This window comes from Telmatherina bonti, assembly GCF_933228915.1.
Source record: "Telmatherina bonti genome assembly, chromosome: 19".
NCBI classification, from domain to species: domain Eukaryota; kingdom Metazoa; phylum Chordata; class Actinopteri; order Atheriniformes; family Telmatherinidae; genus Telmatherina; species Telmatherina bonti.
Window position 1 is genome coordinate 26630399 of NC_136617.1, and position 72089 is coordinate 26702487.

The 72089-nt window shown below is 39.4% G+C and overlaps 4 protein-coding genes across 4 annotated transcripts; 2 read left to right on the forward strand and 2 right to left on the reverse strand.

Moving 5' to 3' along the window:
* Positions 1 to 1577: 1577 nt before the first annotated feature.
* Positions 1578 to 21524, forward strand: dlgap3 (discs, large homolog-associated protein 3; the record flags this gene model as incomplete). Its single annotated transcript, XM_079258851.1, has 12 exons — positions 1578 to 2663; positions 9756 to 9788; positions 10354 to 10553; positions 12359 to 12461; positions 12652 to 12868; positions 15664 to 16199; positions 17302 to 17396; positions 18331 to 18550; positions 19836 to 20130; positions 20214 to 20305; positions 20415 to 20561; positions 21210 to 21524. 12 exons carry the CDS (start codon positions 1578 to 1580, stop codon positions 21522 to 21524), a joined length of 3339 nt encoding a protein of 1112 aa, XP_079114977.1.
* Positions 21525 to 29399: 7875 nt separating this feature from the next.
* On the reverse strand, positions 29400 to 35035 carry LOC306769847 (tissue alpha-L-fucosidase-like). Its single transcript, XM_079258584.1, has 8 exons — positions 34578 to 35035; positions 34349 to 34483; positions 33519 to 33656; positions 33331 to 33436; positions 33045 to 33245; positions 32698 to 32888; positions 29892 to 29991; positions 29400 to 29787 (listed from the first exon to the last, which is right to left on the reverse strand). Exons 1-8 carry the CDS (start codon positions 34916 to 34918, stop codon positions 29653 to 29655), a joined length of 1347 nt encoding a protein of 448 aa, XP_079114710.1. The 5' UTR covers positions 34919 to 35035; the 3' UTR covers positions 29400 to 29652.
* A 512-nt stretch (positions 35036 to 35547) lies between these two features.
* On the reverse strand, positions 35548 to 41403 carry zbtb8b (zinc finger and BTB domain containing 8B). The gene is made up of 5 exons (XM_079258450.1): positions 41327 to 41403; positions 40614 to 40807; positions 38492 to 39416; positions 37045 to 37223; positions 35548 to 36074 (listed from the first exon to the last, which is right to left on the reverse strand). The coding sequence occupies exons 2-5, from the start codon at positions 40785 to 40787 to the stop codon at positions 35760 to 35762; spliced, it is 1593 nt and encodes a 530-aa protein (XP_079114576.1). The 5' UTR covers positions 40788 to 40807; positions 41327 to 41403; the 3' UTR covers positions 35548 to 35759.
* Positions 41404 to 67994: 26591 nt separating this feature from the next.
* Positions 67995 to 71002, forward strand: heyl (hes related family bHLH transcription factor with YRPW motif like; the record flags this gene model as incomplete). Its single annotated transcript, XM_079258414.1, has 5 exons — positions 67995 to 68074; positions 69744 to 69810; positions 69894 to 69977; positions 70116 to 70197; positions 70332 to 71002. 5 exons carry the CDS (start codon positions 67995 to 67997, stop codon positions 71000 to 71002), a joined length of 984 nt encoding a protein of 327 aa, XP_079114540.1.
* Positions 71003 to 72089: the final 1087 nt, after the last annotated feature.

Here is a 72089-nt window from a genome sequence, read left to right on the forward strand (position 1 = left end):
TCCGACACTCGGATTTCCTTTACATGACGACGCTAGTGATCAATAAACACACATCAGCTGTAAATCATGAGAACACTCAGACACTCCCTGCAGACCCAGATGAAGCAAAAGACAGGCTAACAGGAGTGCAAGGATGGGAATGAAACAATGAACAGCAGAGAGGAACCTGAGGTGCTAAACAAGAGAAATAGGCAGAAATGAAAGAAAGACGATGAGAAGGGAGAAAAGAGGCTATATTCTTGACTTATTACCAAAGCAGTCTGTAAGATGAATGTGAAAAAGAATGTGCCAGTGATCACGTCCTGCAGCTTGTGGGGTGAAAGCTCACTGCACCGTTTGTCTTTAGCAAAGTGAAAAAACATGAAGTGCAGAAGGCATAGCAATAAAAATGTTCATCTGAAAAAGACAGAAATGTCATTGTTGTCTCTTTGAATTCATGGCCCCACATTGTGGACATCAATTAGATAATTTGATTTCTTTTTGTTGTGATTCATTTGCAAGTCGAAGCATCAATTTCCATCCTCTGCACCTCTCATACTCATCTCATGCACACAGATACAGTTCAAAAATTGTTTTTGATAACTGTATTTACATGGAAATCCTATTTTTAAAGGACTGTAACTTTGTTTTATGTAAGGCTTTCAATTGCATATTAGAGTCTCTTTGTACTTTGTATTCTCCTTGTGTTTTATTGGTCTTTCAGTCAAAATAACTTTCAGCAATACTTTTCTGATTATGTAATGGTTGCTCTGTTAAATGACACAACAGAATATTACTCATTGTAGTCATAGACTATGTATAAAAGGTGGACGAAGCCTCCATGATGTCTTCCATAGGTTTCTGAAGAGCTGAATTGAAGCTCTGGATGGTTCCCACCGTTGCCATCTTGGCAGGATCAGACATGCCACCTCTCTAAAAAAAAATGCAAACATAGGCAAAGAGGTAGAGCTAAGAGGGGGCTTTGAGCATGAGGGTGGATGATTGACATCTGTTGACTCCAACTCACCAGTAGCTACGATCTGACCTTAGCGAACCTGGAGCTAACAGCTAACAGAGGTAGGCGGGCTAAAGCTAAATCATGCTGTTAGCCGGCAAAAACCCTGCATTCTGCTTTCCTTCAGTGGGATGTCGGGTACCTGTCAATCAAAGGATTACGGCCCCAATTATGCAGAATTCCAAGACAAAATAGCTAATAAACCCATGAGTTATATAAAAATTCACTCCTCCTACAGTTGTAATGAAGACAAAACCTGACTTATAAATGAAAAAGGTTTTTTTTGTACCAGGCTATAAGCGTGTTTATTTCTTCTGTGAAGTTGGCCTTTTTAACATGCTCAATGGGGATTTGCTCTGTTTTGGTACCTGAATTTTCGGAACTTCCGCATAGGCTTGACTTTTAATAGCCTGAGGTTGCCGCTTGGTTATAATGTGGAGATTTAAATGGATTAGTCATATTAATAAGGAAACAATGCTGACATAACTATTTTTCTTTTTCTTTTCCAGGTGAGACTGGTGCAACCCTGTCACGCCCACAGCGCCCCCTTTCGGCCCGGACGGCCCACCATGCCCCGGTGCCTATGAAAGGGTATCATGTCAGCCGTAGCATGTCTCAGCATTCCTCTGGCGGTGGAGGCCCCTGCCACTGCACGCCAGAAGACTGTGACGGACCGGGCAGAGACTACTACCATGGTCACAGCGATGGCCACTATTATCCTTCAGGGGGTCCGGCTGAGGCTCTGGCTCTGGAGAGGCATCACTCCCACTCACACGCACACTCTCACTCCCATAGCCACTCTGGAGGTGGCACCTTTCCTCGATCCCACCCCAGCCAGCACCCACCTCTGCAGTCATTTGATTCTTGTGAAGAGTGCCTATCCACAGGCCATGGAGGAAAGATGCACCGTATTCCCCCAAACTTGATGGATCAGTTTGAGAAGCAGGTACCCTTCCATCCTGATGGCTTCCACACACTACAGTACCAGCGCACTGCTAGTGGGGGTGCTGAGCCACGCAGTGAGAGCCCTTCACGCATCCGCCATTTGGTTAACTCAGTACAGCGCCTCTTTGCCAAGTCCAATTCTCTGGAAGCGCCATCAAAACGGGAGTACAATGGCACAAGGGGAAGCGGGGAATACCGAGGGGAGAGAGGTGGAGGCCACAGAAGTGGAGGGGAGGAGGGTCACTACTCGGGCCACCAATCTCGCTCAACCAGGAGGAACAAGTCTCGAGAGCGGAGCAAGAGTGGAGATTCACGGCATGAGTCAGGCAGACGCCATCGTAGCAGGACTGCAGGTTGGTGGAGCTCTGATGACAACCTGGACAGCGACAGCAGCTTCTTGGTCAGTGGTGGTAGACGAGGGTATCCCAGTGGACACGAAAGCCTGGATGCTGCCATTCAGGAGCTCACCATGAAGAAACCTAAGGAGCGAGGTGGTGGTCCTGGATCCAGCGAGTGCATGGCCTGTAACACTTTGGCTCTGGCTGGGAGTGAGGGAGGAGGGCATCATGGACACCATGGTCACTCACTGAAGAGAAGCACTTGGTCAGCTATGACAGTGAGTCAGGCCAGAGAGGTTTATCCTTCAAGCAGAGGAGGAGGTTATGACAAAGCCCTGGTCCCAGTCGAAAGCAAAATGAAGGAGAGAAGCTTCCACTATCTCCAGGTTTGTGTACACCTACATATAAACAAATGTAAATTTTATCCAGTCTTATTATCTCAGACACAGAGACAATATCATACAAATAAACTGAATGACACTCATCATGGATAGAGTCATAATCTGCACTTTTAAATTGTATGACCCATTGGTTAGGAGCATTTAGGTAGGGTAAAAAGAAAAGTATGGGTTAAACAGGTCAGGCCAAAACAACTGAAGCAGTGTTAAAAAAGAATTTACCAAAAGAAAAAAAGAAGGCCACTTTTGTCTTGGATGTTCACCTACTATAGTTACACGAGTCAGGATTATGATTGCCCCACTGGGACTTGAGAATTCAGCTTGTGGACTATCATCTGCAGTTGTTTGGCAGGTATGCCCTTAGGCCAAGAGACTATTAAATACATGTACTTGGGAGCAACCCATTAACCAATCTGTTTGTTAGAACTAAGGAACTGGTGCTCCTCTCCAAAAAAAAATAAAAAATGTTTAGCGCTTTACAGCCTTACTGTGTCTTGCTTTTAATAGCTTGTCAGGTTGTGAAAAATGACATTTTTTACAAGGGGAAACAGTAGGTGTCAAGCACAACCCAGCAATTTTACAGGCAGAGGATAGAAACTTTTTCTTTAATAAACAAAGTTTAAAGAGGTCCTACAAGGACAGGTTCTGTTTCAACAGCCTTGACACTGATTGGTTGTACCAGTTGTGTCAAATATCCAAGCAAGAGTGCTTATTTACGATAATCCATATCCTTACTATAATCCATATCCATATCGAAAATAACCCTGCCATTGGAAAATATTTCACTTAGTTAAAGAATAATGACTTCATTCCTGTGACAAGGGAAACCCTTGTCAGCATTTTATAGGATTTCATTTTGTTAATACCTTTAGCATTTGGCACAAAAGCACATTTGAATTGTAAAACCAATGTATAAAGGTTCTTAAAAATTTGTAAAATAACACACATTCACAGTGTGAAATACTTCACAGCATTAAATGTGCAATACTTGACCCGGCAGGACCTGATTGACTGCCTTGACATTTTGCTGTTGGTTACATAATATTGATCATCACCAACATAAAACTAGCCTCTCTGTCCATAAAGTCTGTCCCCCCACTCCTAGTCGCATACTCTAATCTAAAATGGAATTTTTTCCAATGCCCATTCATGCCTTTTGTAGATGCGAATCTTTCGAAAGTGAAAAAGCAAATTGCTGCAGCAGACAGTGCACCTGAAAAGGGAGCTGAGAGAGCACAAACACAGAAATACACACATAAACCTCCAACTGTGTTGAGGTAGTTGTGCCATGCAGGCTGTGTTTCTACGGAAACAGCAGGTAGCCACAGGAGTCCCTGGTGTTTTTCCAACTCTCATCCTTTAGACACAGCTGAGGTCTGCTGATAGAAGAGAAAGCAGGGTCGTGTGTGTGGCTGTTCTCAAAGGATAAAACCTTACAAAATTTGCTCCTATACGTTAGGGTACCATCACATTCACACCTCAAGACACAAAATGAACTTCACTGCTGCAGCTTCTCTTGTATCTCTAGGCATCACCATCACTCCTGGGAGGAGTTGCAAGACAGTGTATTGCAGGCACGTGCTGTGAGTGCTAAGGTTAGGTAGGAAGACAGCTGCAAATTGCAACAGACACACAAATGATCATTTATATGTATAGGCAGGGAAGTGCCTGCCTAATCTAACACAATCAAGATCATAAGAGACTATTAAAAAACATTTGCAAAGCTAGCTAAATTATTCAAAAGTAGTGCTTAGACTATTTAACTTAATATGTCATTACAACCAGTAGCATATGTTGCCATTTTTTCTCAAAAGAAAGACATCGAACTGTATAAGCTTATCCTGCCGATAAGCACTGAAGCCAACTTCGAGAGCAAAGCATCACTTTAGTAATTTGTTGTGGACATACGTTGACGATTGGCATAGTGCAGTAATGTAAAAAAAAAAAAAATAGCAGTGTAGCAATCTGCCTTCTTATTTAAATGATTTCTAGATTGGCAAACTGACTGTGCATGTGCAAACACACATGCACATGCAATGATATGCTCTGCCTTCAATAGAAGGTGTGGCCTTATCTGTAATAGCGCTAGAAAGAGTTGTGCAGCTTCTCTGCCTGGCCAGGAGGAGGTGCTGTTGAGTCATTTTTATTGAGCTATAAAAAGCATTAAATGTCATGACTGACTGCAGAATCTGAAGAGCCTGACACTTTTATTAACAGTTTAACTTGAATCTTATATTTTTAAAAATAAATCATCTCAGATTTATTCAAAATTGGAAATAAAAAAATGGGGAAAATCAAGTCAAAAGTCCCCTGTAGTCCTCACTTACCCAAATATTAAAAATCCAGCATCACTGTCCAACAAAAAGTGGTAACATCTACAGTAACAAACCATTAATTAGCACCCCTTTCAGTGAACATATTACTTATGATTCTGTGTAAAGACAGAAAGTATATTGCATTATTAATAGCTTGCATTGCTAATACTAGCTAGCTCATTCAGTGAGCAGAGTATAATAAAAAAAAAAAACCTACTGGTTTTCCAACTTAGTACTGGAACACGCTTAACTAGCACACGTTATTCCTGCTGCGGGTTCTGACTTCAAATGGAACACAGCATTATTCCACCAGGTCACTAAACATTTCAAATGCATGCTAATACAGCTCTGTGTCTGACGGATTTGCATGCTAATGCCCAGCCCAGGAAGTAGCTGGTTTTCCTTGGTTAAACGCACGAGTTTCCACCAAGGTTGAATAGATGCTTTCTCATCACAAACAAGCAGCCAGTAGCTGGCTCCTCTGCAATTGTAATCTGGTACTTTTATTGTGCTGTATATGTATGCTTCTACACTTCATGTAGACTCAGCTGAGTTGTGTCTGATCCGGTGGTCCATGGTTGGTGTTTTTTCACCCCTGCAACGCATACAGTTTGCCTGGTCACAAATCTAGGAACACTATTTGAGACAAGCCATTTTAAGGAACTGTAAGTGGTTCTAATTATAAAGAAAGAGAAAAAAAGATTTTAGTAAATAAACTAGTATCTGTAGAGAAGCAACGCACAGAAACACAAAGAGCACTGAAATCTATTTCAGTTCTGCTCACGTTTTTTCTTCTTGTGCCAGTTCTTGCTACATGTAGGCAGGTTCTACCCTGGATCATCAGTCAAGTTTTTATGAAAAAAAAGAGACACTGAGTGAATCTTCACAACTTTGAACTACATCGGTCAGATGCAGAGTGAAATGTTCAAGGTCCTCTCCCGTGGCGTCATCGCCAATCACAATGTGTGGCATTATAGCCTGACACTCTCCAGCTTCATAAACCTCTCCCTTCCTATTCCCCTTGGTCTGTGAGTAATAGATAAGAAATGATTTTTTTAAAAAAGGGAGAACATGTAGTGAGAGTGAAATGAAAGAGAGGAGGTAATGGGGAGTGAGAGAAAAGATAGAGGGCAAGGAGAGCAAGGTAAGGGGATGCAGAGATAGCAAAAGTAAGCGAAGGGATGGAAAAGAGATAAAGCAGGTGATGGTAGCTGAGGGGCAGAGCGAGAGGAAGAGAGATAGAACCGAATGAGGAAATGAGAGCAATAGTAGAAGGCAACAGGAATCAGGAGATTAGGCTGAATCATCTTTTAAGTGATGACCTTAAAAACACACACTCAGCTGGATGCCAACCCTGGGGCCCTGACTGTGAGTCTGTGTGTGTGTGTGTGTGTGTGTGTAGGTGTGTGTATATATGTGTGACAGTATGGGTAAGTATTTTCATCTGGCCACATGGTTATGTGCTAAAGCAAACCTTACTGCATATTCAAAAGGCTGCGAGTTATTTAGAAAAAAGCTCAAATGCCACGTTTACATGAGAGTTGTCATTGCCCTTCTAATTCTAAATAAAAGTTTAAATCTGCTTTTAAAAAAAAGACCCTGTAAACATCTAATTCTGAATGAAAAACACAATTTGGAATTAAACTTCTGAAGTAACTAGCTATTTTATCCGCATCCTAAATCCAAACTGATTAGTTCCTCTATTAATTCCTGTATTGTGTAAACATTATTTCTGCTCTAAGTTTATTCCGATCATTATGCACAAGCTTAGTATCTTGTCCCAATGTTTTGCCTCCTGCCTTCAGTAGTCCATCTTCCTCTTCCTTCTCAGCTGCTGGAAAAAACAAAGTATTATGTTCATGTCAAGCTGGTACTTTTTAAATTATTATTAAAATAATGGTGAAACTGGTAATTATCATGAGGTTTTCCATATTAAGGCTGAACAGACAACAAGCAGGATGCAAACTTTGTTTATTCCTGTTAGATGTCAGTACGTCACGTCCACCCTCTGTCCAATCAGAACACTTCCCAACCCCCAACCCGCCAATCTAAAGCAGAATACAGTAAGGTCATGTTTCATGTGAACCTCCATTCAGAATTATTATTTCCTTGCAAACCTGTAGGAGAATAATGTTTTTCTGATGTAGTTAATTCTTAATTATTATTTCTGAATTAGAAAACATCATGTACCCATATCCATTGTTGTTTTAACCCTTTCATACCACTATAGTGGACATTTTTTTCTTGAATATTCATGAATGAGGATGGTGTATTCACAAATAAACCACTTCGGTAGACGTTAGTAAGTCCTTCATTAACACTCACTGAACAATAAAGAAATATATTATATGACTGAACATAAATGCATACATTGTAATTACACAAATTTGCCTCAGTGATAAATAAGAAAAGAATATGATACAGCTTGAATATTTACATCATATAGCCTAATTTTGAAAGTATATGTTTTTATATTTTATAGAATATAAAATACATTCAAATGAATACAAAACAAAACATTATTAATAAACAAAAATGATCATTGCAGGTAAAATACTATTTGAAAAGAAAGTGGCCTTGTTTTTTATTAATGCATACATGAAACATGCTAATGACAGGACAAGAAAGTGGTTTCACTGGAAAGCATATGCACACATACACTCCCATGTAAGTGGTTCTTAAACTAAATTGATCATATGTGCAAGGTGTATCTACAATGCTGTTGATGAAAGCTACAGTTGTGAAGATGTGAAAGAGATTGTCATGGTAATAAATGCACATGGCTCTGTCGTTGCTTCTTGAGTTTCCCGCTACTCTGCAGAGTAGTTACTTTCTTTAGCTTTTATTATACAAGGAAAGAAACGGGATTCAAGATAAAACATACGCACACACATTCACATGTTGAACTAAGTGGTTCTCAAACAAAATTAATTGTAGGTGCAAGGTGTAATTATCTAAATTGATGTTGATAAAAGCTACTTTTGTTAGGTTGTGAAAGGGATCGTCATGGTAATAAATGCACTTGGATCTATCATTTGATTCTGAAGTTCCCAGTACCTGTGCAGAATAGTTACTTTTCTGTAGCCTTCATTATACAGGACAAGAAATAGCATTTGATGAAAACATATCCACACACTTGTATGTTGAACCAAGTGGCCCTTAAACTAAATGAGCTGTATGTGCAAGGCAAAAGGTATAATTATCTAAAGATGTTGTGGAGATGTGAAAGGAACCGTCCAAAACAATAAGTGCACATGTAACAGGATTCTGGAGAGTTTTTATTTTGTTTTGGTAACCTGTATATATATCACTCGACCCATTAGCGCTGCTCACTTCTTTTTTCCAGCATGTAGCTGTCTTAAGTACGGCCTATTTTGCAGTTTTCTTATCCAAACACAGTCAGATGGAAAAGATGCTCAAACACCTGCATCTATTTTTTTAACTGCAACAGGACCTGCTGTCATCAGGTAGGAAGAACCTTCGGCACATTAAAAAATACTTGTTGGTCTTCAGGGGGTTGCTTCTAATCAGCTGAATTTATTTTAAATAATTATATAAAACTTCTATTTTAACAGTGTCATTGATTGAAGTTTGGGGTTCTTTTCAGTGATATTCTATTAGATCATAATGTTAACAATGTGAATCCACTAAGAAAAGAAAAACAAATGTTCAGACTCTCTTATTTTAGGTTCATATCTTTACTCAGAGGTTAATCTTTCTACTTCTCATATTTTACATACAGCTGACTGGATTCTGTCTGTCTCATACCTGTAATAGTTGCTCATTTGATCACTGGTGGCTTGATCCATGAATAGTCTACTACTTTGGTGTAGTTTTGAGTCCTTTTTGATGATTTTTAAGGTACTTTTTTGTTTTTAAATTTTATCTGAATATTCCTCCACTCATACTTTTGTGTGTGTGACTGAAAAGCCGCAGACTGAGTCTTTTTCAACCAGTAGATGAATAAAGAATTTCTAGTGTTGCTCTATTACAGCTCTGGTTTCATGTCTGCAGTATCATTTGACAAAAAAAAAGAAAAAAAAAATATATTTACGTGACCTAAAGATGACTTCTTTCTGTACCTTCGCCAAGGGGTTTATGTTTTTGCCCACATTTTTCTGTCTGTCTGTCCATCTGTCTGTTTGTTAGCAACTTCACGCTTTCACAGCCACTAGGCAGATTTTTGTGATTCTTTTTCTTGATCTAACTTGGTTTAGTTTTGGGAGTGATCTGGAGGAAATTATTAACAGGAATCTTTGGAACTGATAAATCAAGAAATTGCGTAACACTATGACACAACATTATTAATAGACATCATCATACTTGCATATCTGAATGGGATAGTCTGTCAATATATTTGTTTCACTGTGGAAATGAGCTGCTTGGCAGAAGTCTGCGCTTTCTGAGTGCTTTTAGTTTTTGTTGTTTCAGTGTGAAACTTTCTGTAGTTCTTCAAATCCGTGGCTTCTTGTCAGTTTTCCACATTTTGACTTTCTTCTCTATTTTTTCTTTCTAATGTGCACCTGTGTGTCTCTTTTGTTTTCCCATCGGGGGAGATCTTTTTTTTCTGTTTTCCTGCTCTCAGCGCAATGGAGTCTGTCATTTTGCTCCTCTGTTTCATATTTTGTTGCCCTGCACAATATGTCTGCTCTCTCCCCTCCATTCTGTCCTCTCTGCTCTTTTTTACTTGCCTTTCTGAATATTTGTTTATTTGCTCTCCATCTGTCACTTTCTTGCTTACTCTGTTTCTATTTTTCTGTGTCAGTGTTTCTCCAGCTGTCAGAGTTTCTCTCTCTCTGTAAGTCACTTTGTCCAATTTTTTGTCTCTCTCTTTTCTGACACCATCTTCTATGTATGCATAAATGTGCATGTTTCTGCTGTCATTGTGTGCACGAGCATGATTGATCGAGGTGGTGTGTTTGCTTAGAAATCCGGCGACGTGTTCATGTTTAGGACTGAGAGTCTGAATCATCACTGCCCCTTATGTCTGCTGTGTGAAATATTTTTCAGTGATGAAAGATATTTCTGTCTTTAAGCTGTGAAAAGTGTCAAAAGTGCAGTAAAAACGTTTTCATATCTCAAAACTGATTAAACGGCATTGTGGTTAACTGGTGTCAAAGAGGAATGAATACTTACTTTAACACATTTTAACACTTTTTTTTTTTTTTTTTTTTACTAATTTTTACAGAATCCTACTAGAATCTACAGTATAAACCAAATATAGAGCTAAAATATAGAATACTATAGCGGTCCTATTTTCTACTCACTACATGTTGTATTTTCAGAACATTCATTACAAGTTGGGCATATTTATAGGAATTTTTGACGATGTGAATCTTTGAGTGAATCTGATTGTGTCTTAGGTCCCTTCTGAAGATTGGGGAGGTGGAGGAGCGGACAGCAGAGGGGAAATTCCATGCCGACGGATGAGAAGCGGCAGCTACATCAAGGCTATGGGGGACGACGACAGTGCCGACTCAGACACAAGCCCTAAAGCTTCACCTAAGTCCACACTGATCGCCCAGAGGGAAGCCTTCAGACGGTCTATCAGCATGGATCAAAGGTAGAAAAACCACAAATGCTAATGTACATATTCCTACTGAAAAACAGAGCCTTGGAGCTGCCACACTGATTCAAAAACCAGGCTGTAAATGTTTAAATTGCTGGGGGGGGAAAGGGCATGGAGAAAACAGTACATACGGATTACACTGATAGAGATGTGCTCATATGTATTCATACCCTTTCATTAAAGAAAAGGCTGAATTTACAAAAGTCATTCAAATAACAGGAGACTTAAAAAAGGAACAATTACTAAACATTTGCAAAAATATAATTTAGTAATATAAGACACTGTTGTTTTTTATTTAATTCAGTTGAAGAAAAAAACAAAAACAAAACACAAATGGGTCCTGGACAAATTAGAGCACTTTTCTGTTGAACAGTGGGACAAAATACCTGTCAACAGGTGCAGAAGTCTGACTGAGAGGAACAGAAAACACCTGACTGTAGCGGAAACATTAAAGGATTGTTCAACAAAATATTAGTTTTTGAGTGATGTAATATGTAATAAATGATCTTATTTGCTTGCTTTTTAAAACAAAATATTTCTTTTGAACCAGAATTAGAAAATAATGTAATGATTTTAATAAAAGAATTGATTTAATATTACTTAATATTACTTTAGTCAATTTCAGCTTATTTTACAGGCAGCTGTGTTTTTTCCTTCTTTAATGAAAGGGTATGCAGTGGGCATATGTTAGATCATCTGCAGCGCTTCCTTCAAAAATGAAGCAGATAAATAGTTTTTGAAAATGAAAAACAAATGTTACATAAACACAAAGTATTTGAGGTTTTAGGGTGTGTTGAAGAAAAAAAAGTGACTTCCAGGTTTGTTAGAATAGCATTTTAACCTTAAAAAATATTTTTCATTCACACAAGAAAGCTACAAGAAAAACAAAAATTCTTCATCCTATATTTTGGATAGCATGGCAGTCTTTCCCCAGATGCGGCTTAACTGTTTATCCATCTGTTAAGAAACATATTTCTGCATCTGAAAAAGACTTATCTTGAGAGCCCCTGGGCTGAAAAATGACACTAAATGAAAGAGAGATCTGAGTTACACTTTGTTCTTCTTTCTGCAACAAATTATAACTACTCATGGAGGAAAATACACCTTAACGGTTAGAATTAACTGTACAAACTCAGAATGAATATAAACAAAATGGCAAAGATTTCATCACATCAGCACAGTTAAGTTACAGATATTATACAGCTGTACTCTTAAATCATGACACTATGTCATAAAATATTTTTAAATAATCACCCACTTAAAATTAAGGCCACTCTGTCATTATTAAAAAAGTTTTTTTTAAAACACAAAAGATTAGTTCTTGTAGATATCTGGTTGAGTTTTTGTGTCATTAGAAAACCTATGACTTAGGTAATTTTTTAAATAAGGTGATGATGTGCAATCTTTCTATCTGTAAATACATTTTACATAATCAAGTTATTTTTATATCCTGTAAACATTTAGATAGAAAATATCTTAGCATGAAACATTGTGATAAAAGTCTGAATATATATATTTTTTAAATCCCTGTTATGCCTCCCTGTTGGCCATACAGCAGGACTGCAGTGAAAGTCCAGCTGGCGATGGAGCATGACTCATTGAAATTTTACGTGATAGTTGCAGCTAAACAAATGGTGCGCTGTGTGTGTTACAAACATTGACTGAAATAGCAAACCAAATGGCAGGAGATTTTACTGCCCAGTGAAGCATCATGTGAATTAAAAAGAGCTGCTGATTTGTTGTTGTTGTGCAGTTTGCTGGTCACGGGATCATTCTGACTTTGTCTGTGTTAAATCCAGATACTCCTGTAAGCAGTGCACAGACTCTTACCCGAACAGCAGAACTGCACCCAAAACCCACACCCGCTCTCGCAGCTACACCCGCTCTTTGACCAGCTCACAGGTAAGATAATCACGTGGTGTGTTTACGTCACGTGGCCTGAGTCCGGTCCAAGTCCAGGTGTGTTGAAGAAGGAAATTGGAGGATAGTTGATCTCCAGGACCGGACTTGGGCACCCCTGGTTTACGTCATAGTTTGAGGATGTACATCTAGATATGACATAACGAACATCTTCCTCCCCTCTCCTCTACAGCTGGGGGACACGTTGAACCATCAGTTTGAGGCCGTTTGTGAGACCATGTTTGGGGAGGTGGAGTCTCAAGCTGTCGAGGCTCTGGATCTTCCAGGTGTGTTCCGCACTCGCAGCCACAGCTATGTCCGCGCCATCCAGGCTGGCTGTTCCCAGGACGACGACTGCCTCTCTGTCTTCTCCATGTCTGGCCCCCAGGGAAGCATCAAGGGCGGGGCCGGTGAGTGTGCAGCACAGTTGCCTCGTATGTTTGGCAGTGTGGTGGAGTGATGTGAGGCGTCTTTTCATGTGGCAGGAACTTGGTGGGAGACACAGTTGGAGAGGGAATTTTATGACAGCCTGTGTCTGGTCCCCTTGACAAAAGCAAATCTATGCAGAAACCTTGACTCTAACTCACAGCACAGATGTGTGCAACGTGTGCATCCATGTTAAATTCTCAGCCTCCTTTTCCCCTTCCTATTCGTTCAGTCTCTAATGATCTCACTTCATCACCAACCTTCTTCTCTGTGTATATGTTTGCTGCTATGGGCATTGATCTGCATGTATGTTATTGTTCATGCTCTTTGTTCTCTTTTTTTCTCTCTCCTGTGTTTTCTGTCTCATACCTTCTTTGCATGAATGCAAAAATCAAGAACACCCATAATAATGACGATAGCCAAGGTTCTCCTGCTGCTTTTTTCTCTCTCTCCACATTTCTGTATATTTTGCTGTTTCAGGTGTAAACTTCCTTATTTGTCCCCTCCATTCTCATCACTTTTGATAAAATTGTTCTTCTGTTCTTTTGTACTAATTCAATGCCATATTAAGCAAGTATGGGGGTGTAGGCATGATGATTCAGGCTTGTTTTGGACAATTGAAAATGTGACAGTCGATCTACGTTCCTAGCCTCACCTATGGTCATGAGCTGTGGGTTGTGACCGAAAGAACAAGATCTCGCACACAGGCGGCTGAAATAAGTTTCCTCCGCAGGGTGGCCGGGCTCTCCCTTAGAGATAGGGAGAGGAGCTCAGTCATCCGGGAGGAGCTCAGAGTGGAGCCGCTGCTTCTCCTCATCGAGAGGAGCCAGTTGAGGTGGCTCGGGCATCTGGATAGGATGCCTCCTGGACACCTCTGTGGTGAGGTTTTCAGGGCACGTCCCTGCGGGAGGAGACCCAGGACACGCTGGAGGGATTATATCTCTCGGCTCGCCTGGGAACACCTTGGGATCCCCCCCACAGATTTGGCAGATGTGGCTGGGGAGAGGGAAGTCTGAGCTTCCCTGCCTAGGCTGCTGCCCCCGCGACCCGACCCCCGATAAGCGGCAGAGAATGGATGGATGGATGTGTGTGTATGCATGATCTTGGAGACACTTGACTACAGATATTTTGGTATCTGGGTAAGTTCATGGTTAATCACTCAAGGTGTCCAGATCCTGTCTGTACAAAACACGCCCGTATCATCATTCCCACACCGCTATGCTTGACAAAAGGATGAGGTATTTGTGTTCAGTCACATCAGTGATTCTGAATTTTGACCATAAGCATGTCAGGACACACAGTCTTGTGGTGTAGTGGCTAAAGGTGGGAATGGTCCACAATAGAAGGCATTTCCATCTCCTTTTTGCAGCTGGTAAAGAAAGTTGTCTCCTGCTGTGTTCAAACACATCTAGCTTCCTTTTAAGTTGCAGTGCATCGACAGAGCAAATGAAAGAAAGCCTCCAGATGATGCTGAAGGTTGGTTAGCGGTGTTATTAACCATGAGGTCAGGGCGAAACCAACATCTCCTTTTGAAACAAATCATGATGATGAAAAGCCACCGTTGTAAATTTTAATCATTAAAGATCCCAATCAGAGGCTGCATCTGGGAGTTGTGGGTGACTTGAGCATTTATGGAGGGACAGTTCTTGTGGTTGAAGAAACAGATCTGGCAAGACTGCTTTATTGAACGTGTTTAAAATCTATTGCAACAATTTTGTAGGGAAGACCAGCAATGGAATCAACTATTTTAATGCATTATAACGTTGTGTTTGTCTTTCCTCGTTTATATGTGTTGATACACACTTGAACACCAAAAACATTTGCTTCTGATTTTTAATAAAGTGAATGCGATTGGCAGCATTTACTGCTTCGTATTGTCTTTGTTTTTATTGGACGCAGTAAGTTTGTTTTTCATGCAGAGCTTTGGCTTTTTGGCTTCGTTTTTATCAGGTGAATAATGATCAAAACAGTATGTCTTATGCTGGTTAATCTGAAGTAGCAGACTTGCTAAGGAATAGATGTCCTGATACATTAAACCGCAGAAATAAGAGGTTACACCTTCTATTTAATAAACAGTGAATTACTTATAATATATTTGCACACGTGTGTTTGTATAGTCGAGCCAGTTTTGTTCCTTGCAGGTGTAAAAATCCCTCCTGAGATTTATTAAAGTCTCTGTGAAGAATCGTCTACATTTACACACACCTAACTCGAAGTCACACACATGGGAGTTAGAGCTCTGCCTAGCATATTTACATTTAGAAAATAATTGTAAATATATATAAATTTGAAGAAGCTGCAAGGGTGAGGGATGAGACACCGTCTGCAGACTGGCTTCCATGTTTCTCTCAGGAATTTGTTTTATCTTCTTGAGAAGCAGAGTTAAGTTGGCTCTGGGGGAGATGTTTTGCTTTTGTCACCTCTGACACATCTGTCGCCTCCACCACTACGCTCTGCCTCACACCAAAACTAAAACCAAAATCAGAATGTTTCTTTTTTTTTTTTTTTTTTTTTTTTATGTACAAATGACCTCATTTGAGTGGAGCTGATGAACCGTCTTGTTGTTTTTTGTGTTTACATTTTCATGTTTTCTCTCTTCTCTGTGTTGGTTTTCCTTTTTATTTCAACCTTTTTTTCCCACCTGCTTGACCTTTACATTCTCCTTGTAGTCTGTCCCTTCTGTAAGTACCCACCAACCCAACTCCCTGCTGGCGTAATTCGCTTATAACTGCCATCTATACCTGTGTCTTCCTCTTCCCCTACTCTTCTTACACTTCAGTCTTTCCTTATCGTAAAGGTGCTCCTCCCCCACTCCCACCTCGCATGTCGAAGTCTTCACTCTCAGTGCGGGCCCAGAGCAGCACTGAATCCACCCAGGATGCCTATTTCCAGAGCAGTGGACAGATGGCTCCAGGCTCTGGCACTGGGCGCCCGAAGCAGCACAGCAACTCCGTGGACCTCGGTAGCGCCGATGGACCCTCGGGAAGGACCTCCAGAGGAGGCTACTACACAGCTGGTGGTCCAGGGCGTTCCCGCCAGTACAGCAACTCTGCAGAGAGTCTGGATGGTATCAGGGGTTCGAGGGAGCTGGTGCCCTATGCCGGGGGCCCAGGTGTTGGCGTGAGGGCCAAACACAGCTGCTCGGCTGACAGCTTGCTGGAGGGGCCGCCACGGCCTGCTCGGGAGAGGGACAGGGTCATAGGCAGCCTGGGGAAGACAACATCTCTGCCTCAAAACAGCATAGTGCTGAGCAAGGCTGTTGGGCAGGATGATGGGCGAGGGGTCCGAAAATGGAGGCCATCCATAGCTGTGCAGGTGAAAGTAAAACGTTCTTCTGTGTGAAAACCGTATGTAAAATGTATAACCTATTATTGTTTATTTTGCTATTTATTTATGAAGGTCAATCAGTTGTGTCCTCCATAAATGCAACACAAGAAATAAAATTCAGCTGAATTTCTCTTCGAGGTTCTTGAAGAGGTTTCACTTTTCATCTTCTTCAGCTCTAACTAGTAAAAGATGAAACTGTCCCACCATGTAGCTGAACTGATGCAGCGCCTCTGATGAGGTGAAATGTCTTCCACAAATAAGAAAAAATAAGTTCATTTTTCAAGCTTTTAGGATTTCTGACAACCCAGCTAGAAGATTAATGGGAAATTGGTTTTAGCACCAGTGAAGCTGTAAAAAGTACACATATCCAAACTGAGAGTTCAACTCATTTAATAAAAAATAAAAAAAAATAGTGTCTTATATCACTAAATTATGTTTTTGCAAATTTGTAGTTATGGTTTTTTTTATTTAGTCTCCAGTTATTTGAGTGACTGTTGTAAATGCAGCCTTTTCATTGATGAAAGGTTTTATAAATACACACACACACACACACACACACACACACATATATATATATATATATATATATATATATATATATATATATATATATATATATATATATATATATATATATATATATATATATATATATATATAAAATATGTGTGTGTATGAAACCCCAAAAGCTTAGAACATGACATGATATTATACGTTATTTTTCATTTATAGATATTAACTCAGAAATAATCGGCTGCATTCAAAGCTGTTTAATTTAATAGAGACTTTTTTTTTTATTATTTTCATCATAATTCTTAGTTTCCTGCAAATCCCCTCTGAGATTCATTAAAGTCTCTGTGAATTATCATCTACATTAACCAACATGCCCACACACCTAACTAGAAATCACACACATGGGATTTAGAGTTTTAGTATATTTACATTTTGTGTATAGATTTAAAAAAGCTGTGGTTCCCAGTGAGAAAGATATTTCTCCAAATGTTTAATTATCTACTATAGTTCCTTTGCTTATTTTGTCAGGTTGTGTGTTGCAGCACTGACTGTCATACTTATCAATCATCTGCTACAGGTGGACAGCTCAGAGACTCTGTCGGATTCAGACGCTGAGGGTAAGGCTCTTACAGAGGTGCACTCTATAGGAGTCCAAGTGGAAGATGAAAAAAGGTAAAGGAAGCAGAAACTTTTAACAACTTTTCTCTGACTTAAGTTTTCTTTTTGGCCATTTTTGGCATTTCTTATTGGCCCAGCTTCCAATCTAAGTTAGTCGTTTGCTTATTTTCTTGCTGTTTAACTCAAACTGTATGACTTTGTCAAAAATGTTGATCTTTTTCCCGCTAATTTATGTGAACAATTTTTTATGTAAAATATGAAAAAGCCTTCATCTTCCTGAGCACCCAGCAGTGCAACAATCCATAGCTGATTTCTCTTTCTGGCTCCTATGAATTAATTTAGCATTTCATCAGACATCACAGCTTGAACTCAGTTACAGTTCATTCCAAGAATGTCTTATTTTTCCCTCTTAGTGACAGTAACTATGACTACTGCAAATCATACACGCAACGTGACTTTACACGTGACTCGGCGCTTATCTAATTAAATCCAGTTATGCTTACGGGTCAAATTTGAACACATGCATGTAAGCACATCATTACATACATCTGAATGTTTCATAGTGTGTGATCATGCACCTGTTAATAATATCCCCCACCTCCTGCAGTCATCAGAGATGACAGTAGGACATCTGGAGAGAAAACAGGAGGACAGCAATGTAAATCTTAGTCACACTCCTGGGTCCACCAGACTGCCAAGATGGATGAGGGAAGGTGGGTTATAAACTTGCAACAGAGTAAACACTCATCAGTGAGCCTGCTGACATGATATTTGCACACACTGATGCGTCATATGCCAGAGGATTTAGCAGGAATCATCACAGCCCAGCAAGTGGCAGTGATGGCAGTGACAGCACAGGCCTGCTTAAAATGAAATGCGCAATTAGGGGGAGGGAAAAAAAATGGAAAACATTTGAGAAAGCCTTGTTTGTGCAACGCTCTCTGTGATTAGATGACTCCGGGCCTCCTGTGACTCTCTTGTCTTGCAGGCGGGCTCGTTTCAAACGCTCCAACAGCGTGACAGCAAGCGTGCAAGCCGACCTGGACCCCGAGGGTTTTCCAGGGCTCAGCATTGCTGTGCCAACACAGGACAAAAGTCTCCAGTTCGGTTGCTCCTTCCAAAGGCATTCATCAGAGCCCGAGTCTGCAGGCCAATACACGGAGAGCCTCCGCACCGTCCACACACAGGGACAGTGGGCATATAGAGAGGTTGGTCCTGTTGAAATTCTTTCCCTAAAACAAGGGTTTAAATGTAATACTCTTCACCAGGATTTAAAAAAAAAATATATATATATATATATATATATATATATATATATATATATATATATATATATATATATATATATATATATATATATATTTGTTTTTAAGTGCACTCATTTAATATGCATTAAATTGAAATGCATATTGCATGTTGCATTTAATATGCATTAAATGAGTACAATTACAGGAAGGATTATTCATTTCTGTTGTTGCTTTAATTGACTGGATGAAATAAAGAAACACAGAAGAAGAAAGTGAAAACAAATACAACATACTAGTACCCAAAACTTGTTAATGTACTGCTTTGCCAAAGAAAAATTACACACACAATATTTTGTTGGACCGCCAATTGCTTTGCTTAGTGCACACATTTCATTTCCATTTCATCTTTTCATTTTGGAAAACTCTTGCAATGTCATGCTTATTTTTATTAAGAGTTGTTTAAATTTTCTACTGTTTGATGATGGGAGAAACAAAATGCTGTCTATTTTCTTCGTGACCCCCGTCCCAAAGATTCTGATAGGGTTTAAGAGCTTGACGTTGTTATGTCCCACAAACACTCTTTTTACATTTTCAGCTCTATGTATGCTTCATTGGGAAATATCCCCTGTTCCATCAGATGGAAGAACAAAAAATTAGAAAAACATGCATTTATGTCGTTAATTAAAGAACTTTTGCAGATTTTCTGAAAGCTGCGCCACGTAACGACAGTTAATCCAACATCCATTTTACATCCTTCCTGTACTGTGAGCTCTCTCCAGACAATGAAAGACAATCTTATTCTGCCTATTGCCTTATCTATTGTTCAGTCTCCTTCTCTCTTTATTTTCCTCTTTTCTTCCAATAATGTCCTCTTGCATTTCTTTGCTAAATGTGGCATGGTGTGCGATAAAAATGGCCTGTGTGTTGATGTCTATTTGTTAGCATATGACTTGGTGTGTGAGGCCAAATTCGTCCGCAACCTCACGCAGAATGAGCTTTAAGGAAGTATAGGGGGTTCTGTAAATCTAATCAGAGTTGGACTGATGAGACACAACGACAATGAGATACGATCTGTTATTTTAACTGTGTCCACATAATTGTGGAAACCTCAAATGCATTCGTGGAACAGCCATATGTAAATTCTCTCATTCATTCTCGCAGAGTTTAATGGGTTTCAGTGGAAATTCTTTGAGACTGGTCATTGTGGCTGGGATCAAATAAAAAAAACTCTCATGTTTTATCCTAGGATTTTATTCAGGGTGGCTACACTACAGATGTTTGTCAATCAGACCCAAGGCCCCACCAGCACCCGCACTTGCCTCCTCGGTCCCACTCTCCTTTGCCCCTTCCCTCTGAGCGAGCTTGGGCAGGGACACCATCCCTGGAGGGTCCCAGAAGTCTGCCTGACTCAGGGCGGGCCTCGCCATGCATGAGAGATGGAGAATTCTTCTTACGCCTCCTGCAGACAGAGGTGGAGAGGATGGAGGGCTGGTGCCAGAACATGGAAAGAGAGGCGGAAGAGAATGAACTTCCAGAGGAGAGTAAGTTTTTAAATGGGACCAGAGATAAATATGAACAAATATTTCTCAGATTTCTGAACTTGTGTTTACTGTTTCTTTCATAGTTCTTGAGCTCATTCGAAATGCAGTTGGCAGTGCCCAAATGCTCATGTCTCATAAAGTGCCACAGTTTTTCCGCCTCTGCCAACAGAGCGTGGTGAGTTTATTCGACTCCAAGCGAAACGATGCTGCATGTGGACCATGGTTTAAAACAGGATAATTCTGCCAGGCATTACATGTTATGCTCCATCACCCTGCCCACTCAGGACCCATCAGCCTACCCTCAACCCACATCTCAGGACCTGGCAGCCTTCTGGGACTTGCTCCAGCTCAATATTGAAGACATCAGGGTCAAGTTTCAGGATCTCCAGAGGCTAAAAGACTCCGGTTGGAGGCTCCCACCTGAGAAGAAGGTGAGAGACCCTGGGGTTCAGACAACCCTGGTTTCCCTGCAGTACTCTCGTAGAGCTAAGACGGCAGTGTGCAGACGAGTAGCACAGATGGTTGTGCCTTCCAAGTCTTTGCAGGCTGTAAAAATACAGAACAGCAAAAGGAACTGGACTGAAACACCAAAAAGACTGTAGAGTGTTGAAGTGCTAGAAATGTTTGTATCCCTCCTGCTTTTTAATCTTTTTTTTTCATTTCATCAAGAAGAAGAATGTTTGCTCTATTACGTTCTATAAAAGTCAGTCTGTTCACCGATGGTCAAGCTAATTTTGGATAACAAACTAAAAATTATTTCTGTTCTCTTCCTTTTCTTACCTTACCTTTGTTTTCTTCTCCAATTTTATGTCCTTTCATACCATCCAACACCAATGCATGCTAAAATACATTTTTGTGATGGTTTTTGTCTTTGTTTGTGATATCGTCCCCTTTTCTTTGGTTGTTCTTTTTCCAATTTTTCCTGACTTTTTTTTTTTTTTTCTTACAAAATGTACGACATTTCCCCATTGGGTCCCTTTTACCCAACCTTACAAAATCACCTTTTATTTAACCACCAACCACAACAAATCCATCGTCCATTTTCATCCATTATCTACAACTCATCGCCAATTGGCTAGGAGGATAAGAAGCTTCCTCCCCCGTTACCAAAGAAGCCAGCAGGTGGGGTGAGTGGCAGTCTTCGAGCTGATAGCGTAGGAGACGGGGGTGCCGGAGGTGGAGGAAGTGGGTCAGGAGGCCTGGTGGTGCCGCGCGTGGGAGGGCACACCCTTCCTATCAGGGAGAAGTCTCTGGACCTTGTGGAGCGTCAGAGGACAGAGGCGAGGAGGAGGCTGCTGCAGACCAAGCGTACCGCCTCCTTCAGGCAGAACTCAGCCACAGAGAGTGCTGATAGTATCGAGATCTACATCCCTGAAGCTCAGACTCGACTCTGAACACAAAGCTGGGGTGTCGAGATCATCTATCCCCCTCCCCTGACTTCTGCAAATTTTAGATTTTCTGCAAGTCGTTGCTGTTTATGCGCTATACTCCTTCCCTCTGCAGTTTCCATCACATTCACTTATCACTTATTAAACAAGCAATGACAGCCATTTTAGTGTCTTGAAATTCTGGCGTTTTACCAACACAGAGGCCTAGACTTTAAATGGTAGCTAGCAGAAGACCTACAGACATTTCTGACGTCTCTGAGGTTCTTTTTTTAATTCTCATTTTGGCTCACGAGAAACAGTCCACTTTTTTAAGAGAAGTTCACGCCGTAGTAGCATGCCTGTGCGTGTTCACTTAGCACATCATCACCAGAAAATAAAGGGCTTAACAGGCACAAGACCTCTGAGGAAATCTCCCTGTGTGGATCCCCGATGCCATTTTTGCAAAACAGATCCATGAGACATTTGTGGGGGTTTCTGATTCATAATCCCGACTTTTCATTGATGGATGAATCGACATGGACTTCTCAGTATCAGTCTAAAATGCCCTTAAAGTCAAACGGTTGGTAAACTCCAAAGAATATCTCCTCCAAACAACAACGGTCTAAATAGAAAATGACACCTTACACCAAGCCACCATCTGTCCACACAGAGGTCTACACAAATATTTTGTCTTTCTCTTTCATTTCACTTGAAGTAGTGAGGATATTCAGATGTACACGCTGTATTTGTATGTGGAGGGTACGCCCAACGCTGGCCAACAGAGTAGCATCGTAGCCTTGAGCATCACAGACATAAAAGAACAGACAGAGCTGTTTGCTTCTTATGTAGTCTCTGTGAAGTTTCACATGTTCAGGAGAGGGGCTTCTGGGAGTTTTGTAGGGGGGATGCATGTTGATGGCCTCCTTTTCACCGTGAGACTGAAGCACCACCAAGTGGTCAAATGAGGATCGAATCAAGCAACAGCCGTCTGCACAGTCAGGAATTAACTGATAAAACAGCCATGAAAGAAAATCAGTGAATTTCTTTTTAAAATTCTTTTCCTGCTCTTGAATATTACTTGAGTGGACTTTTCTTGTTATGTTTGTATTTGATTAAGAAGGCATTTAAAAACAAAATCAAAGAGAGAGAGATGCCAAAGTCTTTAGCTGGATCAACCTAAAGTTTCAAACAACTTCTTTGATTGACAAAAGTCCTTCCAGAGCCCTTCAAAAGAGTTAATCAAAGCCCATTAAAAAAAAACAACAGTGGGGAAATTATATGAAGATACAACACTTCATTTGAATAAAGTTGGGGGTTTTTTGTTGCTATGGTTCCTTTCCCCTTAATTAACTTCCTTAAATCAAACCCCATAGCGATTGTTATAGAGAGTTGCATGAGGTATATGTTTTAAAGGAGTCACATTTGTAGATTTATGTCAGAGCAGATCATTCAGAGTCGATATTTTGTATGGTTGCTATGTAACAGCTTGTGTGTGAATGGACTGCAGTTACTGGATGTGAGGAGCTGAATGCCCAGTGAATAGTAAAAAGTCCATATCTGCCAGTATGTAGAGAGAAAACACATGATATTTGAATTTTTAGGCATGACCTTTTTCCTTTATTTATTTATCTTTTTTTTTTTTTATAGTTTTGGGGATGGAATGTGTTGGCCAAATGGGATATTTTAATGGGAGATGTATATTTTATAATATAATCTACATTTCTAGATAAGTAGAGATTATTGAGTACAGTATATGTACAAAAATTATATATCAAATGTGAAATACTGCAGTATTATTGATAGATTATAGCATTGTGTTATACTAAAGCTGTGTGGCATATCCAGACTCAGTACATGTGGAAAAAGAATTTCAAACATTTATTATTAATCTTGAAATTGTGTGTCAGGTTCACAGGGTATAACTGGCAAAAAACCATTATTTGCCAAGTATGATCCTTCTTAGGCCTATTATATTATCTGTCTGTGGTTCTCACAACATGTACTGCTGTATCCCCTCCCTGGATTTGCTCTTTAGAACCAACTACATGTGCCTAACCAGCTATATGTGGAGGTTTCCTTTTAACACAGTTTACACTATGAATATATAAAAAGATTTGTAAATAGAAAAATATGAAATCCACAGGAAATATTGTTAAAGAAAATCTTTTTATTGTATTGATATTCTTTATCTCCCTAGCATTCACTTGCAACACACACACACACACACACACACACACACACACACACACACACACACACACACACAAAACTGGCACATTTGTTGTTAATACTGCATGTTTTGTGACAGCCTCCTTTGAAAATTTTAGCAGACTCTCGTTTTCGACCGATACAAGGGAAGCAAATTTTCTAGATGATGAATCTTTTTTGTGTGTGATTGAAAAAAAAAATTGACAGGATTTTGCAGTGCAGTTATTACATTGAGTCGCTTGTTTGTACAACAGTTTTATCCTTTTAGAGACAATAAGATACTTGGAAACAGCAACCGATGTTTTGTGTTGGCCCTCTGCGATCAATACAACAGCCTCCTTGTTAAAACAAGCAGCCCCAACTATGGGAAAAGTTGGGGGCAACTGCGTATTTGCAGCAGTGTGGGTAGTAGAACAGCCTTTAATCTCATCACCTCTTCTTCTGCTCTCTTACCTACAAACTTTACAACGTCTCAGTGGTGTTTGACACAGCCCTCATCAAACAAAGCACAAAGTACTGCTTTAATACTGTTAAGCCACTGTGAAGGACTCTTGACTCCACCCTTACAATCCTCAGTCCTACATTTGTGGGGATGGCAAGGTCTTTCCATTACAAGATGGTCTAAAGAGACTCCAGGAATCAGAGACTTCTGTTGGACATCTATCAACAGTAGCAACAACAACTATTTCCTTTTTGCTGACTTTCTCCTCTATACTTTGTTCCACAAGTTGAGGTGTCAGTCAGCCACCTTGCCTTGAAACAGGTCCGCTGCAAACACAGTTTTTGTGGTTGTGAGTTCCATGGTTTTTCTGTTCAGTAAACCGAACTATTGTCATGCATTGACACAGTCTAAACCCTGAACACTCATCAAATCATCGGACAGACTACTATCTCAATACTTTCTGCTATTTTGTGGAAGTGCAGAAACCCCATGTGTGGACAGCCAGACAAGTCAACTCTGAGTACCTCAGTTTTCTAAGCAGCAGTGTCTCCTAACCTAACCCAGGCCTCTGTGCTCAGGGGATTCTCTTAGGACCATGACAAGATCCTGAAAATTCAGCTCCAAATCAGTACTGCAGGAATGTTGTTTATATTCCCTGAGTGAAGAGAAAACTCACCCACCATTTGAGCCCAGATTCACTGATAACCATTTTTCTGAGTGCACATGGTGGCAGAGGCAGCAGCTTAATTGTAGCCAAATTGTTTGTGCTGTGTGCATCTGCAACCAACCTGAGCAGGGGGGAAGTGTAGCAGCAGCAGATTTGAGTTTTAAGTTTACATGCCTGTGAGGTAGAGCTGCTCTGGAGGATAAAGCTAGCTCTTTCTACTGTTGGGGCAGTTAAGCAGCTAGTTCATGCTAAACACAAACAGCTTTAGGCCTTTAGTATCCTTGTTCTTTTATTTCTATATTTAAAACAGATTTACTGTCAAAAATACAGTTATTTCACTGGGTATCATCAGCAGCAGCATTTTAGTGATTTTTGTTGATTAGCAACAGTAGCATTAGCACTGCATTAGCGGTAACTTGCACACATGGTAGCTACAGTAAGCTATGGGACTGTAACTATATTAACATAAACAGATCTAAATGAGTATAGCTATCATTTTTAAACTATATTTTAGAAACTATTTCCACATAACTACTTCGGCTCATTAAGCTACATCCTCACTCCACCTTCTACATATTTTTTAGATAACAGAGCAAACCCTAGTGTCCATTGAGGTGCCATAAAAACACCCAAATGGAAAATTATGGCCCTGAAATGTGTTTAAGATTTGAATCATATATGGGAACCTGCTTAATTGGCCTCATATCAATTACAGAGCATTGTGCAGGACTGCATATGAGCATCATCTCCCCTGTGAGTAAGTAAGGCTTTGAATTAGCGCATTAATGGCAGACTACACCATTAACAGAGAGGCAATTACTCAGTGTATATGCCTAGTGTCTGTGGATGACAACCACTGAGAATAATTAGCATCTGTCTGATGTAAGGAACAGAGAATTAAATCACTATTGTTTTAGTTTATACTTTGGCCAAACATCCTTAAAATGCTCCCTTTCCGGCTCCAGAGCAGCTCAAACTCCAAGCAGATGTTAAACTGAAACTCCAATGTGCCTTTAGTACTGAGGTGTTATCCTGTTTGTGTGTATGTGTGCATTTACACTTTGTGGCTTCATGGGATACACACACAGCTAATCAAGAGAGAAAGAGGCAACTGAACAATTACTGTGTAATTAACACAAAAAAAAAAAAAAGTAGAAATATATATAAACTCACCCTGCCACCGCCATGTTCCCAAAAATGTAAATACCTGTTACAAATGGACATTGCTCTTGTCAATATTACATATATTGCTATTACAAATATGATTATTATAAGTATGATTATTGTCATCTAAAGGATTAATTATTGCCATTACTTTCATTATCAAAATGGTGTTGTCAGTTATAGCTATGGGTAAACATTGTTCTGTAGGCTATTCAAGGGCAAGTCCTGTGTACAGTAACAAAAAAAAAAATATATATATATATATATATATATAGATTAATCAATGAGGAGTTAAATAAATTGCTGCTACTAAGGAGAAGGAGTAGAAGAAAAGCAGATTGATACTAACTCTGGGAAGACATTTTTCTCTGGGATCAATGATGCACATTCAATACGAGGGGGAAAGAGGAAAGTAAGTTTTGTAAAATGGAAGATCCAAAATGATCAGATCCTCCCTCTCCATGTGCTTTTTCCCCACTCTGAACTGCTGCCTGAGGAGGAAATCAAACCAATACAGACACTTCCACGTCTTTATTCTGTTCTTCAATGTAGCAAGGATGACATGGCCCTTCATTCTGCGCTTTCACTCCTCCTCCTTCATCTCTTGATTTTTAATCACACAGGTTTGTTATGGGAAGCTCTGTTTTACTTATGAGTTTACTTGTTTTATACACTTTCAACTCAGTGCCAAGACAGCATATTGTACATACAAACACTATTGGTTTGGGTTTTTTTTCTCTCTCTCCTGTTAAAAGAATTGACCAGAGCATAGCAATAGAGTCACCATGTGATAGAAACTTCCATAAAGCCACCAGATACACAAAATGCATGAGAGCACCAGTGGTCACCAGGAGAAGTGTGGTCTAAATACATGCCAGACATCAGTGGAGAAAACTGCGAGGTGTAAATCATGGTTACGTTTCTCATTTTGTACATAAAAAAGGTTTATTTCTTGATCTTGTATGTTTAATGGATCTATCTAAGGATGTGTCAAAAGGAGCACGTCTGATAGCGCTGAAGCCCAGAGAGATGGCACACTGTGACGTGGTTTACCCCAACACAGAATGTAACACTGTCAACGTTGTCTAAACATTTTCTAATGGCTTATATTATTACTATTAATATCATTATTATAAAGCTATTTTAGCGAGTGAAATGAGGGTGGTGCTGTGTCTCTTGTGTCTTTATTGTGTGTTAGTTCTTTGACTTATTGAAATGTTTTGAGCAATGAATTGGTTATAAATTATCGGTTATATATCAATTATCCAATATTTTCCTTTTTTTTATTATTTTTATTAAATATGACTGAATTAGTTTAATGATATAAAAGAATACAAATGTGAAGTTAAATCCAAACTTTATTTCCAGAATATTTCTTCTGGTATGTCATTAGTTTTTGTCTTTCTGAAGTGGACAACAAAATTACATTTTTAGGTTTAATTCACCTGTTCAATTGCTTCTTAACACAAATAGCTAATCTGCCAATCACATGGCTGCAATTTAATGCATTGCGTTGGTGATTTGCTTAAGTTCAAACCAAGCATCTGAATAGGAAATAAAAAGGATTAAAGGTACATTGAACATGGCGTGATTGTTGGTGCTAGTAAGAATAAAAAGAAGGACAACAGGAACCCAAATATATATAACCACTGGTTAGAACCAAAGGTTTCAGAATACATCTCTGAAAGCACAAAATGTTGAACCCTGAAGCAGCAAAAGACCACACAGTGTCACTCACAGCAGCTAAGAACTGGGAAGTGAGGCTATAATTCATGCAGGTTTACCATAGTTGGACTGTCAGATGGTCAGAATTAAGTGGAAATAACATAAAAGCATGGATCCATCTAGGATTGTATAAACATTTGAGGCCCCTTAGTACCAACTAAGCATCATTTCAACTCCTGTCCATCCTTTTATGACCACAGTGTAGCATCTTCTGATGGTTACGTCCAGTATGATGACACTGTCACAAAGATGAAATCATCTGAAACTTTTGAACATGGCACTGTTCTCCAGTAGCCTCCACATTCACCAGATCTCAAATCAGCAAAGCGCCTTTGGTGTGTGTGGTGGAACAGGCGTTTCTTTGTGGATGTGCAGCTGACAAATATGCAGCAGCTGTGATGCCTTCATGTAAACATGGAGAATGTTTCCAACACCTTGTTAAATTTATGTCACGGATAATAAAGGCAGTGCTGAAGGCAAAATGGAGTCCAGCCTGGTACGAGCAAGGTCTACTTAGTAAAAGTGAGTGTGAATGCCAGTGGGGACATAGTTATTAGCAAGGCAGAAGAATTTAAAGTTGAAGTTGGAAGGAGATAAAGTTGGGAAAACAGAATATTTTTACTTTGAATAGCTCACTGATTTACATGTTCTAGACACGAGGCACCCAAAGACCCTTTTTTTTTTTTTATGTTGTTTTCAGTTGGCAGTGACTTTGATCACCCAAATATGCCCAAAAGCTTTTTCACAAGCTTTTCATTTCAACTCTTAGATTTGAATAAGAAATAACCCTCAACCTAAAACACAGCAAAGTCTCATTTTTAACCAATGTGTTAACAGTGAGAGAGCAGGTAGGAGGGTGGTGTTGCTAATTCCTCCAAATAACTGCTGGATAGAAATATAATTAAGAGAAACTATATTTGCACAAATCCTTTTGGACATTGTGACTTTTCAGACTAAAGAGGTAAATTTCTATATTTATGAACTTCGTTGCTGTATTGATGTACTAACCTTTGATCATTTCGTCTATAAATGCAATGCAGCGGTCAAAAAGAAGCACTTTTTAAAACTAATTTGCATTCTTCGTGCATACCTCTCACTACTTGAATTTATAATGCAAATCCAGAGCACCTATTAGAAATGTTACAGGAGAGAGAGGAACTATTTAGTGCTTCCATTTTGAGTCGAATGCACAATCCCTTGGGGCGCTGTGAAATCAGAACAGTTTAAGCAGTGACATGTTGAGGGTTTGATATTTTTGTCCATTCATATTACAGCAACTGCTAATTATAAAGGCATCCAGTTGAGATTTAAAAACATGCAGCCGTAACCTCAGGGTAATAGTAGCAGGTTGCAGTAATACAGAGTAGCAAATAAAAATTATATAAAAGAGTAACAGATGAATGAGAAATGACCTTCAGAGACATGGTGGGGAGGTCGTTGCACATGCCAACAAGTGCTGCATAGAACATCAGAGCAGTCATGTTGTAGCACTCATGGTATCTTCTTCATCATGTGATCGCACTGTTGAGTCTAAAACACCAAATCATTTACCCATGCAAAAAGCACTTGAGGTTTCTAAATGTCACGCAAGATGAGAAATAGATTTTCCAATATTAAAACGACAATTATAAAGGCAAGAAATCAAAATATATTTTATTCCAATATAAAAAGTTAAAAAAAAAAAAAAAGTGTCTTTTTATTTAGGTGATCTTTTCATTTTCAGGCAAAAACAAGCTGAACAACAGATTCCATTCATTCAGAATAAAATGCAGGAAGCATTTAGTCCTTAGACACAGAAATCACTGAAGTGGAGCGTCCCATTCTGTCAAAAATGCCATCCCATTAAATATTCCCTTCATATTATCCCATGATTTCAAAAACAAAACAAGATAAAACCTGAGTTTACTAAATTCCAAGCATAAAATTTCAACGCTTGGGGAATTTAAAACTCACTGGACACCCTCCAGTTTGAGTGTCCATGCTTGACCCGGACTATAAGGCAGCTCCGGCATAAGGATAGAGAGGCCAGCTCCAGGGTTCAGAGGACCCCAGGGTAAAGGTGAAGGATTCCCAAGCAGAGTCACCTGGTTGGGAGAAAAAAATAGTGATTTTTTTTTTGTAAATATCACATTTCACTCCCACAGTCCAAGCAAAACTGAACTGTTGTCCCTCCTGTGACGCTCTTTACCTTCGTGGCAGCTGATGTTTTGGGCATCAGAAGTTGCAGCGTGGGTTTTGGGGGTTGTGCCGTCAGTATGGCATAGACATCGGCACCTTTAGATGTATACCTGGAACAATGTAGAACAAAACTGCATAAATTCTGCATCACTAAGCATTGCTTACTTTGCAAGTTGAACTCTGACTAACAGGTTCTGCTGTGTCTGGTTTTGATGTTTCTTTGCTTAACCGTGTTTTCTTCATCAGGCTCTGTGTGGATTTATATGACAATAGGCAAAATCCATTAATCACCTGACACTTCCCTCAGAAGGAGGAGCAGGCTCCATGAATGGAAAGGAAAAAAACACGTTTGTAGCAATTATGAAAATTGAGAAATGTTGTGAACAGCTAGTTAAATCAGAAGAATAAAACTGGAATTTTATACTTGTTCATCAAAACAATATAAATCTTAAAAACTCATTCTGTCTAAAACCATGGTTACCATGGAAATGTAACATGACCTATATACTGTTTTAGTTTATCTACAAAGCCTATTTGATGCACTGTCAGGCCTGAGATGTATGGAAGCTACACTTGAAGTTTAACACCCTGGACCAGAAGCGCTAAGCTTTGGTTAAGACAGATTTTGTGGTTTGTTTCAAGTGATGAAGTGAAGCAATTGTTCAGAAATCTTAATTCCTTTCTTCTTTACAGATTATCTTAACGAATAGGTGACATTTTCTGTGCTCTTGCAGAAGTGGACTCCTTATTAGTTGGTGTCCATAGAGGTGAGTTTGAGGTGTTTGAAATGGAATTAAAGAAAAATACTCCATTAATTCCCTGAGTGGAAATCATAATGTTGTGGTACTTTTTCTTATTCTTTCTTCAGAAATAATTGTCAGTCATATAGTTCCTGATGGGGATAGCTGTGGCAGGAATGACTTCCAGTAGCTTTCTGTCTTACCGTGCTTGAAGAAGCCTCTGACTGAACACACTATTTCCTCATTGTGTTAGAGGGTGTAAGAAGTGCCATCTGTGCAGCAGTTCTCGATCAGCCCGACACAGAACCAGACTTCTTGAGCTTGATTATTGCAAGATAACATGAGGAAAATAACTCCCCGCTAACAGTTTAATGTCTCATTTGCAGATATTTTCTTCACCATAAGCTGAAAAACACTTAAACTCTTCCTCCTTTTAGCTTCCTGCCCCTACAGCCATTTCTCAGTGAAATACAGAACACTGCTTTCTCTGTATTCCTTCTTTGTCCTTGTTAGTGCTTCAAACTTGTCCATTCAGCTTTATTTGGTTTACACCACTTCACAACAATCCCAGTGCACTTTACAGACATTAACTCAAGCCAGTTTATAACAGCCTAGTTAAGGAAAACCAACAGATTACACTGAATTTTGACTTTGATCCAATCCCCCTTCCTGAGCATCAGATGTGTATAATCCAGGTGCACTAAAGTACAAGTCCTGCCATGTTTATGGATCTACCTGTGCATTTAGACAAGTGTGTTTCTAACAGGCTCATCTACCTCGCAGCAGAGCTGAGATAACTAAATTTAGCTGGTTTAGTGACTTGTTGGAACAGCTGCAGTACAAGACTTTTACTTTATGGCACCTACATTATACACCTCTGCCCAACATGCACGAAGAACCTCCAGTTTGTCTGCTAATGACCTCATATATCATATTGGAGCGTTTAGAAAAAAACATTTTAAATTTCCTCTGTTTAACGCTTGCCACATATCCTCTTTGTTTTCCACTTGAATATGTGTAGAATTTATGTCATTTTAGTTTTATTTTTATCTAGCTACGGATATTAGTCCCAACAAATCTTAAAAAAAAAAAAAAAAACTAAATTTAATGTACAAGGAGAAACCACTGGAACAGCACAACCTCAACTGAAACCATAGACTGTATATAAAGAGATGGACGTAGCCTCTGTGACGTCACCCGTAGGTTTCTGAAGAGCTGAATTGAAACTCGGTGGGCGGTTTCTACCGTCGCCATGTTGGCAGCGTCATGTGCGGCGTCTTGTCCGGAAAATACAAATATGGGCAAAGAGGTGGAGCTGAGAGGGCAGCCGTGAGCGTCATGACGGATGATTGACATCGAGCAAACTCCGAGCTTTCTGTTGCTAAAAGCTAACCGAGCTAACTTGGAGACAGCAGCTAACCAGCTTACGGAGGTAAGCGGGCTAAAGAAGGTCACGTTATTAGCCGGCTAAAAACCGTGGTTGTTCTACATTCTTCTGACTTGAAGCCGGAGATTGGTACCTGTCAATCAAAAGGACACGCCCCTAAATATGCCGAACTCGGAGATTAAATTACTTTTAAACGGGCGAGTTAGAAAAAAATTCACTCCCCCCACAGTTGTCATGAAGGTAAACCTGACCTGTTAACTGAAAATGGATTTTTGAACCAGGCTGTAAACATGTTTATTTCTGCCGTGAAGTTGGTCTTTTTTACATGGGAGTCTATGGGGATTTGCTCTGTTTTGCTGCCAGCCCCTAGTGGATGAAGGGGTAACTGCAGTTTTATGCACTTCCGCATAGGCTACACTTTTAACTACCGGAGGTTGCCGCTTGACTGAAACCCAAGGTTTGTGCTTCATCAGATTTCTCAATTTAAGAAAGTTTTAGACATTTTAGAACAACAAGAACAATTTAAAATTATACAAAAGTTTGTGTTTTTCCAAAAGAAGTGAAAAAACAATAAGAAGCATGCAAGTTTAAAACAAAAAACAATTCTACAAAGCACAATCAGTGCAGCTACCACTCAACGCCAAGAGACAAAAAACAGATGATGAGGGCTCAGGTATCGCGTTTCTTACCAGACAGGTACAGTGCTGTTTTCCATTTGACTCCTCCAAGGCTTGGAGGCATAGATGGCCTCACCATTGATCTCAATCCAAGCTCCAACACCCCTGAGCCTCTCCTCAAACACAGCGGGGATCATCCCATCGGCTGTGGGACCCACGTTGAGAAGGTAGTTTCCGCCCAGAGCCACGGTGCTCACCAGATCCTGCAGTAAACAGAAAGATTTTTCAGACTTTTCTACGTGCATCTATTCACAGAAGCAGAAATGAATATCTTAAACATGTGAAACTCAATAACAAAAGTGAACAGTTTAAGTATTTTATGATCTGGTAATCAATTAGAAAACATTTTGTATCCTCACGTGAATGATTGTGGGCAAATCCATCAGTTCTTCGAGCTTCATGTTTCGACGGTAACCCCAAGAAAATGTGTCCACAGACGTGCATTTCTCCCACTTGTGCTTGGGCAGCTGGCCTGGCGTGTACTTGTCTTGGCAGTTATAGTAGCCACCATGTTTGCAAGCACAGCCAGATCCCCATCGGTCGTTGGTCACAACTGTGTCCTAAAACAGGGAGGAATATGGCAGATGTGCAAAGCAATCATGCTAACACTGATATACGTTACTTTGTCGTCATAAACACACTAACTTTTACAGGGCTGTCATTATAGAGCCAGGCCAGGAACTGGGTGGAGTTCCAGTAGGTGTCAGGCGCTTCCCAATCCCCATCAGACCAGATCACTTCAGGGCGGTACCTGCAAAGCAAAAGGTTCAATAAACAATGCTATAAATGTTGAGACAAGAAGAAGCAAGCTCGGTAGCGTGCATATTACATACCTCACCACCATGTTGTAAAGCTCCGGAAGCAGCTTGTGCATCACGAAATCTTGTGTTTTGAATCCATTCTTCTTGTCATTTAGATAGAAAGGGTGGAACCACTCATACAAGGAGTTGTAGAGTCCATAGTGCAAAGACCTAAACACAGAAAGATACAACAGAACCATTCTGAAATCATGAAGACAATCCCAGCAGAGAGACTATAAAACTAGAGAAAAAGGCTTTATCCTGAATGGTTTGATACACTAGAAGCAGTTCACTGCTTGCATCTACCAAAAAGCAACTATACACACTAGCTTTCAGCAATCCAGAATAATTTGCATTTGTTCATTTAAAACTTTTCCTTGACAACAAATGAGCTTGAAGGTAAGCAAGCTCAATGCTGCAGTGAATTAATCTGCTTTCCTTCAACAATCCAACATTCACAATTCCTCAGTTTCACCCTGAAGCCTGTTTGCACACACAATAAATTGTTGCATAAAGACACACACACACACACAGTACCACCTGACTGAAACATTAAAGGACATTTTGTAAACCGTGTTCTCCAGTTTGCAACTGAAAAGCACATGTGCCAGGGCCTAACTCAGCACCTTTTAGTGTTTTTTGTTTTGTTTTGTCATATTGGTATGCCAAAACACACTGATAAGCCGTTTGCCCATATGAAAAATTCTTTGATTTTCTGCAATTACATAAAGTCCTTCATGCAACACATGTGCCTCTGAGTGTTTTCTCTATATTTCAGAGCCTGGAAAAAAAAAAAAAAAAATTAAAAAAAAAAAAAAAAAAAAACAGCTCATAGTCGCCAACAACAAACGCTGTGGAAGCACCTGTTGCGTACAGCTTCTCCCAGATCTCCCACCAGGTCCCTGTGAGGACCAGTATCCACAGAATTCCAGTTCCAAGAGTTTGGAGACGCCCAGTTGGTGAAGCCCTCGTGATGCTTGGCTGTTAAGACAACATATCTGCAGGGAACATAGTAAAAGAGTTTTGTTTTGTCCCACCATTTCTGCTTGTGCAGATGTAATAAACCATGCAGCTTTAGAAATGACATCTCACTTTGCACCAGAGGCTTTGAGAATATCAGCCCACTCTTCTGGGTTAAAAAACTGCGCGTGAAAGTGAGGCGCAAACTCCGGGTAGCTGAACCCAGGTGGGTAGTTCTTGTTCATGAAGCTGACGCACTTTGAGTCTGGAGGCTGCTGGCCTTGCCAGTGCCACCAGAACCACTCGCTGCCAAAGCCCGGGACAGAAAACACACCCCAGTGGATGAAAATCCCCAGCTTGGCTTCATCGTACCACGACGGCAGCGGCCTGGCGTCCAAACTGCTCCAGTCCGGAGTGAAGCGAGCCGCAGTTTGCGACGCAAAAGCGACGAGGAAGAGACAAGCGGCGAACATTATTTACAAGACAATCCGCCTCAAATTCATTCAGCCGTCCGGGAAATTTGGTGCCTACTTTTTTCTTTTACTTCTCTTCCTGGCAGCTACATCTCTCAGGTTTTATTCTCCAGGTAAATTATTTCCCCATCATATGACTTAAATCACATGGGCTATCACGTGACTGCAGCTGACTGCGAGGAACGCGGATGTTTGTTTCTTTTACCTCAAAATATTTGTACTCAAAAAACATTAACCAGAGCTGCAGTGCCATATTATCTACATGAGAAGTCATTTATGTCCTGTGATACGTAATTTCTCTGTGAATTAAATTTAATTTGTGCGAGACTATTTTAGAGCACGTCACCATCTCCGCCGCTAGAGGGCAGCACAGGCAAATCCGCTCCATGAAGAACCACAGCGTGGGGCAGCAACTTCAAGTATTTTGCAAGGTTTAAGTCATGATTACCAGGGAATAAAGAAAAAAGTGAATATAAAAAACAAACAATAAAAAAAATAAAAACTACAAATAATGAAACGTTTTTTATTATTATTTTATGTACAAACTGTGATCTGTGTGCTCACGTGTAATTATCTACTTCCTCTATCCTATTCAACTAGCAGGCACATTCTCTTTACTTACAGCACATAGACATGTGGTTTTCATCACTTTGGTTAATTTTTCAAGTCACATGCTGAATCTCATTACTGCTTAAAGGCAAATCAGCTGAACACATTATTGGCAAGAATCCGAAAGAGTGATTAATATTCTATGCAAATAAGTCAATAAATAAGTCATCTTACAGTAATCATTTAACATTATGGCAACAGTTATAAAGGGTTTTTTAAGTGGGTTTTGAATTCACAGTGTGTGACCTACATCAGTGCAGACAGCTAGTTGCCTTTCAAGCATCTGTTTTTCCACTAAGTCCTCAACTCGACCAACCTCCACCTCGTCCACATCGTCCATAAAACTAGACCAATCTGTCCCCCCCTCTGAACGCTCCAGGGGCTCAGGTTGGCTGGACGGGTGAACTGGAGCAGAGTCATCATGAGTGGTGGTCACACAGTTGCAGCTGTCGCAGATCCCAAAGCGCCTGAGTCCTGGTGAAACGTCTGATCCGGTGAAGGTTCGCCTGCAGCTCTTACATGATACTGGCCAGTAGTGTCTGTGGACCTGTAGAAGGCAACGCAGTGGACATGACAATCATTCTGATGAGACTTTTGGATTAGTGTTGATAAAAAAAAAAAAACACCAAAGACGCCAAAAGATTTACTGCACTGACTTCACTCATAAGTTTACAGAGCTCAACTAAAACAGAGATGGCTAATTACTGATCTGCATCACGATGGAGGAGAGAAATATAAGCGAGCTTTAGAAGAGGTGGAAATGCTGAAAGGTAAAAAAAAAAAATAAAAATTCCATAAATAAATAAAGGTGGAAATAAAAATCGAGAGAGAGTGAGAGAGAGAAATATAGGTGTAAAAATAATGAATAAATTACTGTGGAAATAAATGTACTACTAAATATAAAGCTAAAAACAGATGGATAACTGGATAAACTAATCAAAAGTATAAAAAATGACATTTAATTATTTATTCTCTCCTATATATATTTTTTTTTTATGTGATAAATGGAGGTTTGCTCCTCCATATATCACAGTTAAAAGTGGTCTAGGGTTAGTCTGTTACTTTATTCTATGTGTAAAAAACAAGTTAATCATCTGGAAACAAAGACAAAATCAAGAAATTAATCTTTGAACATCCAAGTATCACTGCAGCAACTCCGAAAGTAACTTAGAGATCTATTTCTGACATTTAGATAAACAAATCTGACATTTTATAACTAAATAACACTTCCTTCTTGGAAGTTTTGAAATATTACATCCACAACTTAAAGATAAACACACACTCTTTGAAACTGCAGATATTTTTCTTGTTTGGCTATCCAGATTTAGGCATGAGTCACACAAAGAAAAGTTGTATCTGATTTGTAAGCAAAGTTTAACATGAAGAGACAAGAAAAAAAAATTACATGATAAAATGTCTGTATAAGAACTTAGATTTGGTGTGTAGGCTGACAAATCAAAGTTCACATAATGTTAAAAAACAAAACTCCACAGATGACAGCTAAACTGAGTTCTTACGCTAAGGGCATGAGTGCGAAGGTGCTCCTGCCGCGTGAACCTCTTGCCACACATGGGACAGGGGAACGGTCTCTCTCCTGTGTGGCAACGTATGTGTCTCTTCATGATCCCCTTCTGCTTGGCGGTGTATGGGCAGAAAGGGCATTTGTGGAGTTTCACTGGCACCACTAAGCCATCACCTGCAGGGGAAGAAAGACAACTGTAAATAGATAACTTGAATCAAGTTCAGTTTTTTCTATATTTGCAATTGATTGAATTAACGTTTTAATTAAAGATTCATTAAAGTGATTATTTGGGCTCTGATCTGATATCAGTCATTGGAAATCTGCCGATTTGGATGTTTTGATACTGAATCGGTTTATGTGTACAATATTGTGATTACGGTCATTATTGCTTTTATTGTTATTGTGATGTGTGATGTGTAAACTTCACATCAGAGAAACAAAATTAATCTTTTTTAAATGCTTTCTAAAATAATTCATGAGAAGAAACCTTGTAATAAACAAAAACAAAGGCTTTAGTTATAGTTTAGCAGTAACAACTGTCTTCTTAATGTTTATGCTTCCAGGGAATGCGATGAAAGGGAAGGAAGATGTATGTGAATAAATGGGTTTACTAGATAGTTTGACAGTGTTGCAGATGGACTCCGGTCTGCAGTATCAGATATGAGGGGTTCATCTGTGTTGATGAGGACTTCAGGTCATGGAAACTACTGTTTAGTCTGGCTGGACTGTATTCACGGAGCCAGTTTGCAACAACTTTTAGTTAATTTTGAAGATCCTACAAACGGACTGCGCTAGCTGCAAATGTTGAACATGCATTTGTGAAAGCATCGCTAATGATGCTCTCTGAAATAAACCCGTCATGCTTAACAAGCTGCAGCGGATGAGCACAACAACCACAGTTGGAGATTATCACATCTTCCTTCACATTTGTTGCAGGAGTCTCATTTTCACATAGAATTATGGTATATTAGCTGGTGGAACTTCACCGAAATTTCCTGGAAGCTGATTGGCCCAAATGATGAAGATGAGCAACTCTTCTGTGAATAATCCCTTCAGTTTTTTTGTTGTCTGCAGGAAGCCTACACATCTTCAACTGCATGCTGTACACTATGTTTTTGTCCCTTATTCACTGAATACGTTTTCACCCTGGAAAACTTTGCTGTACAACATTACAAACTGCAATCTTGCTTTTTTATGTTTCCGGAAAACAATATATCCAAATATAGTTAATAAACTGATTCAGCATCAAAACATTTTGGTCAACTTAAAACTGAATAATGTTTGTCCTTTGTAAACGCTGGACAAATGAGGTGGCTCGGGGAAGTCAGTCTGATACCCGGTTGATATATTATCAGTGCCCGATATCAGATCAGTCCCATCTTCTGTGCTAATGCTGTCCAAGCTCATTTATTTGATTTGTTCAGAATGACCCTGGTAATCACCTGTTTCTTCTCCAAGCCAGTCAGACTGGATTTCCATTATAGATGATCCCACAAAGCTTAAACTTTCATCCATTCTGCTTGCTCCTACACTACTACCCAATCCCTGGGTAAAGCGTGGAGCTGCTCTGTCTCCCAAAGGGCTGGGGCCTCTGGGGCCTTCACCTCTGGCCAACATCTCCATAAGCTGCCTGGTGTTGAAGGAAGGGCTATATCCTGAGGGGGAGCGCTCGTTAGAGGGGGAGGGACTTGTGGCTAGTAACCTAGTATGATGGGTATTATGCAGAGAGGGTCCAGTATACGATGCAAGGTCTTTGGAGTCGGGGGACTCCATCAGCTCCTCATCAGCATCATACTCTATCTTAGGGTTCACCAACTCTGGAGTCAGAGCAGAGGATGAGGAAGATGAGAGATTAGTTTGATCCATATGTCCCTTTTGTCCTTCACTCCCAGATGCAAACCCCTCCCTAGAAGAGTAGGCACTGTCCATGTCTCTGCTGGACCCTGGAGGGGTTGTGACTGTAACAGAAAGCGAGGTTCTAGCGGAGGTTGCAGGTCCTGAACCTAAACCTGTTCCTCTATCTGCCTCTGCAGTTTGTGAATGGGTCTCTGGAACTCCTGCATCACTGGAGATGGTTGCAGCGGGAGTGCCACTGTCGGCAGGACCCACTGCTCCATCCTGTGCCTGTTTCTCTTTCTCCGTGTCCCGTTCTTTCTCTTTGCTGCAAATTTCCAAAGATGAGCGGATGTAGTCTTTGCAGAAGTTCACCAGATCAGTCATTTGGAGGTAGCTGGCAGCTGACATCACCTCGATGACATTGCTCCTGTTCAGGGCCAAGCGGCCAGAGTAGAGGAAGTCCAGGATGATGGAGAAAGCATCAGCAGTGACAATGTCCAAGGAGGCGGTGCTGTAGCGCTGCCCATTGTCCTGAAAAAAAACAACAACATAAGTTTGAGACAGTGTGAGACAACGCTCGAATGAAAGTTTTAGAACCACAATGTAAGCCAAATCATGTTTTCATTTTTAGCCTAAATTCAGAGATCTCAGCAGAGTTCACCAAAGGTTAAAGTTCATTTTCTGAGCTTTTAACACAGAAAACATGAACAACCCTGTTCAAGCAATATGAACTCGTGCTGGGCTGAAGCTCGAGACAGACCGAAGCTGGTTTGACGAAAGAATCTTCAAAGAACTGTTTTGCTTCTACTTTCCATAAGCAGTCACAACAGTGCCACATCAATACATCTCTTTATACATGTTCCAATATCTTGTTTGACGCTTCCTCTGATTTATTCTGCATTCTTACATAAGACCACAGTTTACCTTAACAACTTGATTGTCTCAATTTCCCTGAAATCAAAGTTTCTAAGTCCTGTGACAAACAGCAGTCTGTGTCTCTGAAAACTCTTTGGTTTCTAAATGTTGGCCGGAACTTGTAAATGGGTTTCCAGATATTAAAACACAGAACACTTTGAAAACCTGGTTGCAAATGCTGTTGACTTCAGTTGAAAACATACTCAATACAGTTTGGTCTCGACAAGCAGAGAATTAATTTTACTTTAGCACCAGTTTGTTTGTTGGTCAAAGGCAAAAGGCCAGATGGCCAACTGGTTTAAAGTTTGATGTTGGCTTCAAACCAGCCCTGGAACTGCTTTGATGGGAAAGGGGTAAAAGACATGGCAGTCATGGCAAGAAAACAAATGGTTTGCTTATTATATCATAAGTAAACTTAGATTGAGAAATAGCTTAGCAACATACATAAGTAAGGTAAAGATGCAAATCTTGCATGCTGTGATCTGCAAAGATCGCTCAGGTGATGGGTTAACTAAAATAAATCACAAAATATGAGTTTATTTTTCATTCGGGATTGGATGAATGAGGGTTTTCCCTTTTTCAGCAACTGATTTCTGATTTGTGCACTGAAGGTATGGCTAAAAACTCAAAGTCGAACCCAAACTGAACTTGGAGAATGATCATACTCCAAATGTTTTCCAATAACTTTACCAAGGTGTATTTAAATAGAATAAATTCTGGACAGGATCAGGAACTTACATGAAGTAAATTATTTGATTTACTTTTTAAAAAGTTTTTTTTCCTGCATTTCCTAAAAAGCACTGGCATCCATACCTGCAGGTAGTGAACCAGAAGAGCCCTAAAATAGCCGCTGCCAGCAAACAACACATTGCGATGGGCTTTGAAAACACGACCTTCAACAAGGATGCTGCAGTCACAGAAAAAGTCCCGTTTTCGCTGCTCATTGAGCTCGCACAACAGTTTGGGCAGATAACAAGGCACCTCCATGTTGACACTTTCACTTGGCTCTGTGAGGGAAAGGAGACAGACAAGGAGACTTATGGAGAGAAACAAAAACTTCAGACAATAAACATAAACACACAATATAGTGCCAAATTTGACATGTAAATAATAAGCCAAACCAGCAATCAATAATATCTTATACACAAGGATAGACTTTTTGTCAATCTACATTCTTAAGCACACAAATATTAATGCAGTCATTATGAAGAAATAATTGTTTTTTTAGAAGACCTTCCTATGACTAAAATGAGCAAATACTCATTTAGGTTTATTTTTAAACCTACGCGCGACATTTAATATCTAAACATAGGATAGGCTGCTCGTCATTAAACATAAACATATTTTCCAAAACATGACATGAAGAAAAAACTGGGGTTGCTCTGCTAACAAGCTAACAACTGTAGCTAGCGCCGTGTGGCTAGTTTCTCTGATTACCAAAACAAAAGGCACAGTTATAGGAGAAATAGTACTTAATGAATACCTCAAGCACATTGTGACAAAAAAGGCGCACAAATGTGACCCACCTGTGAATTTAGGCTGCGAAAAACAAAGTTGTTACAGTGAAATAAAGACAGAGATTAGCAAAGCTTATTGTTCCATATCAACAGCAACCCAAAACTTCCGCTTTCAGCGAACAGCGACGTTCCTTGTTCGTCCAATCATTGGCCGACTAGAGAATCACCCGTCAACGTGATGACGTAGGCCTTTGTAATAAATAAAGAAGCAGACAAACCGGCAGCGAAAGAAGAAATTATGTGGATATCATTTACACTCTGAACTGAAAAAGGACTGAAATAATAATAATAATAATAATAATAATAATAATAATAATAATAATAATAATAATAATAATAATGTTTGTGAATTATTGTGTATACCATAATCTAAAAAAGTCTGAGTGAGTACATTTTTTAAGCTTTAGCAATTTTGTCCTTATATAGTAATTCTGAGTAATGCTAAAGTATAAATTCTTATTCAAATATTACAAACAGACTGACTTAATATCACACCATATTGGTGGCTTTATATGGCTACCTTGATAGAGAGAACTCAAGTGTCTTATTTCAAAAAGTAGATTAATGAATAAACTGATTAATTTATTTTTAACTCCATAACCATGGACTAGCATGTATTGTAGAGATTGATTGGAGTTTTAGGGAAAATGTGTTAAAGTTGAAAGTACATCAACATAGTGAACATATGAGACATAGATCAAAGATATCATTCATAAATATCCCTCCATCATGATTCCTGAAGAAGTCATTTGACAGGTCAGAAATTTGTCACATATATACAATGTTTCCAAACTTTTATGCAGGTGTACATTCTATTAAACAAATATAATGTTCTTTCAGTCAATTAATATCAATGTCCAGCACAAGCGCTTCTGAATGCTTCTGAAAGTGCTTCCTAGACTGAAAGAAAGAACTAGGAACAACTCATTGCCATTATAGGAAGTGTTTATGCAGCTGTAATTAAACCTAAAAGCTTGAAGCAATTATAGAGCCAATGTTTGCAAAAGGCAACTTTATGATGACTTTTGTTGCTGCTTCCAAAACAGGTGTTTCTGGATTTCCTATCAATATATGTCAATGAAAACCTTGTTAAAAGGTCTGCTAAAATCATCAAATCAATCTGTAGAAATCCTGCATGCTATGATCAATGCAAAAACTGAATGGCAGCTGCTTCAAGAACTGATATGACAGTTTAGATTAAATTTGTAAATGGACTTTGTAAATGAGTTTCTGTAAATCATGCCATCACATTCATGAGGCTGGAGCTGGAAAGGCTCCGTCCAACATGTCATTAGCTTCAAAAGGCACCATTTGTGGTAACTTGCGTATCTGCGGAGAGACTGTTGATGAACAATGTATACGATTGTGATTGTTTTGGAGCAACGTACAATTAAAACTAATACCTAGACTGATAGAATATATATGTTGCAAGACAAACTAATAGGTAAACTGACTCTAAGATGTTTAAAATGGACGCCACATACTTAAAATAATTGTTCCTTGATGTATTTGTGATTCATTTGTATGTAAACATACAAAAAACCAGTAACAGGAAGGTGTTTGGAAACGTATGGCAGGGATTATGACTAAAAGGTTAAATATGCAGAGACATTAACAAAAGAAACTGTAGTTCAAATCCATGTAGGTTTCTGGTCACCAACCTGAGGTGGGACACAACTTTGGGCATTTCCCAGTAATCACTGAGCTGTAGTGTGCCATCTTTTTAGAATACTATAATTTCTGTGGACAGAAAATATATTCTGATTCCTCTGGCAAATAAACGTGAAGCTGAATTCAAATGGGAAACAGCCAAAGTGATGCTGGGAATGTGTCTCCAAAGAGGGAGGTCTTGTCCTGCAGTTGTCAATTTGTGATAACGGAGAACAATGTTTTAGTTTTGAATTTGATATCTCACCATTTTAATTTCTTTAATTCATTCCTTTGAGTTGAAACAATTGTGTTCCTTCTCTCATCCAACATTAAATCTTTTTTTTTTTATTCTCTCCATTAAAACATTTCTATTAGCCTTCTGGAATGCAGTGTGTTGTATGAGTGCATTGTTAAATTATGTTTATGTTCTGCTCCTACACTCTTATAAGTGTGCCTCAAATCTATCTTTATTATCATTCACTGAAAGCACACTGTGTCACCTCATGCATGCAAACACGACTTGAATGAGTGAACTAAACAATGTTTCGTTCAGCAGAAAGTCATTCTTTCTTTCCTGTCTATCACTCCGGGAAGGACAAACATGCAATTTCCATGTGATTTATAAAGGGATGTGTTATCACTGAGGCGTTTCTTCGTGCAAATGACCAGGATTGTCAAACATTGTGCTTAGGAACATGTGGAATTCAACAGCACTTTGTTATTACTAATATGTGTATGCCTGGCTTGCACATGTTTGATAAATAAAGACTATTTTCAATTTTTTTTAACATTCTACACTGTAAAAAAAAAATGTTGTTTTAACTGTAAAATGCCGGCAGCTGTGGTTGCCGAAAAATCACAGTAAAAACAAAAAATGTCATGCAACATTTTTTCCTTTTACGGCAAAATGCCGGCAGCTGTGGTTGCCGAAAAACCACCGTAAAAATAAATGACGGCACGCAACATTTTCTTCTTTTACGACAAAATGCCGGCAGCTGTAGTTGCCGAAAAACCACCGTGAAAATGCAAAACAGCACGCAACAATTTCTTCTTTTACGGCAAAATGCCGGCAGCTGTGGTTGCCGAAAAACCACCGTAAAAATAAATGACGGCACGCAACATTTTCTTCTTTTACGACAAAATGCCGGCAGCTGTGGTTGCCGAAAAACCACCGTGAAAATCCAAAACAGCACGCAACATTTTCTTCTTTTATGACAAAATGCCGGCAGCTGTGGTTGCTGAAAAACCACCGTGAAAATGCAAAACAGCACGCAACAATTTCTTCTTTTACGGCAAAATGCCGGCAGCTGTAGTTGCCGAAAAACCACCGTAAAAATAAAACATGGCATGCAACATTTTCTTCTTTTACGAAAAAATGCTGGCAGCTGTGGTTACCAAAAAAACGACTGTAAAAATTAAGAACGCCACGCAGCATTTTTTTTTGTTGTTTTTCACCAAATTGCCAGCAGCTACAATTGCCAAATAACCAATGGAGGAAAAATAACATGGCACCAAAAGTTTGTTTTTCTTCTTCTTCTTTAACAATAAAATGATGGCAGCTGTGGTTGCCAGAAAAGCAGCGTAAAATAACAGTGACAAAACGTTACAGTAAAATGTATACAGTTGTAGTTTCAACAACAATATAATTCTTCTGGCTATAATTGCAAGAAAAATCTAAGGTACCAAAACATTTTTCTTAATGTTTTTCTGACATTAAACCTTACACAAAATGGTCTTGGAGGCAAAAGCAGGCAAAGCATGAATTTTTTAATGTACCACAAATCAATCAGCCAGAGATTGTCACATATAGAACACATTTTATTTCACGTTTTAGACAGTAAACATAAAATGTCCCAATTTTATTTCACGTTTTAGACAGTAAACATAAAATGTCCCAATTTTTTTGAGGCAATAACAAAATGAATCAATAAAAAGGTAGAGAGAAAAATCTACCTCAGAATTCCTCACATATTTGAACCCTGGGGGACATAGAGAACTTAGCGTTCATTTTGACCAGAAACGTAAAAAAAAAAAAAAAAAAAAAAAAAAAAAAAACAAATTAGCAGGCTGTATATTGCCAGTCAGATTGTCAAGTGAACCAAAAGTACTGCAAGGAAGAGCAAAAAAATACTGCAAGGTCACAAAAAAGACAAAACTCTCCCAATGACCCAATGCACTAAATTTTCATCCAATGGATAAAAATACATCGAGCACATCAGAAATTTTAAGATACATTTTTTTTTTACATCTTGTATCAGACTATTCCCAAAGCAGACTTACAATCTTACCTTTTCTGAACTTTTCTTAGGGAACTTTAGTGTGTTTAATTATGTCTGTATACACATTTTGTGACATGTCTAAAAGTAGAGTGAAAGAACTCTATTAAAATCTGAAAAATAACTAAAAAAGTTTTACATTAACTTATTTGTAGTGCCAGAATAATGCAGCATTGTTGAATATGAGAACACCTATTGAAAAACTCTTGAGAAAAGTAACAGAGCACATCTCAATGACACTTTTGCTCTTAAACAAGAGAACACCTTCTGAAAAACTTTCCAGTTTTAAAACATCATATAAAAAATTGGATTAATTCCAAGAACAAAATGTTGGCAATAAACCCAATTATCTTGTTCACATCAATCAATAACACTAGTATGCTTGCACCTTTGTTGATGTCCTTGCGCTGTGTGTAATATGTACACTTGACTAGGTCCTTCACAACATCTGTACTGTAGTTTGCCTCTTTTGAGAGCTTCTTCATTTCTTCCTTTTTTTCAACCTGACTCTCTTCTGTCTCAGAGAGTGGTAAATGCTTTGGTTCCCAGCAAATACAGCCATATGTGTCTTGAACACTTGCTTTTTGTTCTGCAGGTATTTCATCTGTGTCATCATCAGATGTAGCCTTGCGTTTTCTTATCTTTGGTGTGTCGGGTCGTTTCACATTTTCTATTCTTGCCTGCAGTTGCTTTACAAGGGAATGATAACCAAGTCCAATTACATCATCATCAATCACATCTTGAAGTGACTTGGGATATTTGGCCACCATCTTTTTTGCTACCTCTGTTGTATTCTGTTTGGTTGGATTCTTGCAAATCTTCCTCATTTCAGAGACCACAATCCGTACCATTTCTCGTCGTTGACGTGCACTTGGTCTTTTCTCTCTCTCTAAGTTCTGCACTAACTCCTCAGAAAGCTTCTGCCATGGTATCTCAAAACTGTCTGCCCAGTTTGGCACACATGGAATACATCTATCTGAAGGTGATGATGTGGATGATGCTGGTGAGGAAGGAAGTGGAGATGGTGAGGGAGAAGAAAAGGCAACCAGGGATGAAGAGGGCATCTCGTTTGGTATTGGAGCGCTTGAGTCTGTAAGAGTAAAATAAAAGATATATGAAAGCATTAAACTTTTAGCTGTGTTTTCATTCTGTTTTTAATAACTCAGTCTGAAGATACATTTTTAGATTTTTAAGGTTATATCAGTTAATATTTAAACTATATGTTGAATGGTGTTCCAAAATAATTACTGAATAATTACAAAATAATTGCCAATTGTTTTATGTCTATCTAGCATGACTTTTATTTACGAAAAAACCAAGTTTAGAAAAAACAATTCAAGGCATCGTGTCATGGTCATGTTTTACACTTACTATTTGTGGTCCAGGCAGAAACCAGTCTTCTGGCCTGTACAGGCGTTAACAGTGGTAGCAAGTCTCTCTCTGTATATACTTTAAGTCATCTGTGGTTGTCACACCAAGTGCCTCCAAAGCATCTTCTATTGGCTTCACAGATTCATCTGGAAGGTCTTGAAGCACCTCTTTTATTTTTTCGCTGATCTTCCTCAACACCTGTGATTCCGCCATATCTGTTGAGACACCAAAAAACTTTTTCATTTGGCATCAAGGTATTTAGTGTGACAAAACGCTGTGCTTTAGTGGAACAATTTGGTATCCATCTTTTACATAAGATGACAATGGCCACATGTCAGCTAGCTCACTGATAACTTTGCATTCCAGTCTCCCAGTGCAATGTTTAACTGAATACATATGGTACAGTGAGAGAAGTTCTACATCATACACTTGCATAAGAAAATGAATTGCAGAGTCATCTTTAACAAAAATGAGCAGAATTTCACCAAACTCCACTGACTCGTCATTCTTTGTGACAAGAAACTGACCCTTTCTGTAATTTAGTCCATTGTACTGTATATCCACTGGAATTCTTGTATTTCTTTCAGTAAAGTCAAAATGTAGCAAGGCATCTTTGACTTGTTTGCTGTAAAGCTCTGAGTAAAATGGTGAGCCATTTTTCATTTGCAAAGCTGGAGGACTCGCCAACCCAGCAGAGAGGTAAGCCTGAAACATTTGATGTCTCTCTGAAAGAGTCAAACACAGATTCTTGAAGTTTTTCAAATGTCTGGCACATCTTTTAAAGTAACTATGTTTGCTCTCAAAACGCATAGTCCATAGCCTGATGAGAGGGCCAAATTTCAGTATCAGCCCTGGATAATGCCGTAGGTAGTGGTGCTTAGGTCTCAAGTTGACATTTGGAAACAATGCCTTTCTGGTTTCCAGATATTCTTGGATAAGAACATCCAGATAGGTGACCTGTGCTTCAGAAATCTGCTGAGCACATACTAAATCGACAATGTCCTTTAGCTGCAAAGTTAACTGCCACACATTATCTTGGGAGTTCTGCACTTTGTCACCAATTATGAGTGGTAAAAGTCTTAAAAAGTTCCAGTTCTGAACAGCTTGTCCACTAAGTTTCTGGGTTTTGGGACTGACTTCACATGGTTTGGAAGAAGCATCTGTTCCTTTGTAACTAAACTGCTTTATGCGCCTGTTCAGAATTGTGTAAGTGAACCATTTGTTTTTGTTGATGAAATACTTGAGATAGAGCGCAACATCGTATGAGAGAACACCCTCAAAAATATCATGACCAAGACATGGGGGCATGCCAGGTGCGCAAACATCAAAATTTTGTAAAGAGTTAAATACAGACCTGCACTTTATCCCTTGAACTTCTGGTAAGCCTTCAGTTTCCAGTTGTTCTGTGGCAGATCTGTACGTTTCTGGTGTCCTCAGAGGTCCACAGATAGCTGGATCAACACCCTGAAACTGAGTTCGAGTTAACAGACAATATCTGCATAAGAACTCAGATGAGCTGAAATTTGCTGTAAAACCACCAATGCAATGAGAACCCAGGTTATCACCAGCAATGCAGTAGAGAGCTCCCTGACAACAGATTTGTCTGCCATTGTTATCCCATTCTCTTCTAATATCTTCAAATCCACCAGGAGATCTGAAAAGACCTGATCATGGCCAAAATCCTTAAAATCTTTCTCTCTACACAGTAAAACCAGTTGCATATGATCAGTATTTGATCGAACATGAGAGGGTGTGTTGAGTAAGGAGAAGTACATGGCCAAAATCTTGTGCTTCTTTTTTGCAGAGCCAAGTGGGTTAACCACCTCAAATGCATCCTGGTAGTAGTAGTAGTAGTAGTAACTTTATTTCGAGCAGATGAACAAAACCAATACCAAGATGTACATATACATAACAAAAAAAAAAAAATATATATATATATATAAGCTCGAAAAGGAGTGGGAAGAAGAAAAACTTATTAAATCCCACCCCTAGATAACACAAATCAAAACCTTACAATACAAAGGATGCACGACACAATACCAACAATGGTCATGAGTAATACCAAACAATAGTAACGACATGACTTAATACCAACATTAGTTAAGAAGACTTAATACCAACAATGTTAAGTTCACTATTACCAACAATGGTAAGGGACAATAATGAATAACTTAGTATTGTTATAACTCATCTTCACTCAAAAACAATATGTAAATAGACTGTAATATAAATAGACTGTAATACAATCATAAAGATTGTATTAATACAATCATAAAGATTGTATTAAGCAATTTCTCTAAGTGGTGTTTATGTTAATAACAAATTCATTAACTTGTGTGTATTGTCCCTTAAAAAGGTTGGCTATTAATATGAACCTGCTGTTATTGGAGACAGCTCCCAACAACAGGAACACGCTCTGTTTTTGAGTCTATACTGTGCATTAAAATAAACAAGGTTTTGGTGAGTCAGCTGCCAGTAGGGGTAAAGAACTAACTTAAGAGAACTCGGATTTTCTTGAAAGAAAGTGTTTGACTTAAACACCTTACCATCACAGCAATCACTTAAAACATCTCCTTTGGAAAGAATATAATTTCCTGACATGACTTCTTGCCAAAACACAGATTCCAACATACTCTTTAAAGTATTAAGCACAGGAACATAAAATGCAAATCTCTCTGTCCTGTTTTCATCACGGCCTAAAAGTACCTTTTTGGGCTCAACATATTTGAACACATCTTTAAAGCAGCGGGCTCTTGAGTAAGTAGTTCTCATGGGTCCTGTGTGACAAGCTGTAAACAAGTCTGATTGCTTAATGGTGTCACAGATTTTCACAATGTCATCATTTGAAATTGACAAATCTTTTAGACATGATCTTAGCTTATTCAAAGCATACATTTGTCCCAATTCGTGCATATTCTGCATTTCTTCAACAATGATTTGAATTGTAGATGCTGGTAAAAGATGTTGTCCCTGTAGTTTCATGTAAAACATACATACATTTCTGAGATACATATCACTGAAATTAGGCTCATTCCCAACAGGGACCTCAGCATCTGAAACACTGGCAGCTTCCTGTATCATTCCACTTGTAGTGGGGCTTTCTGACTGACTATCTTTAAGTGGCCCACCACAAATAATGTTTTCTAAATAATATTTGTGTTTTCTGGACATATGGGAGGTGAGTGAAGACTTGACTGCAAACATTTTTTGGCAACCTCTCACTGGGCATGGCACATGATGTCCCCCATCAATGTGCTACTTTAAGTGAGCAACCAAAGCCTTAGTGCCCTCAAACTGCCGTTCACAAAGTGAAACTGTACATTTCAGTCCTGTTAGGGTCATATCTGTATAAGCTGGTGTGGAACCAGTGTGGTGACGATAGAAGTGAGACTTTAAAGCTGCATATGAGGTAAACACCTGCTTACAGCTTGTAACAGCGCATTTAAAAATACACCGGGGCTCATTGCGATGCAGTTTGCAGTGCAAAACATATGCTTTCACAGACGTAGATGATTCTCCACATATGTTACAGGGATACATGTTAAGTATTTAAGCACACCAATGGAGTACCTACTATAAGTTTGTCTTGCTAGCTAACATGGAGTTTAACATGTAAAAAAGGCGGGGAGGTTTACACCACCTGTATGAAAAAGGCACATGTACTTCTACAAAAAATCTCAAATATATATTTCTTTACTGAAAATACATTTAAACATTAACTGACTGTTTTCACGGTTTAATTTTGAAAAAAGTTTATGCTAAGTGAAAGATACAGCACGAAATGCTCATACTAACCATGTTAAGCTTGAAGCTGACTCAATTACTACAAACAAATAAATTAGAAAATAAAAACTGCATATTCTAAACAAAAGATAACCCACTCCAACTGTAATAAATGCTTACCTATTCGAAGACTTGCGTTGCTGAGGGGCTTCAAATTTCGTCCGTGAGTGCAGTCAGTGAAAAGATACGAGTTGGCTTTTGCAGTCAGCAGAAGACGTGTTAAGCCGTAGGAAAAACCCACATGATCCATGAAACCGTTAATTCAGTCCATTAGTGCATACAAGCGAGCTGCTGCTTCCAAAGTAAATACGCGAAACTACTGTCTCGGTTCTGCAGGCTCGCGCGCGCTCTCTCTCTCTCTCTATCAAACGTTAGACTGTTCCGGTAACAGAGCTAGATGCAGTACGATGATTGGCCAGTTCAAATTTGGGCGCTTTGTTGTCAAATGATTTCGTGATCCTACTTGAAAAAAACACTTTATTAGGTTGTCTTTTTTTACTATCATATGTGTGTGTCATACACATTGAATTTTTAAAGCTAATTAGAGATCCTTAAACATTAACTATGTTAAATAACTCAGTATTCTCAAGAAAATGCATAAAGTATTTTTATTATTTTTACTTAGAAAATGTAATCCCTTGATTTGGGCCAGTTATGCTGGCTGTTATTTGGATCATTAATAAAATATTTTTAATTGAAAATTTTATGCATCTGACAGATAATAGTATCAGAAAAGATACATTGTTTCCCTTGAAGATCCCATACACACTCAGACTAACTCAAAATCAACATCCTGTGTCACAAGGAGAAAGGGCACAAAACCCTATAGAAAACAGATTTTAAATTATGAAAGAAATGTTACATATGTCTGTACTGTTCAATTACAAGCAAACTATTACAAAGAGTTTTTAAATGTTGCCTACTCCAGGCTGCAACGTCTTTTCTGTGGGCAGAAAAGATTTCTTGACAATGTAGAAGGGTTTTCCAAGCAAATTATACACTTAAACAGCAAATACTAAATTGATATTAAAAAAAAAAAAAAAAAAAGAGTTTATTTGGTTAAGAAGTGACCTCCACCACTGTTAGGTTTGCATGTTCTTTTCTGAGTTTGAGGGCTATTTTCAGGCATACTCCTCTGTCCAAAAAATACATATTGAGTTGATTTCCCCAAAAGAACTGAGTTGCTTGGTTTATATCTCTTTATGTTTAACGGGATAGACTAATTCATATCTACGCTGCACGACGTGTTCGTGCCACCATGGCAAAGTTCCATATGGCACCGTGACATCATTAATGAATATAAAATTCTTATTTCCTAAAACTTATAGGAATTAATCAGGGCCCAGTTCTGAACCATAGACTGTAAAAAGAGATGGACGTAGCCTCCGTGACGTCACCCATAGGTTTATGAAGAGCTAAATTGAAGCTCGGTGGGCGGTTCCTACCATCGCCATCTTGGGAGTGGCATGTGTGTCGTCTCGCCCGGAAAATACAAATATGGGCAAAGAGGTTGAGCTGAGAGGGGGGGGCTGTGAACGTCATGGTGGATGATTGACATTGAGCAAACTCAGAGCTTTCTGTAGCTAAGAGCTAACGTGGAGATAACAAGAGGTAACCAGCTAACAGAGGTAAGCAGGCTAAAGCTAAGTCACGTTGTTAACTGGCTAAAAACCGCGGTTGTTCTACATTCTTCTTACTTGAAGCAGGAGGTTGGATACCTGTCAATCAAAAGGACACACCCTTAAATATGCTGAACTTCGAGATTAAATTACTTTTAAATCGGCGAGTGAAAAAAATTCACTCCCCCCACAGTTGTCATGAAGTTAAACCTGACCTATTAACCGAAAATGGATTTGTGAACCAGGCTGTAAACATATTTATTCCCGCTATGAAGTTGGTGTTTTTAACATGGGAATCTATGGTCATTTTCTCTGTTTTGCAGCCAACCCCTAGCAAATGAAGGGGGAATTGCAATTTTTGTGCACTTCAGCATAGGCTTCACTTTTAACCAACGAAGGCTCCGTCCATCTTTCATACACAGTCTATGTTCTGAACATATTGTTATGACCATCACTGGTCAAGGCCCAGGCCCAGCCCAGGCCCAGCCCACTTACAACAGGAAGTGGGGTTTTTTCCACAGTAGAGGATCATCCTCCTCAGCAAATGATCCTAAACATCTGAAACTATTCCAAAATTTGTCAAACCATTTCATGATGACCCATTAACAAAACTCAAGTTACAATGCTAAAGGTAACCATGGAGAATGGTGGTCAAACACCATGAAACAGGAAGTACCTCTAACCAAGCCATTAAACCTTTGATATCTACCAAACTTGCCATGACTGATGACAGTCATGCTCTGAACTGTCTTCAATTGAAACAATTTTACCATAAAATCACTGTGATAGTAAACCATGTAACAATGTACAATGGATTACAGAAAGATCATATTAAAAGTACATGTTTTTTCTTATAATCAATATTGTATAAAACTTTTTTTAAAGCAGTTTCTGGGGATTATTAGTGCATTGTATTTTCTTAAATTGTAAATTTTACACTTTTGTACAGTTTATTTTTTATATAATTTAAAATTACCAGAATTTAACTGCTTTTGGTTTACAGATGTTTACCTTAATAGTTTTACAATATTAACCACTGGCATATTTTACAGCAAACCACATAACTGTGTATAACTGTATTATTTACAAGAAGAGTTAGTTAGAAGTGTAGGTTTTTCTTGGATTTATTATTATGGGAATGTTCAGTTTGAAAAGCTTTTTTTTTTTTACTGTAATGCAATGTAATTTTTTCGAAAAAAAAAAAAAACTTGTGAAATTGTCAGTCTTTCATGTTTATTTTATTTACATTTATTTGATTTTAAATTAACAGTACAAAACTGTTTTTTAGTTTCCAGTTTTTTACCATTCTAGTTTAACAAAACTTTACCATATTACCAACAGACATATTTCACAATAAACCACTGAACAGTATATATCTGTACTATATACAGAAAGATAATGTAAAAAGTACTGTTTTTTCTTGGAATTAATATTACAGAAATATTCTGTTTAAAAAGCAATTTTAGGAAGTTTTATTGTCATGAAATGTATTTTCTACAAAGAAAATATGTAAAATTGTCAGTCCTTCCTGTTTATTTTATTTACATTGATATAATTTCAAATGAACAGCATTAAACATTTTTTTAATTTACAGGTTTTTACTGTCATAGTTTGACAATATTTTACCGTAAAATCTACGGACATTTATTACAGTGTACATTTTATTCATAAGAAGAACTTTGTACTGTTTTCTTCAAAAGGCCGATAAACAATCACTCCACTGTGTCAATGATGGAAAACTTTGGCCACCATTATAAAATAGACTTAACTGAGAAGGCCATGGGGGGAAAAAAAAACCTCTTGTATAAAGTGAAGAAGAGTAAAACCTTTCACTTTCATGCTTAGGAGTGTTGGTGAAAAAAAAGTGCTGCTAAAAGAAAAGAGGATGCTACAAATACGAAGATGATTCTGGCATTAAAGTCAAATGGTCAATTAAGATAAAAACAGTCAGAGTTTTTGAAATCGTATCTGCTCTTTTGCATGTTTGAGCTCTTTTTAAAAGGTGTTTCGGTCTTTATTATCCTTGTGTTGACTGTCGCTCAGCAGGAGTTTACGGAGCGGAAATGACATGCAGGTCTTCAGACTACAGTGGGATTCAAACCTAGGCCATTTTTTTTTGTTTTTCGAGGGGGTGCATCCTCTGAATATGGAGTAAAAATATATATATCTTTGATTTTTATCATCTGTGGAAATAAGAATAACAGAATAAGACATTCAAAGTTTGTCTTTTTCTGCTTAATTCTACTGATATTTATAATGAGAGTGATGATGATGATGATAATGATGATGATGATGATGATGATGATGATGATGATGACAATAATGTTTTGGGCAAAGCACCTCCCAGCATCACCCTCCCCAGTCCCCATACCCAGTCCAGCATGCCGCTGTCCAGCCGCAGGAGGCTTGCGCCTGCCCATATTGTCTGCTCAAGAATACTTGTTTATTTGTCTTCCATCTCAGAGAGAAAATAGTTCTTTTTTTTTTTTATTTTCAGACACAGTAAAAGTAAACAAGTAGTTCCTTCAGAGCAGCACCACACCCACTCAGCACAATCCACAGTCCTCAGAAGGGTTTTTACACTGATGGGTGCCGACCAGGCAACTTATTTGTTTCAGATATTTTCCCATGGCAAACGGGGCAAATACAAAGGCTTCATGTTGGCCCAGAGAAACCACAGGCTAGGCGGACATGAGACTCCGCACTCGCTCTCTTTTGGAAAATGAAATTTACAGCACCTCATAAAATCTCTATTCATGTCTATAAAAATAAGACAAAATGCAGGCCTTCGCTTAGTCCTTGTAAACTTGACCTGATGGAAGCGTTGTGTCCAGCTGAATGCGTGACCAAATGGGAAGTGACCAAGCCGCCCAGCCCTCACACGAGTCTGCCCCCAAAACAAAACTGAAATGAGCTGAACTGTGCGTTAGCTCTGGATACTGACCTTCTTTTCGCGGTGACTCAGGGAAACACAAGGCCTTTGTTTTGGTCATTTGTTGACTTCATGGCAGGAAACTCCCTCTCTACAGAGCTTTCACAGCCAAGCCATCGTACGGAAGTTTCTACAATACTGCCATCTCTGCGTGACAGTTTTATGCTGGTTTACACCCAGCAACCCCGTTAGAACAAATAACATTGATGATTTATAATTGGGTTTTGGCTCATGCCTGTGATTATGATGGCATATGATTTACTGATGGAAGCCCAGACAAAAAGTAAATAGATGTAGCGATCGCTGTTATGCAAGGTTGCATCCAAACTCAGGACCTCACTCATTGTGCGTGTTAGCCACTCTTAGACCCACGGCTGGCACAGAGGGCTCCAACAGCACCCCTCTGGGTCCCTGTGGTCTGCGCCTCAGCACATAACAGCCACTTAGGCCGGCATTTTCCCAGGCTGAGACAACACACCACGGTGGCAGCGCGAGCCACAGAGAGGGCCTGATTAAAGAGTAGAGACAATGGAGGGAGAGTGAGCCGGGGACCATGGTGGCATTTTCCATCTCCGCCACTGTCTCCTGGGGGGACCAAGTATGTGTCGTGAAACGTTTGAATTATCCCAGAATCTCTGGAATTCAGACAGAGGCACCGCGGAGAGGACCCTCGACCGTGGATCAAAGAGCTTTGAGAGGAGTGCGGTGGACTGGTGGTGAAGTCGAGTACACACTGGAGTATGAGTGTAAATGTGTGTGTACATGCTCGAACGTCTAAGAAAGCGAACTAGAAAAAGATAAAGACAATGTTTGAATTTGAATCACAGTTTTGTTTTTTTTTTCCATATGGCTTCAAGTGTAAAGAAGTATTCAGAGAGGGCCATGTTTGATTTCTGAGGAGGCAGTGATCATTGAGCAACGAAATGCAGCCATGTGGTAAGTGTGTTGCTGTCCTTTTATCCCTCATGGGATTAGACAATGCAATCACAGCCAATCACTGAAAGTCTGATACAGTGGGCGCCCCCCTCTTAAGTTTGGAGACGCCACTCTCTGTGGTGGCAGAGTAAGAGGAAGAGAAAAGAAACCTCATCTCTCCCTTCCTGCCTATCTCTCTGTAATTATCACTTAATGTTCCTCAGTATTTTGCAGACGTCTGTCTTTCTTTGGTCCTTTTCTTCTTTCAGCGGACAGGAAACGTATGCGTTTGAAATAAATCTGCAAGACTTTTTTTTTATTTTTTTTTTATTATTGTATATTTAGCCTCAGAACTGAGTGGCAAACAGAGCTGTACTAGACCACAAGCTTCCGGTAACGCAGGGCCTCAGCGCTGGCTGGGTGTCTTTGCCACAGCCAAGTCCAAAGATCAAAGCCTCCTGTACTATATACAGTCAGCTTCTGCAGCTTTGACCTCAAACAAGTTTTCATGTCTGAGAAAAGCAGCTTGTGTTTGTAGCCAAGCTATACGTAGAGTGTTTGGAATTAACTTGGTGCAGCTTTTGTGTTTTTAAAAACGCTTTAATGTCTCTTTGCATCTGGATGTCAGTGTGCTTTTGTGGTACGAGTCAAGTTATTTCTCATTCTTGCATGTTGTTTGCAAAACACCAGCACTGTCATGAAAGAATAATGCAGCATTGCTTGTAATTTATTTATATTTAATCCAAATTTGTAAAGTTGAGGACATTTTGTTTTAATTGAAGTCGATCACGCATGTGTCATGAGTGACTGAAAAATAAAAATATTCCATGGAGTTTGCTAATCTCACAAAAATGAGTACATAAATATATTAAGAAAAAAAAAACTTGCTTTCTTTTTGCTTCTGAGGTCAAGGTTGTTTATTTCATCTTAGCTGAGGAGCTCCAAGCAGCTCACCTGGTTCATGTTTTTCATGTAGGAACGACAAAATAGCCTTTATAGGTTTTAATGAACATATTGCATTTATCTCCTTGTCCTCAGTGAGAACATAATGATCTTTTTAAGTCTGATTTTCAGCCAGTGCTTTTCCACAAGTATGACCTTAGATGGGCAAAGAAATGTCTGTTTTGATACAAGTAAATAAAATATTCACAATTTCCTGTCAAATGTGACAATATACAGTGTAAAAGGGGTAAATATATGTATATATATATATATATATATATATATATATATATATATATATATATATATATATATATATACATATATATAAAGCGCATTTATAAGGGTTTGTGTACAACTCACAGTTAGCCTTAACCTGAATATGAGGTGACTTATATGTTTAATAAAAGTTTGAAAATATACAGTTTTGCTTCCATCAGGGTTATTAAATACATATTGTGAAGCTGGACATAACAAGCTGATGTAAAATAATAGTTAACGTAAATCATTTCTGATGCAGCAGATTTGTGTGACTGAGGAAGAATTAGCTGTTTCGGCCTTTAATAAATCATCATGGTTATTACTGTCTGACAGTATCACCAAAACTTACAGAAACTACATGGATTTATGTTAACCTCTGCATTTTTCAAAGATATTGTCCAGGTGAACTCTTACTTCTTATTCCTAGAAGTTTTGTCAGCAGTTTACTTATAACATGATGTTATAATGCTCATAACAACCTGGCATATAAAGGTTCAACAGCTTTATTTTCCATTTGTGTATAAACCAAAAGTACAAACACTGAAATTCTTGTGATAGTTCTCACATAAGATGCACTTTAAATGAATAAGACTAAAGAAGTCTAAATATAAAATATAACCAAAAACTGCAAAACATCATGGTGCAAAGTTAAACAATCTAGAATTAAGGCACTGTAGTAAAGCATATTAAATATGAAATATACATTTAAACACAGCCATTATTGCACATATATCAGATAATTATCTTATTGAGAGTTACACATTCAAGGCAAATCACAGTCTGACTGTAAAATACCATACTCTTGCTAAGATGCAACATTTTAAAAGATTGAAATCTGGATTTTTAAAAAAAACTAAATGAGTTGCAGTTATAACAAATAGTATGTTTTTATACTGTACTTAGCCAATAACTGCCTCTGCACTGAAATGTATCATCCTTTCATCAGAAATCAAAAGGATGTGATGTTTATCTCCCTCCAAACACTCAAAACACATTTTGTATGAAGTCCTCTAATCCTATAAGGCCAAACATGGTACTTGATACACAGTTTCTGAGGCATTTTGCACCATATTTCATGCTAAAAAAAAAAAAAAAAGTTTGCTCAAAATCCTGTTCTGCACAATCTGATACTTGTCTTCTGATAATAAGTAGATATTAGGATATTAGCAAGCAGAAGATGATACCATAATAGTTTTGACAAATCACATGGTAATAAATAGTAAATACCCCCCAAATAAAAGAAAACTTTTTTTTGTTACATTTTGTTAAAGGACCACATAAATACCAAAAAAGGAACTTTTCTCGCTATTACTTTTCATGGGTCAGGTCTCAAAGTGCAAATTTAAACACAGAACTGACTCCCAACACAATAGTAGTTGAATTATCGTCACATTTAAGATGCTAGCTTGCAAGCTGAACTTTTTCATGCTTCTTACAAAAAGGAGCAGTTCCCCATCTTTCTTATGTTTACATCAAAGTTGCTGTGCCTGATTTTCCTTAATAGAGCGTCTGCTTCACAAAAGACTTTCTTCCCTTAGGTTAAAACATTTTACACAGATGTCTACCACACAATGACTGGTTTGGACAGTAAAATGACTTGACATAAAATAACAGTAAAACACCTGAACCCACTGTTACTCCAAGACATTGATTAAAAAATCAGTCATCTAAATAGCTCTTAACAATGATTCAAAATTTTAACCAAACACTTAAAAATGACGATTGAAACTGAGGTTTATAAGCCTATATATTGAATAATTTTCAATCATTTCATCTTTATTTCTCTTGCGAAAACACCACAGAGCTCCCCGGTTTCCGTAACATCCAGAGAGCCTTTACTGTCTGGTCCAAATGTACCGATAGCTACACTTTTCATCATCCTTTATTTAATCACCAGACTGATTCCTAACATTTTATGTTGTCTCTTGTTATAAACTTGTGTAAAAAATAATGACAAACTGTCCACTTTAGATTAAGTTGGGTGCTGCTTTTGGTTTGGTTTTGGTTCAGCATCAGATTATGCACCAATCAGCCTTTTGATTACAACGGGAGACACCAGTACCACTGCTGACCTTGTCAACCTATCACATCTGCACATACATGTGTAGTTAGTCTTTAGCTAAACCGACAAAATGGAGACATTAAGATCTGCAACAGAGTTCCCCACACAAAATCCAATGCAGAACCAGTTGACATCACTGGTTTCATATGAAACATGACCAGATCTATAGCTGTGGGACAAAATAAACTGGCTGCTGATGTTTGGTAACAACATTTATCTGTTGCATTTGAGTAGGCTTCACCGTCCATGGTGAGAGGAAGATTATTGCATGCAGCCTGCCGGGGCTTTAAGAAAAATTGCTGCATACAGAATGTTTTAGGTCAAGTGTGATATCAAATGACTGTGGATCTGTTAATACAAGTGGTTTGGACAAAAATGAGGGAAATGTGGTTCAATTGTGCCCTACACTGCTCACAGTTAGCTGGCATTGGGGATGTGTAAAATTGGGGAACTTGTGGTGTTTTGGTTGTGTTTAACATTTCTGTATGGAATGACACATTTTTGTAAAGCATGTTTTTTTGTGTTTTTGGTTTGCAAAGGAAGGAATCTTTTTTTTTTTTTCTCAAAAATATGTGTTTTGTGTGTTCTGCCATGCGTGTGACACGCCTTCGCTGACCACATCACTCACTGCTCATTTGTGCCATTCCTATGTGCTACTTATAGAGTATTTTAATATTAAATGTAAAATCATGTGGAAAACAGGTGATGAAATAATTATTTTTCATCGTCCAATTAAATGAAACTAAACTGATTTAGTTTAACAGTGTTCATAGTTTATTATTAAATGTTATTAATGGACTTATCTATGTGTGTTGATGGAATTAAGCTTGTCAGAACTGTGAGTTTCTTTGACAAGTGTGTGGTAGTAAATTTTATGGATGTTAAGTAAATGAAAAGATCCCATTTACATGGTTTTATTTATAAGTTTGGTTTTGTTGATCTAATTAAGCAGTTTGGCATCAGTCAAAAAAAAGAAGACAAAACAAAAGAGATCTATAATCATTGGTCAATGGATCCCTTATATTAGTTCAGAGAAATTGTAGTAATAAATGCTACCACCAAGACTTTGGGAATAAAAGAAATGATGTCCACCATTAATCACATCCCTCACTCATCAAACTTTCCCTTTCTTTCCAACCACACTCACCATAATCCCCTTCTTGGAACACTAAAAAAGACCCTGCAGTGTACTGGCGGCAAGTTTTGTGCAGGTTTTTAAGGGCTTACGCTTGCTCTTTAGAGCTGCCGTCAGGACGAGGTGTCGGCGGGATGCTTTCCCTGATAGGGATGTAATCTGAGGTGTAAAGTTATACGAGGGATTTGGGAAAGTGAGAGGCTGTCAAAGAGCTGCACTCTTTGACATCCCAAGAATTATTAAGATGGGGCACCACCTTCAATGGGTGGATGAATTCACAAGACTCCTTTGAACCTTTCCTTCCTTCACTCAAATATCATGTAGACGGCTGAAGCAGCTACCTAACTTTTCTTTTTTAAACTCGCTTTTCCGCTGCTGATGGAGGAATTCAGCATCATAAGACGGTGTATAACAGATTGGTCTCATCCATAAACTTGAATGATAGCTTTCTACGTTAAAAAAAAAGAAAAAGAAAAAGAAAAGCTTAAGTAGAATTAGTTTTACAGTGGCTATTATACGATGAATGCTTAACCCACCCACCCCTCATCAAATCAGATACAGTCACATGTGTGGCTCAGGATGGGGGCAGAGCGGATTAGCCTTGAACTCTTATTTTTCACTTTCCCCCCATTTCCCTGCCACTTGCTCTGTGGTTCATAAAAGATTGCGTCCTGCGTGTGATGTGGCGGAGGAGTGCAGTCAGAAAGGACTGATTACGGAGGAGAGCCGGCGTGCCTTTGAGTCATGGCACCAAACTACATTCTTGAAGCGCTTAAAAATAGTAACAGTTGGCTTTTCCAGGTTTGTTTTTCGCACTGCGTGACTTCAGGGCATCCTCCGCTAGCTTTTCCGAGGCCTAAATCATATCCAGATTCTTTCTTCTGAACTCCCTCCTCCTCATATTTTCTTTCATTTTTGTTATTGGTAAAGTTTGTTTAATCTTATGAAGAAAATTGGCTTAGCGTGGGAAAGGCAGAATTCATTTGGGGGGATGTTTTTTTCTGTTTTGGGGTTGTGCACTTCTTTGTTTTTTTTTTTGTTTTTTTTGTTTTTTTCTTGTTTTTTTTTTTTCAGCACAGGACGAAAAAGTGTTGGTTTGTGCCAAAACCTCATGAAGTAAAAAGGAGCTGAGTGAGAGAGGCCGCAACACCACGACAAAGATATGGGCTGTCTAAGCAGAGAGCTTTACAAATGATGATCTCCAGGGGGAAAATAGGGGGGGAGGCAACATAAGGGAGGAAGGGGAGGTGAAGAGGAGAAACAAATCTAGTTGGATCGGTGGGAGGAGAAGGAAGATGTGTATGGGGGGGGGCATAACACAGTGCAGTGTTGGGGAGGGGGGGGGGGGAGATGAGAGGGGAAACATTCCCCCTTGCCCACATTAAAGACATAAAAAAGAAAACAAACAGAAAAACATGTCTGACATAAAGAGGCTGGTTTCCGCGGCGACAGCACAATGGTTGCCTGTGGCTCTCGGGGCCCTCGCCGTCCCGTCTGGGGCCCGGCACCAGCGAAAGTCACCGCAGTCACAGGGTCCATCAGCGTGTGTGTGAAACATGGTGAATGTCATCACAGGCCCAGTGCTGTGGGAACCGCCATGAAAGGGACTCCACTCTGAAGCCACAAAAGCTCCTTTCTGCTTCTTCTCCTCGGCTTTTAGCCTCTTTATTTATCTTTTCATAGAAAAGAGAGGGGGTGTGTGTGTGTGTGTGTGTGGGGGGGGGGGGGGGGGGGGGGGGGGGGGTTGAAGAGGCAGAACCACCTCTCCCAGTTCTCCTCCTGTGTCTCTCGCTCTCTTACCAACAGCATGACCCATGGCTGCAGCCCTCCTGTCCTCCTGACACATCACATCCCAGCAGCCAGATACCGCCTCAACCGTGCCTCTCTGTCCGATAGTCTACTCCCTCCTCATGTTGGATCAGCCTGACCATAAAAACACAATGCATCTCATCAGAGACAGCACAGAAACCCAGCAGTCCTCATAAATGCCTTGAACATTTAGGTTATTTATCAGGACACATCCAAGCAGTCAGTGCCACAAGTCCCACGCATTCCTTATGTGTCTGGAGAGGACATAATTCCCTCATGGGTCCCAGCCTAGAGAGTGCCAGACTACTCTGGTGCCAGTTCCCATGCCAGTCCAATCTTGATTCCAGTGACTTGAGCGACTTGCCACAGACCAGCTGCTATAAAGGATTCATGCTAACAAGGAATCAACTGATGATGAGGGTATATGTCAGTAGCACTTGCATGCAGCAGGGCAGCTTGCTGAGCTTCTTTGACCACATTTGGCCCGGAGACAAGGCTTCTAGACAGTAAACAAACATTTCATTTGCTGAATGCAATTTGATGGCATTCGGCGATATTTTGGGAAACCTTGTAATTTAAAAGACATATTCACTGACACTCCCATGGTTTATTAATTTCACAGCAAACTATAACATTTATATTTTGCATTTTAAAGAAAAATTGCATTTTATAGACTGGATGGGATGTTTGTAAATGCTCAGTTTTATGAGATGCTTGTCTGTGCAAATCTATCACTGGAAAAGTTTGAATTAAAAAAAAATGGAACAAAAATGTGTAACTGTAATTTATTAAGCTGTTTTAAATCTTTATTTAACAGCCTCAAGTATAAATTATACAAAATTTTAGCTGCTTAACGGTCTGCAGTCATTCCGGTCTGATTCTCCTCTTTATGCAGCTTCATACATTCTCAATAGAAGACAGATCCTGACTGCAGGCAGGCCAGGAAAACACAAACACATCCTGTGTCTGTGAAGCAACTCTGGTAGAAGTCAACCAGAATGAGGTTCAATAGCATCCTGAAAAATATTATTTTTACCAAAATTGCACATCTGCATTATTGCAAGTTACAGAACTCGATAAACACTGATGCAAGTCTGAATCTGGCTTTTACAAACCTGATGGTTGTTTTTCTTGTCTTTGGTGTGGACATGAGGGTTTTCCTAAAAGTGGGTGAAACGTGGACAATTCTAACCACAGAACACGTGTTCACTGTCTTTCCCATCATCTCTGATGAACTCATGCTCGGGGAACTCAGCAGTGTTTCTGCCAAGTTGATATATGATTTCCTTTTTGTATGAGACAGTTTCAGGGTCCATCTGGATGCATAGTGGAACTTGTTGAGTGATAATGTTTTTCCAATATTTACTCTTGATGTTTGACAATTTCACATGTAGTCACCATAAGATGCAGTGAAAACACTAACAAATCATTTTGTACTGTAATGTGCCTCCTAAAGATTCAAACAAACATTTAATTCTAATAACCTGTGCCCCAGATGGGCCTAATTTAGTGTTTAATGGCTTACAAATAAGAACATATTTCTCCCCTAAAGTAATTTCTTTACTCTGTAACTGAATCATATAGAACAATTAATCAAAGCAAACTACGCAGTAATATCTACTGTATCTGATCAGTTATTCGGTTTGACGTGAATGCAGAGGAAAAACACGCAAACACATCCTCTGCTGCGCCAGTTCCATCTCACAGACTTCCAAACAAAAGCAGTAGTCATGCATCAGGAACAATAATTGTAGCTGAGTGTTTGGGTCTTATAAATTGTGGGCACGTACTGTCCTGATTCGTGTGAGGGAACTGTGTTTGTGTGCTTGCGTGAACCAGTTCAGGACGTGTGTGTGTGTGTGTGTGTGTGTGTGTGTGTGTGTGTGTGTGTGTGCGTGCGTAAATATGTCCTTGAGCGTTCACACGTTCAAAGTTGAGCCGTGCGTGTGTGCGCAAATTGTTAAAGTATGAGCTTGTTAATTTCAATAAGGGACTTGGCCTTGTTGTGGTTTGGAGGGAAGGGAGGGAGACAACTTGAAGTGGCCGACCAAAGATCGCCAGAAATCTCCCAGAATTCCATCCCTCCATCCAGCGCCAGCTTTCCGTCCATCTCGCTCTTTCTTTATTCCTCACGTTGGTCTCTATCACGCTTTCCACGCACCCTGACCATGGAACCATGTTCACGATTAATCTATTTATTTGTTCATTCATCTTCTTAATTCCTCTTCTGGAGTGTTTTTCATGTGACTTGCCTCATCGTGGAGCAGCTAAGAGGCGTTCACGGCCGCATGAGATCAGAAAGCAGAGGCATTTCATTCAATGCTGATACAAGAAGGAAAGTTAGTTGCTGAAGAGATGGATAGACGAGGGGGCGGTGATAAAAATAACACATTGAAGCCTGACTACATCGATGTGCTTTTTTTTTTTTTTTTTTTTTTTTTTAAAGTCTCTCTCTTTGTTTTCCAGTTTTTCTGATGCTGAAATGAGATCCAGATCTGAATCAAACAGTGATTGGTAATAAATGTGTGGATGGGGTGGGAAGGAGAGGAAAATGGATTTCTCTTCGTCCTGACACTCACTTCACCACGTTGCGAGCCCCCACCCGTCGTCTAATGATGGCCACTGATGACTCACACTTGGGTATTGCAAACACACGCTCCTGCACGTTTTAATTTAGTTTACTGTCTTACACATGTGATGCGACAACATGTTGGTGGAGAAGGAAAACTTGTAACCGCGGTAAATAAAGAAGAACCAAAGCATAAACCAAAGAAAAAAGATGAGAAAACTGGAGTAAGACAAGATGTCTGGTAATAATCACGTAAGAAAATAGCAATAGAGGAAAGAAAACATATCAGTTGTTAAGATCTTGAATCTCACGCCAAATTCCCCCATATTTCACAAAAACATGTACAAAACCCATGTCCAGATAAAGTTGGGAACTTTTATAAAACGAAAAACAACTAAAATCTGTGATTTCTTAATTAGTTTGAGCTGTTTTTTTTTTTTTGTTTTTTTTTTACAGACAAAAGTACAACAAGTGTATTTTCATGGACCAACTTAATTATATTTCTTGTAATTATTTTCCTTTATGATTTATAGTATTTGAAACAAATCTAAACAAATTTTAAAACTGATGTGATCATAACACCAAAGGAAAAAAAAAGTTAAAAAGAAAGTCCTCCATCCTGGAAGATTCTGCAATCAGTTGTTTAAATAGGCCCAGGTAAGGGTGCCAAGATTGGATATAAAAAGAGCATCAACTAAAGTTTTTGTTTTTCCCAGCAAGGAAAGTTAGAAGCTCACTGCTTTATGCCAGATTCTGTCTAAAAACCATACATAAGTTCCAGCACATTTTCAACACAAATTTTCAAAAGGAGAAAAAAATGGGTCTTTCAACATTTACAATGATAATATTGTGAGTCTGGAAAAATATGGGAAACGCAAGAAACCAAGAAGACAGAAACCACTGTTGGATAGCTGTGACTGTCAAGACCTCAGTCAGCACTGCATGAGAAATCATCATGGCACAATGGTCCATATAGCTAATTTGATTCATGAGAAGTTTGGAAAAACATTTCTACTTGACACAGTCTAATGTTGCATTGAGAAATGTAACTTAAAACTCCATTATACATGAAAGAACATATATTATTAATTTAACACAGATACAATACCACATCTTCTCAGCACAAGCTCAATGATATTCTTCTGTGGTCAGAAGAGTCCACATTCAGAAGTTTTAGGGTAAAAAATATGCCCGTTTCTGTGCACCAAACATGAAAAAAAAAAATCATCAAGGCTGTCATGAGTGAAAGGTATAAAATCAGTGTCTGTGATGGCATGAAGGTGCATCAGTATCCATGGCATTAGGTACTCAGATATGTGTTAAGTTACCATCAATGCAGAAAATAGAAATTTCAAGAGATATGTTGCACATAAAATAGTCTCTTCTATGAGATCAGTAGTTATTAGAGTTAGACACAGAGCTCATGTACTGGCCTGCATGGAGTTCATATCTGTCTACAAATGAAAATGTGTTGCGTATCATGACGAAAGATGCTCTAGTGATGGACCGAGATTTTGTTGCCAGCAATTAGCATGTACACTTTGCAAACAATTATAAAGTGCAGTTGTGATTTAATACAATGTTTTAAACCCTGTCATGACAACTTTTTGAGTGTGTTCCCAAGTGTCAGGTTTTTTGTTTTTTTTTTTTTTTGCCAATTAACATTTATTTATTAAGGTTATGCTGTAAGATTTAAAAAAAAAAAAAAAAAAAGACATTTAAAACAAATCTAAAATAACACTTAAAGATTTTGCCTCATTTTATTAAAAATGTTTTCTCATTTTCTCCAAACAAGGCTTGAAATTGTAAGCTCTCATTAGAACTTACAAACCCAAATTATGTCCAAAAAAAGACAATTTACTTACTCAAAAAGTCTACACAAAGATCTTGCACTCATGCATTGTAGTATGTTTAAACTAACACACCCTTCCAGTCTGCCAGGCAGGAAGAGACACACTCAGCTGGGTATTGTGTGAAAGGGGGCATGCCACTTGGCCTCTCTCTGTCTTTCACATACACATATGTGCACAGTGCTGGGTCAGTCAGGCATCGCTCCTAACAACCGGCGCCTGGGTCTTGTGTTTCCATGGCAATCTGTACCAGTAATCTTCCCACGGTGGCAGCGGAACCCACCGCTAAGTGTTGCGAGGAGCTGTATGTGCGAGTGAGTGTGAGTGTACAGAGAGCGCTATCTTGTCTGGCGAAGAGCACAGATGTTCAGACACTCACTGGGTTGATTCCTCACTTGACCCCTTGCTACTCGCCCTCATCTCTGCTCACGCTGGCAGCCACACAGGATGGAGGGAAACAGCTTGTAAGAAGTTGGGTTTCAATGCCTCTGTTCAGCTCTTTCTTGATGTTGTACTTCCAGATTTTAAAAAAATGCAGCTAAACTTGGGTCCGCATTTGGATTTTCCTTAGCCAATATTAAGGAGTTGCATGGTTCAGTGTTATGATATATTCTATATAATCTATATGGTTTAACTATAGCTTTTTTTTAACACTAAAATACCTCCAAAAAGCAACTCAGGATGTTAGTTTAGTGTGAGCTTCAGGCATCGTGCATCATTCCAACACTTCCTGAAGATGCTGAAGTGCTTTCACAGTTCATAATTCCCACAGTCCTCACCTCTTTCTTTTCCTCCCTCCCTCTGCCGTTGATTCACAAAGCAGCATAATTAAAAGGAGCTGAGAAATAAAGAAAGAAAGGAAGAAAGAAAGTAGGATAGAAAATAGGAAGGAAGGAGAGCAGGATGAGATTGGAGGCTAATTGACTGAGGATGACTGCGCAAAGGGTTGGAAAGATGGGACTGAGGGGGGTGTGGTGGAAAGGAAGGAGGGCAATGAGCCAGGGAAGGGTAGATTAAAGGGAGGGAGGAGGGACAGGGAGAGGAGGCGGGGGTAGCCGAAACTGGCAACCCTGCCCCAACTGCCAAAGTCCTATTTTGTCATTGGGTGGCTGTGACGATCAGAGTGAGCCAAGAGAGACATAACAGGGAAATAGACTATGATTGGATGCCACTGATGGAGTAAAAGTCTAAAGCAGCTTGTGAATTTTCTTAGTTGTCATGGGCCCCTGGGGGTTGATCTAGTGGCACGACTGACTCCCAGAGAAAAGGACAGAAGACCCAAGAAGAACCAACAAAAGAAACACTAGTGACAAGAAGTAACTAAGAGCAGCACAGCTTTTACAAGAGCACAAGACAGCCAGAGCGAGGGGCACGCGGCGAGACGCTCCACAAGGGCTCAGAAGTTTTGCTTAGCAGAGAAGGTGGCCAACAACATTTGTACATTTCCATCCTAAATAACGCATTGATCATCATCAATCCAACGAGGGAAGAAAGGCCAACGAAATGAAGAGACCTCACGACTACAGCTCCCCGGACTCAGATACAGACGAGTTCATTGATGTGGGACAAGAGGACAGCTATTGGTGAGCATCCACCAACCATACCTGAGGCTGGAACACGTTGCCTCCAATCATACATTACAGGAAAATTCCACTGCCACACTATGTGGCTTAGGTTACATTTGCTCTAAACATGTCTTGCAGTGAGACATGGGTTTTTTTTTTTTTTTTTTTACAGCAAGTTAACAGATTGTGGAAGCAGTCAGCTTTTAAAGCTCTTTGAAACCCATTTATATAAAAAACATGTGTTTAGCGGTGAAAAATTAGTTTTACATATTGTTTAGTTTTTATGTGGCCATAATAAATTCACACTAGTGGAGAAAATCTGAGCAAAGCAAAGACTACCTGGAGAGCCTTACCTGTGAATTTAAAACTATAATTTGCAAATCCCTCTTTAAAGAATATCTGTTCAGATGCAGTCAATGTATGAAATACATTACAAAGGAGTAAGTTAAAATCTATGAGACTGGTTTTGTTAGATTTATTGAGAAAGGATGAGAACAACAAAAAATTCATTATGTATGTAAATTAACTTTGGGAGAGAGGAAGAAATCCAATATACTGGCAAAGTAATACTGCTTATTTTTGTATTTAAACTTCTTTAATTATTTTATTGAAGGGAAAACCATCATGCTGTCATTCTCCACATCAAGAATATTATGTAATATTCCTTCATATAATATTTTAATAATGTGGTCCAACCATGAACCATATAGTCAAGTTTGTTTTAAACTTACACAGAACATGGATGTTTGATGTTTGCATCCTCTGTGAATGAAAGTACAGATAGAAAAGAACTTTTCAAACTTTAAATACAAATATGACCTGCAAAACCCAGTTATTTAACAGAAGTCTAAAAGATAACTTTGTTTCAGAGGTGTGGAAAACGACAGGCAAACAGTAAAAATTGCAGTGAACACTGCACACTGTCTGTAAAAATTAATAAATTATTTAACTTTAAAGCAAATCAGTCACATGCCTTGGCTAAAACTGTAAGCATCTGGATTCTAGAAAATATTTACATGCTTGCGTTGGCTAAAACTTAAACTAAAACCGGCTCACAGACGCTCACCAGCTACATCACAAACTCTGGGCAAGCCAGTAATGCTAAGACGGTTTTGATAAACCAAATTGCTGCGTGTTAGACCCATCAAACATAAACCTAAACAAAAACACTCAGCTGAACTGGCAGTACTCATGTTAAAAATCTAATAGAAATGCAATAAGTCTCTGTTGGGGCAGCTTGAAGGAAACTCCAAGCTGTCAGGCTCTTTCAGGCCTGTAAGATGAGCGTTCACAAACAAACACAATCCACATTGAGTGTCTGTGCTTGGAGAAGCTCAGCTCCCATGGTCTGTGTTGGAGCCCCATGCGAACAAAAGCATTGCCCCGAGGCTATATAATCATCTTTCTAAAAGTGCTTTTTCCTCAGATGGAAAGGAGAACAGCATGTCAGCTCACTGAGAATAATGTCCAAAAATGCATTAAACTAAAAACAATCTCATTTTCCCTCCTCTCCTGCGCTGTTCTGTGCCCCAAAAACAAATTAGATTGAAGGGAGCTGATGTGCCATCCTGTCTCTGTGTCACATTAAGGAGGATAATAATAACAATATGCAGGAGACTCAAAGTTACCACGTTTTCTCTCTATGCCAAAGCAATGCTCTCATCTTCCCTTTCTCTCCACCATTCAGCCCAGTCACTGGCTCCATGTCTCCAGGCAGCGCCTCTCAGATTCTGGCAAGAAAGAAGAGAAGAGGGGTAAGGAGAATTTTTGGATCTTCATCTGTTTTTGTCATGTTTCTTTGACTGTTTCTGATGCGTCCCCCCCCCTCCTTCTGTAGATCATAGAGAAAAGGCGCAGAGACCGGATCAACCACAGCTTGTCAGAGCTGCGGAGACTGGTTCCCAGTGCTTTTGAGAAACAGGTAGCTGCTTGGGAGTAAAAGAAGAAACTCCTTGGAAATAATCCGGGAATTCTGTCATGATTAGATAATAATGTGAAGACATGGAGGAGCTCTAATTAAGCATGGTGATGATTAAAATGTTGCTTATTTTCCATGAAGGGTTCATCGAAGTTAGAGAAAGCAGAGATTCTGCAGATGACAGTGGACCATCTGAAACTGCTGCATGCCATGGGAGGAAAAGGTACGGAGCCTTTAAAACAATGCTGGGGGGGGGGACTTTTATTGTCTTTAACTTTTATGAAGAGCAACTTTATGAGCAGTGACGTACCAAAACCTTGACTCACTGCATGACTAGATTGTCTTGTTTATTTTCAGGATACTTTGACGCGAGAGCTCTCGCAGTCGACTACAGAACCCTGGGCTTCAGGGAATGTGTTGGAGAGGTGGTACGGTACCTCAGCTCAATGGAGGGGGACTCCCCAGACCCCATCGGAGCTCGCCTCGTCTCGCATCTCTCCCACTGTGCGAGTGAGCTAGACCCTCTCTTCCTGCAGTCAGCCCCTTCTTCCACCCTGCCTATTAATCCGTGGCCATGGGCTCCTTTCCCTCAGCTCACCACGGGCTCGCCAGCCCCGTCTTCGCCTCCTTTCCCCAGCGGGCGAAGGGATCTCACCTTACTGGGGAGCTACCCATCGCCCGCCTCCCTCCGCCTCACCCCTCTGGCAGGCTGCCAGCAAGGTCCACCACCGCTCCTCACGCCAGGGGCTCTGGTGTCTGTCCACAGGGTGCCCTCCCTCACAGCGTCTCCATCCCTGGCCCCTTCCAGACCGACCCAGCCATCTCCTCACAGCACCACCAGAGCCTCACCTTTGCCACCTCCGACTCCTTCCTCTTCTTCTACGTCCTCCACTTCATCATCTTCTGCCCCTCCACAAGTCTCTTTCAGGCCCTTTGCACCTCTGGGGTCTCCCACAGCCCAGCGCAGGGGCTTAAGCGGATCAGCCAAGGCTGGCCCAGGATGGGGGACTGAGATTGGAGCCTTTTGAGGATCGCGTACAATTTTCTTTTCCAAACAAACTTTTAAACGTGTTCATGGAGCTCCCATGTTCACCGTGTAGCACGTATGATACCTTTTGGGTGGGGTGGGGGGTTGGGGAGGGGGGGGCATTGAACCTTTGATGATTGTCTCTGCTTTAAAGAGGCACAAAAAGCCATATCAGAGGATGAGTGAAGTTTCACATGATTACAATCACATATGATGGAATAATGAAGGAATGTAAAGGAATAGATTAGAATAATTCATGTACACAGTGTCCAGCAGAGCCATATATACAGTAAGAAGCTCAACAGACTGAGGTTGAGTTTTTTACTGATCTTTGAACTGTGATTTTTTTTTCTAAAACATTTATACACCTGATCACACTTTTTGCTTCTGAAGATTGAAGTTTGATAAAAAGCTCTTTTATGTGCCTTTACCTTGGCTCGTGTATTCTGTCTGTTTTTGTGACTCTGATGCATGTGCAAGTGTCTATAAGTCGTGTCTGCAAACATTGCCATTACATGTTTTCCAGCCGTAAACCCCTCTGAGCATGTAAGCTGTCTCCAGTGATGGCTGATGGGGAGCTGTGGTCTCGCGGCTGCGGAGGATAAACATGGTGGGAGATGGTGATGTTTTTGGGATGCCACGGCGAGGCAAACAGACCTATCACTGCGCCCTCTAATTGGCATTCCCCTGTAATTAACATCACCCTCATATCGGCCAATGTATCTTCCTCTGCTCTGCTGTCTCTTTGCCATTCTTCCAATCCAATCTTGTGGTACACCAGCGGATATCTTCTCTCCCTGTTTGTCTACGCCACTGTCTCCTTAACAATGGACAGACAGTAAAGAAGAGGGCAAGAGGGAGGGATGCAGAGAGGGGAGAAAACAAAGAAAAAGATCTGAAGGACTGTGGTCGAGTGACTGATCCAGTGTAGATGTTCAATAACAGGGTGGGGGTGGAAGGAAAGGAGACAGGGATATGCAGCGAGGAGAGGAACTGGGAAGGTTTAAGAAATGGTGTGAATCATAAAGGGTTGGCCAGCGCACGTAGCGCACACAACTCAGCCCGTAATGGTGATGAATGAAACTTGC

Coding starts and splice junctions, on each gene's coding strand:
- LOC306769847 (XM_079258584.1), bottom strand. CDS start 34,918: ATGTTCGCCGCTTGTCTCTTCCTCGTCGCTTTTGCGTCGCAAACTGCG. Junction 34,484..34,577: donor CTCAAAGCCTCTGGTGCAAA/GTGAGATGTCAT, acceptor TGTTCCCTGCAG/ATATGTTGTCTTAACAGCCA. Junction 33,437..33,518: donor CTTTACAACATGGTGGTGAG/GTATGTAATATG, acceptor TTTGCTTTGCAG/GTACCGCCCTGAAGTGATCT.
- zbtb8b (XM_079258450.1), bottom strand. CDS start 40,787: ATGGAGGTGCCTTGTTATCTGCCCAAACTGTTGTGCGAGCTCAATGAG. Junction 39,417..40,613: donor TTCTGGTTCACTACCTGCAG/GTATGGATGCCA, acceptor GTTTTTTTTCAG/GACAATGGGCAGCGCTACAG. Junction 37,224..38,491: donor CTGGCTTGGAGAAGAAACAG/GTGATTACCAGG, acceptor CTTCCCCTGCAG/GTGATGGCTTAGTGGTGCCA.